Source organism: Brassica napus, chromosome C3 (genome assembly GCF_020379485.1).
Source record: "Brassica napus cultivar Da-Ae chromosome C3, Da-Ae, whole genome shotgun sequence".
NCBI lineage: Eukaryota > Viridiplantae > Streptophyta > Magnoliopsida > Brassicales > Brassicaceae > Brassica > Brassica napus.
In genome coordinates, this window is record NC_063446.1 from 14,225,261 (window position 1) to 14,289,645 (window position 64,385).

Below are 64,385 nucleotides of genomic sequence, written 5' to 3' on the forward strand. Positions count from 1 at the left end.
GCAGTCGCTTTTACGTTATCAATTCTGCTATGGCTGGTGCAGATTTTTGGTTTCTGCATGTTTATTATATTTTTCAGTAGCAATCATGGCTGATAAAAATAATGAGATGTAGGAGGTGAAGGACGAGCAAGAAGTAAGTTTTTTTTTATCTATAAAAAATCCTTTCATATATTAAAGATTTCGATAAGGCTCAAGTTAGACTTTGTTTTTTTTTTGCTTGATTAATCTGATTGTGTGGTTTAAATGTTTCACCCTTTGATCCAACTACTAAGAAGAAGAAGAAGAAGAAAGTCGAAATTCAGCATCCTATGGAGGACTCAACAGAGTCACAAGCGGAAAAATCTGATTCATTGCATGGTATTTTTTTTGGGGGTAAAAAAGTTAAGATTGCATGGTATGTTGATCTGAGTATATCTGTATATGTGCTGTGAAACTCTTTTTTTGTTTCTCTTCAATGGAATGCACATTACTTTGTGTCTGATTTATTTTCCCTGCAGCAAATGATGGCCTCAATAGTTCATTTGCTGGACTGAAGAAAAAGAAGAAGCATATGACTGTTTTAATGATTTGTATCTTGATGACTGTCTGATAATGTTTTGTTTTATGACCAGGTTGAAATTTCAAGCTCGTGCTGATGACGAGGAAGATGCAGAGGGAGTATATTTGCAGCATCAGCAATGTTACCCCTGTGAGGGAAGTGATATGGATTACATATGTGACGAGGTGAGTTACAGAAAGATTTATATCATTCAGAAAGATTTACCCGATGCTGCAACCAGGACTTTATTATTGACTGGACTCTCCTATACTCGGAATTGCAGGTGGAGTTTCAATTCTCTCGTGTAGACCTCTTACCAATATATCGATCCTTCTGATGTTCACAGTTTGACTTGTGGTTAGACTCTTCCTCTAAAGAGTTCAACTGCTTGTCCCTTTCGAAAGTGGTTTACATGGGGCTGGTAGGTCTCTGGTTGTGCCCCCCCCGGAGGAACCCTGGCTCTAAATAGCAAGACTCGGTTTTGTTCCGTTTGATTTCTAGTCAACATAAGATTCTATTTCACCAGTCTGTAGTTCCCGTTGCAACAAAGTAAGTCGTTTTTGCCACTTCTACGGTTTATTCTAGACTCGATCTCTTTCTGTAGCTCATGAAATCTCATTCAGAAAGATTTATATCATATAGCAGTGAGCCCTTTTGATCCCAAATACATATGTAATCGTCACGTATGTAATCTGATGCTGCAACCATGATTTTATTATTGACTGGACTCTCCTATACTCGGAATTGCAGGTTGAGTTTCAATTCTCTCGTGTAGAGCTATTACCAATATATCGATCTTTTTTTTGCATTAAACATCTAAATAGAATCACAAAAGTATTCGTAGAGCATAAACACATTAGAAAATATCAATTAAAGACCATATTTCCAATTTTACATACGTTAAATATTCATATATATCTAACTTCATATTTCCCAAGATTTGGTTATGATTTTTCTGTTATTCCTAAAATATAAAAAATATTAATTAGAGGTCATATTACCAAAGTTAGTTAACAAAATTTATTGGAATAATCTATTATATTAAAGATTTACTTACAATTTTATTTCTATTATTTTCATTTTTTTTGTTGTTTCTAAAATACACTAGATTTTTTGCTATAACTACAGACATGTTCACCATCTATGCCAATAAAAAAGACCATATCTCACTTATCTCTTATTTATCGAAATTTATAATCTATATATATAAAGAAATGTTCGCCTCTCTCCCGTGAAGCCACGTCATCAATTCGTGCGTTCTGGGAGTGACACGTGTCCCATTTCATATTTAAGGCCAAAATAAATGAATGCAATTAAGGGTAATCGAACCCAGCACCTCTAGCACTGGTAATTTCTCTTAGAACCACTAGGCTAAAGTCATTTTTTATAAATATGTGGCCGCGAAAATACTTATTATCGTGTCAGCTGGAAGCTCATGCTTCTTCTGCTTGTGGCCAGGGCCGACACTGAACTGACGTCAAGATGAAGATCGTGAAGTTAAAAACTTTGCTCCAAACAGTTTTGCAATGTTTCCAACTTTTATAACTTGATGCATATAATATATATCAAAATTTGTTGTACACGCTTTTATTAGTTTTGCTTTTAAAAGAAGGTATTTACAGTTATAAATGTTTTGTGCCAGTGAAGTAATGGTTGAAAAATTTCTATACATATGTCATTTTAAAATAACACCCAACTTCTATATATATAGTCAATACATATATCCATGTTATATTCTAGACTAAATATTTTCTCTTTTAAAAATATAGAAAACAATTTTTTTAGTCTACAAGCAAATGTTGTAGAGCAAGTATGCATTATACAAAATAATATATATTTAAAATCCATACACAAAAACATAAAAGTTGTTATAGGCCTCTTTCTGACACATGCACACTCCACTATGAATAAAAATTAAAAAAAAATAGTATTGTTATCAAACTTTATCACAAATCCACATTTGTATATCTATAATTATGAGTTGGACAATTAGTTAATTTGATACAATACCAAAGAAAGAATAATCGAAAAACAACTATACCACCGTATACTAATAAGTAAGACATAACAGATAACCAAATTCTTGAATCTTAAAACAAATTTCAACTCGAGCATTTAGTGAATATCAAATTAACTAATATCCCGCCCGTAGGGCGGGCCGACCCTAGTGACTATTAAAAAAAATTCATCTTAAAATCAGTTTAATGTTCAATATAGTGAAACACTAGAGATTATTTTCCGTAAATAAGGAAAAATCTTAAACTCATCTCTATTTATAATTTGATCCAAGTCCAAGTATATAATATTACACCATCTAATTTATATACTAATATCTTTTTTTTTACATGACACTTAATTATATGATTACAAATATTAAAAACATATTCATTTTGAAATTAAGTCCATAACTGTGAAAAAGTAAACAATATTTCGTATAATATTGTAATATAAGTATTTTATTTATTTTTTTAAAAAATACCAATACTAATATCTGACAATATTAGTTCTAATAAAAAAATTCTTATCCTAAATCAATAAATTACTCTATTACCACAAAATTTATTTAACAATAATGATCACTAAAAAAACAACTATTACTTATATATACATACTAATCACAACATCATTTTTTTTTAACAGTAAACATTTACAGATTCATGTAGACTCTGTAAACCAATTTGGCAACTCTGCGTTCATGTGCACGACGAAAGACGGTTGTTTCCGAGCACTACGTGCCAAGCTATCCGCCCTTATGTTCTCCGTCCTAGGAACATGAACAATATCTGAGTTGACGAAACTTCTTCGCAAAAGCTTAATATCTTCCAGGTAGCTTTCAAATGCTGGCCATTCCTCTGGTTCCGAAACCATCTTCACCAATTGAGAACAATCCGTCGCAAACGTAACCTGAAACTGCCTTAAGTTTCTCATACATTCCATTGCCCAAATTAAAGCCTCTATCTCCGAATGAAGAGGTGAGAGGCATGCCCTTACATTCCTTGCTCCTAATAAACCATCAAACCCTAGTAACGTACTGAACCATCCTTGTCCTGAAAATAAGTCCTTATCTTTCCAAGAACCATCTGTGAAACACCATCTTCCTGTGGTTCCTAAATCCGGCCTTACCTGTACTTCCTGTGCCAACCTATGATTATTAATAACATGTGCCTCAGCCCACAGTGTTGATTCAACTTCTGCTAATCGAAGCGTTTCCCTCGGATCAACATCAAGGTTACTGAACACTTTGTTGTTCCGGCCCTTCCAAATATACCATAATATCCAGGCAAACTGATGATCCTCCATTTTTGGGTTAACTCTCCAAAATACATGGTCCATATAAGCAAAAAGAGAGCCAATTGGAAAAATGTTTGGATTTGATGGGATCCTAGAAAGTGCCAACACTTTACGTGCTGGAAGACATTCGAAAAACACATGGTTTATTGATTCATCCGGGTCTCCACACCGGGCACAGCAAGTGTCTCCTTGTATCCCTCTCGCTTTGAGGTTTTTCTTTACCGCTATACAACCGGACAACAACTGCCATAGAAAATGCTTTAACTTTGGAGGACACCGTACTTTCCAGCAAAATGCTTTGAGAATATCTACATTGGGACCATAAAATTCAGGTGGTTTCTCCTTATCCGGATAAATCCTTTCTACCTGATACCCTGATTGTACAGTGTATTTCCCATTCTTGGTGAAGTGTCATCCATTCCTATCTTCCATCTGATTTCTACTCAATGGTATACTCTTAATTATTTTTGCATCTTGTGGATCCACCAAATTCCTAATTGCCTGTAAATTCCATGTTCGGGATTCTGAATTAATGAGAGAATCCACTGTGAGGTCCGGGTAACTATTATGAAGGTTTTTGTTAGCTGGTCTCGGGCGAGTGGATGAGAGCCAGAGATAATTCCATACTGAAATAGAAGACCCTGATCTAACTCTTTTAATTAGTCCTTTACAAACCAGAGATCTAGCAGAGATAATACTCCTCCAGCCATATGACGGGGAACATGAGCGAATCGGTTCTAGGGGTGAAGCATTCCTGTAATACCGTCCTTTGAAAACTCGAGAGAAAAGAGCATTTGGCTTCTCGATCAGTCGCCACAACTGCTTCCCAAGCATTGCCGTATTAAAATCGGTTAAATCCTTAAAACCCAGCCCACCATTATCCTTATGTACACACAATTTATCTCATGATTTCCAATGCATACCTCTTGTACTGCCTCCTCGACTCCACCAAAACTGGGTTACGGCGCCCGTTAGCTTCTTAACTGTAGCTTTCGGTAATCGATACACAGACATCACATGGTTAATGTTAAAAAATAATACAATAAAAATAAAAACCAAATATTTATATGTTATAAAATAAACTGTTTATAAAATATTGATAACTAGGGGTTGGCCCGCCCTACGGACGGAAAGTTATAATAAAAACTATTTTATAGTAATTTATATTAATTTTATGAAGCATTTTAAAAATATATTAGATTGAAAACGATATTATAAACAAATAAATAATAAATAAAATTCTGAAATCATATTTTTATTTTTAATAATCATTTTGGTTTGAATTAAAGTGTCAATAATCTTTCTTATTCTCTATTTTTTGGAGAATAATAAAATAGCAAAAATAAGATGGAAAATGTAATAATATATATATGTATATATATATATATCTTATATTATTTTATTTCACTTTGACATAATAAAATAAAAAACCTAAATTTAAATAAATATTACTATATTTATTTCACGAAGTTTCAAATTTTAGAAAACATTTACACTAATTAATTTTTCATGATAATAAATTATACTAATTCCAAGATAAATCAGTTAAATTATAATACAAATTTGATAAAATAATGAAATATCAATTTCAAAATACTTTATAAATAGTTTAATAATATCATAAGTGATAAATATTTTTCTATTTTAACATGAAATTATGTTTTAGAATATATTTGTTTTAGATCATAATTACATCTGGAATGGAATATTAATTAATTTTTGTGTGTTTACTGGTTATGTTTTATAACTTATTATAGCTTTTGTTGAAATTTGGTTAAAATAAATATTTGTTAGATTTTTTCTCATGCTATTTTAAAATAGTATTTAAAAAATTAATAATATAATGTACTTCTATACCAGATTTTACTTTAGTTACATACTACTTCAAATCAAATAATTTATTCGAAGAAGTTAGAGTGAAGCAAAACATATTAATGTTCTTATATATTCTGTAACTTTTAGTGTTGGCTTTATTGAACAAAAGCCTATAATTCATATTTCATTAAATATCCCTTTTTCATGTTTTAACATAATAATTAAAGACAACATTGTAAAACATATATAAATTACATAATTAAAAAGAATAATCAAAGAATATGTTAACTTTATACTACCAACACACAAAAAAAAAGAGGCACACCTCAAAGCAAGATGTATAGTATATTTTTTTCACTCCAAATATCGATCTCCTTTCTGTAGTTTTGTCTTTATACTTCATGAACAACATAATAAACACTTCCTACTATTTTTTTTTCTTTAAACATATGAACACACGATTTTCAATTAAAATGGCATAACTTTGACAAAGTAACAATGTGTGAGGGAAACAATTTTTCACACTAAAAGCAACTGATTTTCTGGTGGTGGCTGCCAACAGAACAACAGTTTAAAAAGCCTAATCCCTGTTTTGTGCAAGATGATAGATAAAATGAGCTATTCTTAAAAAAAAACATAAAGCATACACAGAAGCTACGTTCTCTGCAGGCTTAGCTTAATATTTTTACAGGAAAGGTACATGACAAGTGATAAAAGAAAAGGTACTTCAGAGTCAGAGCATAAGAAGAAATACTTGAGCATAGTCAAGTCTATGGAGCTTTTCCATGTTGATTCCACCCAAATTTGGCTACTCCTCATGTGCAAACACTTCTCCTTCATCGCTTCCAGCTATCAATAACTCCGTCGCATGTGCTTCATCGCTTTCACCATGTCAAGGTTCCAGACAGCTTTAATGGACGAAGAGTACCTGAAGAAGAGCACGAACAGTTAAAAATCAGAAGAAACATCTTACTTCATCAGCTGGTTTGGGTCTTTTCACAGTTCTCACCATGAAGTTCTTGCACCACCATTCAACATTTCATAGGCTTTGCATTTCTGCACAAAGTTTAACACTTTTCAATCAAGCCATGTGACAAATGCTGAATGTGAATCTACGATGAGGACCAAGATGACAAACATTACCTAGATATTATGAGATTGAAGATCTCACGGGCAGTCTTCACCTTAGGCTGAAACTCCAGGTGCAAAGCATAACATGTGTTTTTATAAACAGTTTATTTAATAACATATAAATATTTGCAGGTTTTTGCAGGTTATAGTATTAGATCAGTAACTAACCTTATTAAAAAGGTTCTTGACTTCTTTCTATCTTCATTGCAAATGCTAATAAAATTAAATATTTGTATTAATGGTAATGACTATTTATTATATACAACCTTTTTAAGAATACTACTCGAAGCGCGGGTTTACGTTTTGTTGATTTTTTATAATAAAAATTGCATAAAGTTATTATTTTGATTAGAGAGAACATTATTTTTGAAACTTTTTATATTATTAGTGTTTTCAAAAATAGGAGATGTAAAAAGCATGGATCGGAAATAGGGTTAAATATATTTTGTATATCCACATGCATGTTCTTGATTGTAACAAACCACTACCTAGTTAGAATTTATTTAGCTGGAGTCCAGTTCAAGGCCAGCCCAAAACCGCTAATGATAAAGACAAATAAACCGCTGCGCGACATAACTACTAATGATAAAACAAAATGATCGTGGTTAACGTTTTTATGAAATTAGATTCAGTTATAAAAAGATAATAAGTGGCTCCGTAGATAAAGGGAATAAATAGTTGGACATAACATTTATCAATAGGTCAATAGAATAGACTAGATTCTGTCCGTCCTCTCAAGGCGGATATATTTTTTGTTTACATATTTTTGTAGAAATTTAATTTTTATATTTTTATTTTTTCTGTAACCATATTTGTGTTTTTTTTGTAAGCATATTTTTGTTTTTCTTTAAGCATATTTTTGTTTTTCTTTGTAATCATATTTGTGTGAAATATTTAAAAAAAAAACATTATTAAGAATTTCGATAATTGTATTGAATTAGTGATTTTACATAACTATACACTTGTGTCATAACCATTTCACACATTAATTTTGTATTTTAGTCGTAAATAAATAGATATTATTTTTTGAAAAAATAAAAAGTATAGTACAATTTTGTTTATTAATCAAATAGTAATTAAATAAATGCAAATTATATGTTTTTCATTAAAGTTTCATGATTTGATTTCATATATAATCATAAAAACATTAGTATTACACATAATAGTATACATAATATTACAACAAACAAAAAATATTACACATCTCATGCAATTTAAAATGAATATTATAAATCAAGACTCGTGACCCAAATTTATCTGAACATGGCCTATTGATATAAATGTGGTCCAACTATTTTAATATAATTATTAAAACCTCTTATTAATCATTTAAGATAAATAGTATACAAATAAAAACATATAAATGACTAAAAACACAAATATAAAAATTAAATTTCAACAAAAATGTAAAATAAAAAATATACCCGCCATTTTAAGGACGGGTCAAAATCTAGTTTAGATATAAATCTTAATCAAAAATTATTTTATAAAATAATAGTAATTTAAAATTTGATTCGGCATACACTCAGTTCTTTGTAATCATATGTACGTATACCCATTTTTTTGTAATCATATTTATTTGTTCTAGATCTTGATCCGCAGGTATAATATTGGTTTGTAATTTTTTTTTGTTTTTTATGTTATGTAATATTTTTCTGTAATTTTTTCTTATATATTAAAAAAAATATACAATTATATAATGTATAGTTATCATAACGTAGTGGGTAGTGTATATTTATAGAAAACTTAGGGTTATATCTAAATTTAATAAAAACAAATTAAATACTTTGTTACAGAAATTAATTTGTTCTATTTATAAGGGGTTTTGTTTAGAATTCATTCCATTTAAATCATAAATACGTTAGGAACTATATAATTTTAAGATCTAAGGCCATTAATATTTGAGTATATGTCCACCAAAATCAAACGAAAAAAAAATATCAGATTTGAAAAGAAAACATCTTATCTAATATTATATTTGAATAAAAATATGATAAACTGATTCATGTTTGTATATATCTTTTGTATATAATAACAAACACGTATGTAATTCGAATTCGGTGATCTCGTTTGATTACCACAATCACATATATTTGTGTTCCTTCATCTTGGTATCACTTTTGGTTTGAAAATCTGAAGTCATATTGTTACCAAATTCAACCAATGCTTGTTGGATAAAGTTATATTGTAAGTCTATGGTCTATCATATTCTCGACATTTATTGAGATGTGTACATATTATTATACAACTGGAGTTACATGTGAATAGGCATGATCTGGACCGATGACGAATTAGACCAGAAATTATTTGTATGCAAAGAAACATCAATATAATGTGAACCATCTTACGTGTACTAACCAGATTAATGTAATTATGTATGATTTAATTAGTCACCAATTTAATGTAGTTACATGTATGATTTAATTTTTCGTGGTCCAACTGTCCAAATAATAAATTACCGTAAAAAGGACATAACTGCATTTGATATTCTCCATTGGCATTAATATCAAACGGTTAAGATTAACTAAAAAGAAACGGTTATGCAAATTGGCGTTACATAATATGTGTCCACTAAGCAAATTACTTAATTAGAGGCTCCTTAAATAAATGAAAATAAATTGTTAGGCATAACCTTTATCAATAGGTCATGCTGTTTTAATAGTATAGACTAGGATAAGATCCGCTCCTTGCGCGGGGTGAGGTTAAAAAAAAATATTACGGTAATGAGAAAAATAAAAATGATATGTTAGTCGGTTTGTTGTATATATAAATAGATAAAATATATTGTTTAAATAATATTTTATAAATTGGGGGGGGGGGGGGAAGCGAGCTTCATTCAAATTCTAAATTCATTCGCAAATTTTGTTGAATATGTGAAGTCATACAATTAAAACTTTGTTCAATTTTTTTACTAAATGATTTTTTATCTGGTTTATATATGATTTAAAAAACTAAAAGACGACTTATACAAATTTGAAATTTAAAAAAATGTTTTTACATCATTAAATAGATATTGTTAATGTAAAAAAATAAATACATGAGAGATTAGTACAAAAAATATTTTTGTTGATTCTGGGCCAACTAATAAGGCAAGATATTTCATTAGGCCAATTTTGTAATATGAAATCTTTGAGGCCCAATGTTATAATCCACTTACACTTTCCAAATACATAATTAACCATTTTTTTTCTTTTCTGTTCGAAGAATATACCCTATCCTTCGTCTCCATTTCGTCGCTTCGGAACAAACGACGCTCAAATCTTCTTCGAACCTGCATGCGAAATGAATTCACCTTCCACAGATCTTCAGTGAAATGAATCGAAGGTTCTATCAGATCTACCGAGTTATGTATTAGCTTCGTCAATCAAAAGCCATAAGGTTAGTCTCATTGTGTTGTCCCCAAAGATCTGGAATATCCGTTCTTAATTTATGGAAGTTTGATTCATTTGTGAAATTAATTTTTGCATCAGATCCCTGGGAATGTACAAATAAATCAGATCAAACTCACGGTGTCTGTTAATGGAGACGATACATTTGTTCTGAAATAAGAGAAGATGCGGCAAAAAAGCACATGGAGCTTCAGTCTTTCAGCTAAGTTCTCATTGCCTCAGTATGTTTGCAAATAGAAAACAAACACTCAAAAACAGAAATTTCATTGACATAAATTTCTTTTCGTTCAACCTCAAAACATGTGTCTTTTCCCTGGATCAGCTTCATATAACACCTTCAGATCATGTACAAATCCTCACTCCTTCGATGTAAATAAGGTATGTTCTGTACAGGATATGCGGGTTTGAATCAGATCAAACGCACAATCCAAACCGAAATGGAAAGAGTAGGATTTAATTTCCTCCAAATCTATGATGAAAAGGGTCCATCTTTATAACAAATGTGTTATGTTTTCCTGTAATCTACAAACATTTCATCGGTTCTTATTGTTATAAAACTACGTAAATGAGTTCTTCAACTGGATTAGACAAACAAAAGGTCTCGGATTAAACAGCGAAACATAAATAAAGTGTACTTGCCGATATAAGTATTATAATTTGGTAGTCAGTATATGTAATCTTAAAAGCTTCTGTAATGGATAATAGTTATATTGCAGAGAGATTGACAATCAAGAGAAAGATTGTAGATTGAAAGCTCAGCCGTTGTCTACTAATCAGGTTAGAATGAACGATCTTTACTCTGTTGTTTTTTCTATTAAAACAGAAACCAGAAAAGTATATAAAAACTTCAATATGATATAATTGAATGTATAAAGTAGATAGCAAATCACATAAGTAATCGTTAAACACCAACGAATATTGAAAAGCAACATGAAAAACTTAAACCATAAATTTAAAATAGATAGATGCCATAACACTAAAGAGCATACGTCCTTCTCAATCCTTGGAATTCTTCTCAGAAGTCATCAATAAGAATTTGCTGGAATCCTGCAAAGAAAGAAATATTTTGTCAACACACAATTCACCTTTTTTTATTTGAAGAACAAACTCATGCTTTCAAAAATTATTAATGTTCTTACAGCTGCCTAAAAGATTGAATCTGTGGGATGTTAGGTTCGAATTCTATCTTTGAACAACCTTCAATGTTCTTAATCCATGTCAGTCGCCCTAATGAAAAAAAAAACAATAATATTTAGATTACTAAGTTAAAGGTAAGTAAACATTTCAATTAAAATAAAAATTTTACTATTTTATACCTTGGCCCCTTTCAATTTGCCAAAAACTCAAAACACACAAAACAACATTTGCTCTTGTGGAATTCCAATAAGCATCAATCTCTGGTGCATTATTTCCATATGCAACACACTTTAGATGTTTATAGCTGAAATTATAAAGAGTTCTATAATTTAAAATATACTACATATATACTAAACTGAAATACGGGATTAAAGTAACTGTCTAACTAACCCCGGATTTACCAAACTAAAAACCATTTTTGGTTTCATTGGCCCTCCAGGCTCTCCAACTTCTTCTAGTTGACCCACACAAACCATAGCTCCATAGACGTCTATTGGATAAAATATAGAGCACGTGAATTAGGATTATGATTTGAAAAACATACAGGAAAATATCATTGTCTCAGGCTAATTAAAGTACGATGATAATATTTAACTAAACCATTTAATATACCATACCTACAGAGTACATAGGATGTGCAAGGCCTCTCAGTATGGTTTTAAATTCTTTAAAACCATAATAGTTGCATGGTGCTGTTGTTGTAACCTTTCGAACCACCGTATTTTCTCCCGTTATAACATGGAATCGGTTTTTGGTGGTCCTAAATTGCCTGAAATTGAACCTCAATTTGAAATTAAAAATTTCATACCATTCACCTTCACCCATAATGGTTCGGTTTGATCTCATGATTTCATCACTAATAGTTCCTTGAATGGTGGATCCCTGTTCGATTGAACATAAACTGAATTGCTAAATATTAAATTGAACATAAACTGAATTGCTAAGCAAGGAAAATATATTCGTTTTTTTAATAAACTCATACAAATACGACCAATGCTTCATACACGAACCTTTTAATAATCAACATAATTATATATTGCCTAAACTGGATGTATTAGTATTTGTATTAATGTCTTTAATATTATAAACCGGTCTGATTATATAATCGATTTGGACCCGGTACAAAGTTAAAAGGTTTTTACCTTCGACCATATCAGTACTATGAAAACACTTTGAATTTGACATATTGACATCGACTTATTTCTATCAAACACGTATCAAGTATATAGATATAGATACATATAGACTAATATGAACTGTGTTCAACAAATTAAAAAGAAAGACTACTAATAATTTGACAGAGATGAGGAGAGATTTGAGAAGCAGAACAGTTGCAAAACCTTTTTCTACGACGAAAGCTACATCGAAACCGAATTCAAGTTAACCGGCGTCGTTTGAGCTATTAAATTTAACGTTATGATATTCACCAGTATATATATGACTGTCCATATTTACCACGATATATATGACTGTCCATACCCATTCAAATTATATTTTCCTAGGACGCTTACTTTTACACTATGCTCCACCGAAACTCGTTAATAAAGCGCCACGTCAGATTTATTAAGTTCTATAAAACTGCCACATAGGAATGGACCTTTTTTTAATTCTTACAAAATTCAGGTTATAACTTTTTAAATTCTTCTCAAATAATATATAGGGGATTACAAACCAAATTTGGTTTTGAAACCGAAAGATAATGAATAGCGAAGCGTGAAGTCCCTCACCCTCTGACTAAGCCCCTCAATTACTTTCCGTATCCTCTTGTTTTCTCTCCTTGTTACTTCCTGAGACGCCTCACGTAAGTTCTGAATCCCATGTCCCAGTTTTGCAATCTAAGGAGCTGAAGGAAGAGTCAATCTGCACCTGCACACACCATCCCCTTTTCATAGAAGACCAACCCCGCAAACGTTGCAACTTGCAAGACTGGCTCCAAACATAGTCAACGGTAAGGTGCCTACAGGTTTTGCTCTTCTCCTCATTATCATCATATAGAGTGTAGCTTGAACAGAAGATAAGCTCGTCTCCCGAGCAGAAGACAATAGACACTGTGTTACTCCCCTGATTATCTCGGCGGATAAAGATGGTTTCACCATGGACATTGCCTCTTGCGTGTTTCTCTAGGAAAGTTTCAATGGAGCTAGGGCTTTAAAATCTAAAATGACCGTGGCTAGTGGACATATCTTTGACTTCTTGAGGAACATAAGTTCTCCAATGCCTCCTAAGACCTGCAAGGTTACCTGCGTCTACTACTCCAACAATATTCTTAAACTTTTTAGCCTGGAGTATCCACCACAAGTGCATAAGATTTTTCCACAAAAGAGAGTTCTGAGAACTGAACTTGGGTTTTGTTTGATAGATAACCTAGGTTCCAGATGGGTAGACGACCAGATTTGTTCAAAGCGATTCTTATACCTTCAACCGCAATCCGGAAAAGGTATACTTCAGAAAGATGAGCCTCTTTATCAATGGATTCCCCTCTGTTTACATCAGACAACATCTTTGTGGCGCTGTCTAAAGCTTTCCTAATAGCTGGGAGACCATTGAATATGTTGTGAAGATCAACACGTAAGTGATAAATGGACTAAGCAAATTCTGGAAGCTCAAAACTATCAGACTCCATCTCATTGGCAAGACAGCTTGATGGGATAATCTCTTTACCGAGCTGGGTTATATGAGAAGATAACAGTTTCAGCATCAGTGCATGTGCATCATTGGTTATCTGAAACCTTGTGGAGGTTATAGCAGAGCCATAATAAAAAACTTTTGCGAGAGATTTAGATAGACCGTCCATTATGAATGGAGAGTCAAGAACCATAAACGATGAACCATTGAAACTTGTCCCAAAGATCTCTTTCCAAACCAAGTTCCCGGCAACACTTTCGTACCTCTCTTTGTCAAAAGTTTTGTCCACAAAACAACGTGTAAGAACTTAAAAAGCTGACGTGGGGATAGAATCATTAGAGCCATCATCAATCTCTTGAGATTATTCTCCAAAAGCTGGACCGTTCACTTGAGCCACTACAGCATCAGGACGGAGCTCACGTATAAGATACTCGGCGTCAATAACAGATCTTAGAGATAAATTCTGAGCAGAGAGTATGTAAATAGTGGAGTCATGCTCAGGGACTTTGATTGCAAACACAAATGTCTCTGTGCTCTCAGGCACTGAGAGGTTTGTTTACAATCTCCTTCGAGTCCCTTAGGTCATTATTAATCATTGAAAAGGACTATATGTTTCGCATACAATTCGTAAAATTATAAGCCATAATTCCAAAACCCTAGCTCGGATGAAACCTTAGTCTTCTTCTATATAATTTAGTAGCGTATCTTTCAAGGAAGCGAGTCTAGAGGCTGATGATCGAAACAGCAGAAAGATGGAGGAAGACTCTGAACAACAAACAATAGACATTTGAGAATCTGAATGATTGCCTTGCCCAACGGGATACATTATTGGTGAATTTGAGAGTTCACCGTAGGGGGGAACCCAAGTTTTGTTCTTATAAATGAGATGTTGCCATATTTCTCTGAAACTAAAAAGAAAATCATGATAATTTCCTTTTATTAGAATCTGAATTTGTATTTTGTTTTGTTCAGGTTTGGATCAACCTAAACACATTTATATAGATAAATCAGATTAGTTTGATCTTTTATCAGTGAAAAATTAATAATCTGATTTACCTTTCCAACAACAGTATGTAAAGTGTTATACCGGTTTAAATCGGGATGACGGTTCAGACATACTAAGATTGTTTTGGATGATTTGTATTTATTTATTTAAGTATAAAATATTGTAGTTAATTAAGTTCTAGTTAAAAAGGAAATATAACTGGGATTTCTAAACGAAATCAAGACCAACTTCTTAAACCTTTGAAAAACTGGATATCATTGTATATCTGATATAATTTGTAATAATTTTAAATAGGTAAAATTAATCATATAGAAAAAATTAGTGATATTAACAATAATTCATATAAAGAATATTATTTCTGATTTAATATATTAATATATTAATATTTAATAACTGATTTGACGAACAAATTTCATTAAAATAAACAGAATAGTTATATATATATATATAAACATTTTGGTTATCCGACTTTTAAAATCTTAATATTTGTAGCAAATTCTGAATTGTGAATGGGGCGGACCCATGGCTTCAGCAGGTGTGGCACATGCCACATGCTCGATACTATAAATCTCTTTTGATACGAGTATGCTTATGTACGGTTTTAGCTCTTCTGGCTAACAAGACTACATCGTACTCCATAGGCCTGGGCAAAATAACCGGAACCGAAGAACCGAACCGGAACCGAACCGAAATACCCGAAACCGGAACCAGACTAATACTCTCAAATATCCGAACGGTTCCTATATTTTTATATTCGAAATAACCGAACCGAACCGGAACCGAACCGAGAACCGAATGGGTACCCGAATATATAAAAATATTAATTATATATACATATAACATCACTAAATATATATTTTTAATTTAAAATTCTATTAAAAGTATCTGAAAATAGTTGAGGATAACTAAATTATTATAAAGTATCCAAACTACCCGAAAGTATCCGAAACTATCCAGATAGTTTTATCCGAAATATCCAAAGTAATCCGAAATATCCAAATTTTTTATCTAAATCATCCTAATTATTTGATATTTTACCCTAAATAACCGATATTTTATCCAAATTATCCGAACTACCCGAACTATCCGAACCCGAACCGGATCCAAATGAGAACCGAACTTTTTTCGGATATTTTCCAGTTCCTACATTTACTATCCGAACCGAACCGAACCCGAAACTATACGAACCGAACCGAACCCGAAACTATACGAACCGAACCGAACCGAAAATAGGTCAAGTACTAAATGGATCCTCTAGCCCCTATCCGAACTACCCAAAACCCGAAATACCCGAACCGAACCGAACCGATACCCGAAATGCCCAGGCCTAACTACTCCACTCAACTCTAGATCGAATCCCCAAAATATGTATTTTGGTTCTTTTAAATTTCTAAACCCTATTATATTTTACTCATCTTTTTCATAGAACATTTTTTTCTCTTAACTTTTTGCTACCTAAAATTGCTTTTTTATATAATTTATTTTGCTTTTCTTCCTAGTTTTTCTAAAATAAAAACACACTTTATTTAGTTTCAAAAAGTTATTTTTATTAAGTTTTAATTTATTTATTTTAATAGTTATATAAAATAACATATGTCATTTTATAATATTACTAAAACTAAATATTGATCATTATGAAAATCATTTATATATTTTAGTTGACCCATTTCTTTTAAATTATATTGAAAGACACATACTATTTGAAATAAATAAATAAATAAATTTAACCTCCTGAATTATTTATATATAATATGTGCCTCATGTTAAATTATTTTCTGGGTCTGACTCTGATTGTGATTATGATTAAAATAATATGACCAATATTGTAAAGCTCTAGTGAATCTTTATTTACAATTCTAACGAAATAACTTCATTTACAATTTCAGGATCATTTATGAGAAAATTACATTAAGAGACACTTTTTGTCTTTTCAAAGACACATACTATTTAAAAGACACATTTTCATTGTTGTTTGTCCTTCTTACCCTTCAACCACATCTGATATTTTTTACTTTTTTCTCTCAACGTAAACATCACTTTCTAGTTCTTCTTCTTCCTTTTATTGTTTTCTCTCTCTTAAGATTTGTGGTCTCCATTTTATTTCAAAACTTTTTTGACAAAACTAATAGAATCTTTCTTGACGACGATAGAAAATCACAATATGAAGAAGTGAAGATTAAACTCGACCATCCGTCATCCCGTACAGAACCGACCCCAAAGATCGCAACTCCGCTTCTCTTGTAAATCGTAGATGGCTCAAAGTAGACTTCAAGGCGAGAGAGCATGTCACCGATCACCATGGCTCTGTGCTACACCTTGACTCCCGATTGTCTTAACCGTAGGTTTCCGAATCTGAGATCTTAAGTTCAACCTCATGATTTTGGTTATACAAATATACATTAATCAATCCATTGTTGATGAGCATGTGATTTTAAAAAATTCTTGATTTTAGTTTGAAAATGGCTTAATCGGAGTCCAAGGTCGAAAGCACATGGAAAATAATAAAAACACATATAAGATGTTCGACAAAATGTCCGTGAGAGATATGTGTGTCCACAATTTTCTTGTCCATAACTCTAATGTCCACAACTCTTTGTATCTTTGTTTAAAATTTTGTAGAGAACGAAGAAGACCACCGTCTCCCTAAGAGTCTTTTTACAACCGATAGATTCCAATGTTTGGGTGAATGTAATATGCTACTCTATCTAAGATTGTGTACCAATTAATGTTTTGTTACTAATCTAGTATGCAATTATGTTACGAGAGAGTTATCTAGTATGCAAAAATGATAATGATAATGACAGAACATGGACACAACCATAACTTCTTCTTCATCCAAAATACAAAGATAATGACACAACATGTCCACAACCAAAAATCCGCAGGGGAACCTCAATTTCTGACAACGCATAAGTTTATTCACGAACACAACAACCATTAACGTGTATCCACAACAACAAAACAACTCGTTCTACTCTCTCTGCGGAAAATCCCCACGTACTTTTTAAACACTTACAACGAGACTGTACCATTTGTTACTAGTCTTGTTGCTTGTCAATGTTACTTATCTAGTATGCAACATGTCCACAGCCAAAAATTCACATGGGAACATCCACAATTTCCGAAAACGCAACAGTTTGTCCACGAACACAACAACCATTAGCGCGTATCCACAACCTCTATCCAGTGTCTACATCTCCTGCTGGTGTTTGGTTCAATGTCCACAAACACAACATCGACATGTCCACAAATACAACATCCACATGTAAGCATCTACAAGCAGAGTCGGAAAGAAGATGTAGACATGTGAGCATCTACAAACATAAGTCTCTCTTCATAAGTGAGCATCTACAAACATAAGTCTCTCATGTGAGTATCCACTTGTCCACAAACACATCTACCACAATTTCCGAAAACACATCAAATTGTCCACAAACACAACATCCACATGTGAGCATCCATACCCAAGCAGAGTCGGAAAGAAGATGTCTTCACCTACTCTCACCACCCACGTATCCCTCTTAATTGCACTCTCTACCAATATACCAATATTTAGATTATATTCTCAGCCTTAGATCTTATGCATATAAATAGATCTAACGTCCCTAAACAATTAACTTTTTCCCATACACTTACATTTTTCTTTTAACCTTTACCATTTATTGCAACTAAAGACAAACTTAGTTTCTACTTCCTCACTTTACGGTAGTCTTCTTAAAAGAAACACACTCTCCCTTACACAAAAAACAGGGTTATTTATGTTTAGAAAAAAACAGCTGTCTAGAGAAAGTGTGCAAAAGAGACAATGTGTCTCTTAATGTAAACATAAGTCAGATCCTGTCCTATTATGTAAGTCTCTCATCATTTATAAAGTGTGAAGAGTGAATACATTAGCGGTGTGTTTGCTTTAACGAGGCTGCAAGGAAGTGCATGCAAATTGTGTGTATCATCTTTAAGGGAAAGACATAACGATCATGTCATACATTTGTAAGGTATTCTCATTCATCAAAAAGAATAAACTTAAATTATCATGTGAATTAGACTATTAGTTAATGGTCAAGGTATGTTTTTTCTTCTGGTACACAAGTTTCTCGAACTAATCTTTGATTTTTTCATGTTATTTTGGTGATAAGACCCTATTTTAACCTCCAAACGGATTGGGCATTATAGGAGGTGATTGGTTGAACTTTATTTCCCTACTTTAGCTTTATTTATTTTTAAATCACTAAATTTTACCAATCATGTTGTAACTTTACTTTTAAAAATTAAAATCTACATCAAGTTTTTATTTAGTTTTACCAATCATGCTTTAGCTTTATTTTTAAAGCTACAGCAAAAAAAAAAAAAAAGGCAAAACTTTTTCTTATGTATTTTTGGCAAAAACCCTACATCTTTTTTTTATAGGTTGTAGAATCTGTAAATAAAAAAAATATCTATAATATCAAATAAATTATATAATCATAATAAAAACTTTTAAAAATATTTTAATTTTGAATTTGAGTGTTTTTAAATTATTAAGATATTTAAATAATATAAATATTATTTACATATCACATTTTGAATTACAATAAATTTTGATAATTTATTAAAAAATATTAATATAAATTATTTTAATTGATATAAAATAATAATTTTATATATACAACACATATTTCATATATTTTATTTTAAAATATCTACAGCCTACAGCCTACAGCTTACAGCTACAACAAATTTAGGATGTGATTGGTAGTGGCTGTGAGTGCTCTCTACAGCCTCATTTCTTTCTAAAGCACTAAATCTATACCATTCTTGATTTTTTTTTTTTAAGTTTACAGCCTTTTTATAAAATCCACAGCACTTCTTTGAATTTATGTCTTTACAATTTCTCTGCAGAGACAAAAACCTACAGCCCATATTTAAAGACTTTTAAAAATTAAAAATCTAAAGCCAAAGCAATAAAAACCACAACAATATTTCTACAGTCAAAAAATGAAATCACGGCACTTACCAATCAACCCCTTAACTACAGCAAAAGTCTCTATAGAAAAAGTCAACAGTAACAACTTTACAGGTACAACCGATTTATCTACAGCTAAATTTTTAAAGCCACAGTCGAACCAATCATCACCATAGTTTCTGAACTACGCCTCACTTATGTTTTTATTTTTAAAAAATATATATATTTAAACATAACTATATATTGGGGGAATTTCATGTTTAATGCAGCACAATTATGAGTTTATGAAGTTCTCAGTTAATAAAACAAATACGTTAATCTTCTACTATTAATTAATTAACTGAAACCTCCTGTCGTTAGGTTTCTCCTACAACAGCAACAAAATCAAATCTTTATAAAAAAATGAACAACGAAATCAGTTATGAACCTCTTGGTTAATAAAATAAATGCGTAAACCTTCTAGTCCTTAATTAATTAAGAAACCTTAACATTAGGTATCTCCTACAACCCAACAACAAAATCAATTAAAGTTGGTTTTTACGTTAATGACGTAAGTTAAAAAAGAAAAACTTAAAAAACGACCAATACGAAGCCTCCATCACCCGCATGACACGTCACCGTCACTAAAGCTTCACTGCAACTCTTACTCAAATCTCATTGGTCTGTCACAGTCACCGCCAAGTGTCACCGTGAGAAAGAAACAGAAAATAAAAATATTATTTTCCGAATGTATTCTATTTTTTTCAAAGAAACGCAATAAAACGGTGTTGTGAAATCAAAGCAAAGCAAAGGGGGAAGGGGGTCGTGCGAGAGCATAAGAGCGCACTTGAATCAACCGATCTGCTTCTCTTCATCTCTCTCTCTCTCTCTGCATATTCTTCGCATCTGTTCTCGAGCTGAAGAGAGTTCTCTAGATCCTTTTCGAATCTCTGCATTTGGGATCTCACCGACGACGGAGAGGAACGTTGAGGCAGAAACGTATCCAGATTCCTTCTGAATCTTAACGCGGTTTAGGTGGAGAGGAGGTTTTCGTTCGGGAATGCGTCGTCGTTTGAGCTCATCTTAGAACTCGATTGAGGTTAGTTTGATCCATCTGTTACGAAGATCTAATTTTTGCTCAATTGTAATTTTGTGGGGTTTTACGGATACTGAGATCTGATCGCAGGATTTCACTTGGGTTGTATTCAAAATTCACTCTTTGGCCTCTTAGCTCTTAGCACTTCTCGTTTTTTTTTTTTTAATGATGAATGCTTCTCTGTTGTTTAGCTTTGTGGGGGGGGGATGAAGAACGGGATGGCTGAGTGCAGCGTGTGTCGTTCAAGGTTGGTTTCTCCCAGTAGCAAAGCTATAGCCAGGGCTTATGACAACCGCAAGATTAGAGTTTCCTCAAAGCAACGAGCTCTCAATGTCTTTTTGGTTGTCGGTGACTGCATGCTTGTTGGTCTACAGGTAATAAAGTCCCTTCAATTTCAATATTACAACCATGTGGTTAATCATTTACAATTCTTCATTTATTGTTCAAATTTGTTGAAAAGATTTCGTTTTTTATTTTTCTTATGCATCTTACAGCCTGTACTGGTGTACATGTCGAAGGTGGATGGGAAGTTTAACTTCAGTCCTATTAGCGTCAACTTCTTGACAGAAATCGCAAAGGTTATGTTTGCGCTTGTCATGCTTCTCATCGAGGTACGTTTCTGAATTGACTTCACTTCTTGTGAATCATCATTTCTCTTTGTGGTGGGCCATTTGTATTTCAATCTTAGATCTAGAACTAGTTGGTTAATGTTTCTTCTCTGCATTAAAACATGAAAGCAATTGCTGAGGTTTTTGAAGAGGGATAAAGTCATATTCCTTTGCTATTATCTATCTATATTGTAGGCGTCCTTTAGTTGATTAACTGGTAACGGAAAGAGGTGGGGTTCATATTCTTTTATTTGTGTGCAAAGATGCAGTTTCTATCACGTGTGTTTTGCTTTTTCGGTAGGAAAGTGGCCCCACTTTTAATACTCGACTTTTTTGTGGAATTATTGTAGGCCAGGCACCAAAAAGTTGGAGAGAAGCCTCTACTATCGTTTTCCACATTTGTCCAGGTACCTCTTCCTGGCAATTAAGAGACTGGGATATACTGTATAAGATTTTGTACTAGGATTGTGGTATGGCATAGTCTCAAGTTTAAAGTTAGTTTCTTGGGCTTCAATGCCTAATAAGCTGTGTATGTTATACATCTGGTTGTCAAAGCATATGATAATTTGAAATGTAGATGGCATGTGATCACTTGATCTATCTAATACTGTGCTTTTTTCGTAAATTGTTTCCTGCTGTTATACTCGAGTACTTCTGATTTTATTTGATTACTATCTATAGAGCAAGTTACAGTAACGCTAGCCCTTATTTTGCAGGCAGCTAGGAACAATGTGCTTCTCGCCGTTCCGGCAGGGTTGTATGCCATTAATAACTATCTGAAGTTCACAATGCAGGTACACATGGCTATTATTTTAAAATTTGTCATCTCTTTGTTCAATTTCAGAAATGCAATTTCATTGAAGAATTGACATAGCCAAGTTTTACTGTAAACCTTCGTAAAAACTTTCTGGCCTTATCTGGTCCTTTGACACTATAAGAAATTCGCAATGGTTTCATCTAACATAAGAGTAAAAGCAAAGTCATTAGCAATGGTCTCGTTTTGAGTTTACGATTATCAGGAGCCAAAACTTTTTTGCTTTGGAGATTTTTTGTTCTACAGACTTGGGAATCATAATTTTGGAATGTCAGGGAACCTAATATGGTTGTAACATAATTCATAGGTGATTTCTGTGAGATTCCTTTCCTTTGTTTCCCCTGAAGAATATCTACTCCATCTGATCAAATTTGTTGATCATTGATTTTGTTACTTCACGTCTTTCTTTGTAGACGCCAACTGGTCCCTATGCATATTGTTATATTATCATTCCTAACTAAATGCTATTTCCTCCTCCGTTTTCCTTATCGTAATACTCCCCAAGTACTGCTTGGCATACTGCAATATGTTTGCTTTCTGGTGATAGATGTTTGTGTCTGCTGTTATAGCTGCACTGAACAATTGCTTTGAAATAACATAATGACACCATGCTCTGCTGTTGTATTTATCTACCCTTCTCGGCTACTATTTGGTTATATCTTTCTATCTTTCTTAATTTTTAGTTTCTCACGGCAATTCACTTTTCTGGTGCGACAGCTATATTTCAATCCTGCTACTGTGAAGATGCTCAGCAATCTAAAGGTTCTGGTAATTGCTGTTCTACTGAAGATGATAATGAAGCGACGGTTTTCCATCATTCAGGTCTGGTTCAATTATTATTGTTTTTTGGTTCTGTATGTATGATTTTCATATGGTATCAGACATTATTGTTGAATCGGGTTTGTTTTGACACTGTGTTGTAGTGGGAAGCACTTGCTCTGTTGCTGATAGGGATTAGTGTAAATCAGCTGCGTTCTCTTCCTGAAGGTGCTACTACTATTGCTGTTCCAATTGCTACGGGTGCATACTTTTGTACCTTTATATTTGTAAGTTACACTTTTTTGGTGCTTCCATTTACTTTTCTTGGAAATGTAGTATGGAAGTGATTACCTGGTGCCGCATTAAAAAAATTGTTGTTCGTTTTAGAGGCTTATTAAGCACATTATCTTGCAGGTTACGGTCCCATCCTTGGCATCTGTCTACAACGAGTATGCTTTAAAGAGCCAGTTTGAGACAAGCATTTATCTTCAGGTTAGTTAATGCTCACACGTAGTTTTTTCCATTTAGCGTCAGAGAACTGAGGGGTTTCTAGTAACATTAGAAGGCTTGTGGTGAACGTTGCGTGTAACTGGTGTTAATGGCTTAAAGCTATATACATAGTTTGTTTGTGTTTTCTGAATGTAAAGCATTAATTTCCTCTGGTGCAGAACTTATTCCTCTATGGTTATGGTGCAATATTCAACTTCCTTGGAATACTAGGAACTGTTATATACAAAGGTATGTTTTTTTTTTCTAACACGCAGAGTAGAATATGATAAATGTTTAAGCAAATTAAATGCCAGGAAATCTTCTCGAAATCATGTTAGACGCATTGCTAACGGTTTTGCCACTGTCGACAGGTCCTGCCAGTTTTGACATCCTACAAGGACATTCTCGGGCTACCGTGTTTCTGATACTGAACAACGCAGCACAAGGGATTCTATCCTCCTTTTTCTTCAAATATGCAGGTAAAGAAAGACCAATTTATGTTGATTTCACATAATCTTATGGATTAGTTCTACATGAATACCTGATGCTGGTTTAACAAATATGGAATTATATTTTGGTTCTTGCTATATATTAATTTAGTCGTCTTCACTTTTGTATGTTCTCAGATACAATATTGAAGAAATACTCATCGACGGTTGCCACAATATTTACTGGCATAGCATCTGCGGCACTCTTTGGACATGTATTAACCATGAATTTTCTTCTGGGGATTTCTATAGTTTTCATTTCAATGCATCAGGTAAAATCCATACAAATCCGCTCCCGGATTGTATCAATTGACATACAGAGAGGAACTTCTTTCTCTAAATGTTTTTCTTATTCATATTTTTGTGCAGTTCTTTTCACCCCTTGCAAAAGTGAAAGATGAGCCACAAAACGGAAACGTAGAAATAGCTAATGCAAAGGATGGTCATAGGTGTGTTTTTCATTGATGGATTATTATTCTTTCTATGATACCATGTCACTGAAAAGCGTGTCAGATTCATTTGCAGCGTCTAACTTTTTTTTCCGTCTTCTGTTATCTCCTCCAGGGCTAAAGACTCATTCATCAACATGGCAGCAGGAGCAAATGAAGAGGTGAAGAAGCTCACACACACACGCGCACGTTACCATCTTAAGTGAAATCTAGTTCTGACTTAAGCTGATGATCATATATTGCTTTCTTGTCTGTTTAAGCAGGCTACTCACCGTGTTGGATCAGACGACAGAGAGCCACTTCTTCCCAGATAAAAACTCTCTCACCGTAAGAGTAAAAAACATCTCCTCTCCAACTTCATAAGATTAGATACTCTGGAATCCCCCATGTTTATATACATCTATACTTGTTGCAGGATTTTGTTTCACAGAATTCTTTAAACTAAGATTACTTTAGAGATCAGGTACAATTCCGACCGTATACCACCTGGTTCCAATGCAATAAACGTCCTTCAACGCCCTGCAACTCTTGAAAGAGTCAGTTAAGTTTGTTGAGAACAGCTTTTTCTATATAGTAAACATGTATTCTTTTTGTTTCAGACAAAGAACAAAGAAAAAAAAAAACAACTCTTTATGGTAGTAGTTATGTATTTTTTCCAGAAGATCTCTCTTTGTAATCCCTTTTTTGCTTCCGTTTCTCTATAATACATATTTTTAATTAAATAAAAAAAAAACAATTGGATCAATATACCCAAATATGTGCAAAATTAAGAAAGTATCCAAAAGCAAAAAGAATCCATCGGACTGTAGCTAATTGTGTCCCATATTCCCCTTTTACCCCTACAGTCTAGAAACGTAAGGAGAAAAGTGAACACTTTTTGATTCGGTGGATCTTCGCAAGTACAATCCTAGGTTACTGTTCTAAAATAGCTGTGCAACTATTATCTCCCCTATGCACTCGTTTTGTTAGGTTATTGTGTAAGGTACACTGGAAAATCAAAGAAAAATTCGGAGCAAATCTAAGTGTAGCGTACATAGACTTGTTGAACACATGACCTTGCTCGATTAGTCGTACAAGGTTGCCAACATGTTCCTCATCAACCTTGTCTTCTCACGTCAGCACTTCTGAGAATGTGTTGCATCCACTACCATTGAAATCATCTCAGCCTTTAGTGTAGTCACAAAACATTAGATAATATACATATGGCTTTTTCCTGGTTAGTTAGATATAAAAAAAGATGGTAACAATTAACACGCACTGTAACGACCAACAATCCACTAGTTAGCTACTAACTTGGAGTAACAGAAACTCTGCAAAGGTGACTGTATCTAAACAGCTGCCTATATGTACAACCACATGGACAACAGCACAACTAACTCTTATGGTACCAGTTAATACGCAGGGGTAACACCTATTACGTTTGGATAACGTCAAAACCAAAAGGGTCTCCAGTATCAACAACTCTTTTGGTAACAATTAATATGCATTGGAACGACTAATAACCCACTAGTTGGCCGCTAACTCGGAGTAACAAAAACTTTGCAAAGGTGGCTAGCTCAACAGTTGCCTATACGTACAACTATAAGAGAAACAAAAGCAACTAATTCTTGTGGTAACAGTTAACACGCATGAGTAACACCTACTATGCTTGGGTAACTTGAGAACCAAAAGGGTCTCTAATATCAATAACTCTTTTGGTAACAACTAACACGCATTGTAACGACCAACAATGCACTAGTTCACTACTAACTCGGAGTAACAGAAAATTTGCAAAGGTTACTATAGCTAAACAACTGCCTATACGTACAATCACAAGAGCAACAAAAGCAACTAACTCTTGTGGTAACAATTACTACGCATGAGTAACACCTAATACGCTTGGATAACGCGAACCAAATTGGTCTCCAAATATCAACAACTCTTTTGGTAACAGCTACCACTTACCTTGCATTTTTCATCCAGCTCTCTAGCGTGTGTGGGGCTTACACAATATCGAACTATTTTCGGCGGGAGGGTGGTCCATCGATCTCCTCTCCTTCTTCTTGAGATTCATTTCAGCCAGACTCTGATTTGATGTCAAAATCAGTGACCACAACAGGCTCCGGCGTGGTGACAATCTCACTAATCTGTGGAATGGCCGACGGTAAATTATCTAGATTTGGTCTCTGTAGAAAAATTATAATTTTTGATTAAATGAAAAAAAAAATGATTTGGGAGATATTACTGTTTAGAAAGGGATCAAACGAAGAATAGGTGGGTCTGGTGATATCTTCTGATATTATATGTAGAGTAGATATAGAGTAAGCGTGTTTGGTTGTAGGGGTGAAATGGTATTAAAATAAATTGGAATAGTCCAGTGCTATTTTTCTAACATTTGTGAAATTTGTGTATATACGTCCTAATTTCTCTAAGCATGTGAACCGGTTTAAACCAATTGGTCCGAGCAAACCGGAACTCTTCAACTAACTCCATTCATTATTGTCCACAAGCGAAACAACACATCACACAATGAACATGACCACTTCGTGTTCTTCTCCTTCTTCCCCGCGACTCTTCGCCACCAAACCTCAACTCTACAAAGCTCCTCTCTCGTCCTTCTCAACTCCGAAACGCCGTCGTTCTCCCGCTCGCCGTAACAGAAACTCCAGCGACTCAACTTACAGAGACGGCAATCTTCGTACAATCTCCACCTCGTCTTACTATGAAGAACAAAGCCTAAGCTTAACCCTAGACGTCCACCGTATCTCCTCCCTAGCTACCTCCCGCTTCAAGCTCTTTCTCGATTCAGGGAAAGACGCCGTCTCCGACTTGCAAACTCTAGTCTCGCTAGACGACAACAAGCGCGTCGTCGTCACGTGCAGGAAATCAACCGTGCAGTTCGTTGGAGGTGTTGTCTTGCTTGGACTCGTGTTTGGTTTTGCTATTAAGGTTCTTGTCCACTTAGGAACTGGTCTGAAGGGTAGCTTCCAAGGGAAACCTAAAGTGGTAGTTAGGAGAGATAGGAGTCTTGGTGGTAAGGAAGTGGTTGTAGCTGTTGATAGCATTCGTTCATCTTCAAGCTCCTTAGCTTCTTCTTCTGGTCAGGCTTCTAGAAGTAACTCTGTAGCTAGAAACCTCAAGCTTAGAGCTCAGAACAATTTGCCGAAATGGTGGCCTGCTTCATTGCCTTGCCAGAGCTTGGAAGTAGACAAAGAAGATTATCAGAGAGAAGCCAACAGAATCGTTCGAGGTTGCTTCTTTAAACTCTTTCAAAGTCATGTCTTTTGGTTTTTCATGACAAGCTTTTACTGAAAGACTACTTCTTTTGTCTGTTTTGTTTCAGGTAGACAGAAAGATTTGAATTTGCAATGGTATTAGTATTACTTACGTGTTTGTGGTTTCGTTCTATAAATGTAACTTATCAATTTAGTTTCCAGCAATCGTGGATAACAGAACCAGTGGAAGAGACATCACGGAAAATGATATTATTCAAGTTTAGTATCTGTTTCCTTTCTGTTTTGTCACACTCGATTGTGTGTAACTATCTTGACTTAACTAGATTACTCTCTTTATGTTTGTTCCTATGGAATGATATACAGCTGCGTAGAGTATGTAGGATTGCTGGAGTGCAAGTCTCTATTGAGCCAACAAACACTCGAGATTCCTTTTACAGAACATCTGTTGATTTTGTCCTAAATGCTTGCAGCAGGTGTCTGACTCTCTATTGACCTGTAATTATTAAGTTGAATTTACTCCTTTTTGTTATGGTGTGGTGCTGAACTTGTTTGAAAACTATTTATAGAGCTCCTTGGGAATCTTCTTCTGTGGAGATTTGTAGTGAAGATGCTCGGGAGTTCATCGCTGGGCTTGCTGAGAACATTGGGCTTGCAAAGATAGATGCTGCTAGGATGGTTTCTGCTGCTGTTGCTGCACGCACACGTTCATGGTTTCTACAAGCTTGGGTAGCTTCCTATTCCTTCTTCTGGTTAACTTAGATGGTATTATGATCAGAATCAAACGCTGAAGTATACTTTGTGTCCTGTGCAAACTCTATGTTACTGCAGGCTCTGGAAATACAGGGTAAACAGTCTGAATCGGTGGCAGAACTATCGAAAATATGCCTCATTCATCGCATATTTCCTCCTGAGGAGTACTCTGTATGTGTTTTTCTTCTTCTTTCTGTTGTAGTTTTAACCATTCAGTCTCTGCTTCATTTTCTCATTGTTTTCACTAAAACTTCTTCTGCTTGTTTACTTATCCATCAGGCTGAGATGGAAATGGTGGCAAGAGGGCTGGAGAAACTCATGAAGCTGGAAGAGAGACAGTCTCTGATGAGAACGTTTGTTGGAATGTGTTGCAGTGAAGAGAGTCAGAGAAGTGCTGCTGAAGCTCTTGGTTTGATTCCCTCCTAGTTGAAACTTCTTCTTCTACGCCCTTTTTTTCAACTTCTTAGTGACAATTTAAAACAACCCTTTTCATACACTTGTGTCCTAATCAACTTAACAGAGTGATTTTAAATCAGATGGCAGAAGTTATAGAAACATTTTTTAGTCCTAGTATAGTGTCTTGAAGTTACTCTTTGAAGAACAAAAGCTACAAGATTATGTATTATTATGATATTGTAAACTAATTCATATGAATCAAAAAGATCTGTCATAACTTTGTGTACATTCGAATTGTCTTCCATGAATCAGCAGATCCTATCTCCATCAACTCAAATACATTCCCTACTCACCATCTCTTTCAAAAGAGCTTCTAAAGCCATGAATGAATCCAGTATGCAAGAACCACAAAGAAGAAGATCAAGCTTGTCTATGAGGTGCAGTAGCTGTTCCTGAAGACCTCAATAGCGGTTGAAGAGCTTGTACTACAATGCTCATGTTTGGTCTAAACTCTGCTTCATATTTCACACACAACGCTGCAAGCTAGGTTTATATCAAGCACACAAGTTTTATCTTCAAAATGCTCAACTGATTATAGAATGGGGCGTTTCTAACTTTTATACCTTTGCAACTGCTTTAGGACATATTCTTATTGCTTACCACTAAAAGAACGACAATGTTAAGAATGAAAAATGCCCTTGATTGCGGTTTCAGTGTAACTGAGAATGCAAATTACAAACAAGAGTAAACCTACCATGCATTAGTCCATGTCAGGTTGTTCAACTTATCCGCCTCTTAATTAGTATTAGAGATCAAGCTTTGAGATCAAGATCACAGTATGACTATTCCCCCAAAAGCTTTTTATTTATTTATTTAAATGAATTATCTACAATTAGTATTGTTCCATGGTCAAAACTATTATCTGCTTCTGAATACATTGTACCATTCCATCTCATTTGATTGGTTATAGCCTTCACTTTCATAAGGACATCAAAACCGTCTCTAATTATAACAGCTCCTCCGGGTCTAAGAATCATCTGCATCTCCAATAGTATATCAACAATGTCACATCTATCACAATAACCAACAAAAATAGACCATATTACACATTTATTACAAGAAATGTAAACCAAAGTTCCAAGTTACAGAAAGAGATCTTACTTGTCCAAGTACAAGCTGAACAAACCATTGGCATGAATCAGATCATAGGTTCTAGGGTACGTAGAGAAAGCTTCACACCTACAAGAAACCGAAAACGACGGTATAAGAGAGATCACAATTAGATGACATCAGACAAGTTTTTGAGTGTTTTTACCAGTTCATGTAAGTTCCAATGAGGCCACGGTCGAACACAACACCGAGTGTGTTCGGTTTAAGATCAAACGGTACCACATTCATCACCCACATTGGATATTTGCTCAATGCTGCAGCAAAACCGCCCAAACCAGCATTCATATCCATAACGTTTCTGTATTTTCCATTGCTGAGAAACTTTAACTTAGTGTCATAGTACACAACTATTCTCTGCCACAGGTTAGTGTCAGCTTTAAATCTCGAAATGGTCACTCCATGTCGCTCAGGCACGTGATTTAGTCTCTCAGGCCAGTTTCTAAGAACTCTTTTGTGTGTGTCATTAACATTTAGAAGAGGAGTGATGCACGGCTCCATCTCTTTGTACCTATTGTTAAAAAAAAGATCTATCTGAGTCAAGCTTTAACTTCTGAAGATGCAGAAGAAGGTATATACTTTTAGTAAGTAAACTCACCATGCAGCGTTCGGGTCGTCACCAGAAGAGCAGCGACCAGGAAACTTAAGAGCTTTTAGTCTTTTTATACACTGCAAATGATTAGAAGGCTTTCTCCATATGACAACTGGGTATCTTTCAGCAATCTTCTCCCAACAAAGTTTTCTGAAAACATCATTTAGTTTTTCCATCTCCTTCTGCAAATCTTTCTTCTGGTTCTTGGCTTTAACCATTGATGTTACGGGTGGTCCAGAAAGCACCCAGTATCCACCAGGACGTAGAACACGATCAACCTCCATCAAGTAAAGCCCATCTGAATCGACCAAAAGGTTAAAACACACACATTAAACTGACACAGATGCGTAGTTATTAGAAACACATTACCATAGGCAGTCCAGTTGACAAGGCACCTAGAACAATGGACCATGTCAAAAGACTTTGATGGGTAAGGCAGTTTATAAGTGCTTAGAACACCGAGCATAGAAGGGAGTCCACGTTCTAATGCAAACTGAACTTGAGCCTCGTGTACATCCCTAGGTGCTATTGACAGTGTCAAGATGTTATGGTTAAGCAAAAAAGCTCCAAAACTCGCTACCTGACACAATGATCAATCCATAAACACACTGCAGTCAAATATCAAATAATAATCTAGTAATGGTTTCTACTCATCATGTAAGTGAACTCACTCCACATCCAACATCAAGAACAGTCCTGATACTCCCAGAAGCTAATGGCAAAACCTTCATAATCACATCAACATAGTCCTTCACGCCACCAGGGAATGAAGTCCCACCTCCGGGGAAAACAAAGCGGTCTCTTTCAAGCCTAACCCAGTTCTGAGTCTTTTAAACTCAGCTAGCTTCTTGAAGGGAACGTTCTTGAACCAAGCGTAGCTTCTACTATCAGGCCAAGGAAAAGGCGTTTTGTAGCCAGAGGGCTTTGGGACCAAACACCTGAGCTTCTTCTCGTGGGATGATGAGTCAGGGCAGTGCCTCTCTCTCCGGTAGTGTCTTTCAATGTTGTACTGTCGTGCTGTTGATGGATCGTGGCAGGGCAAGTAGTTGGTGAAGTTCTTGGGACAGAGTGGAAAGTAAGGCAATGATGATGACGGTGGTGATGGTTGGTTTGCTGAAGGTTTTGGAGGAGAGGAGTGATGGGGCATGGAAGGTTCTTGAAGAGAGGAATGATGGGGCATGGAAGGTTCTTGAAGCTGTGGATGATGACGGTGAGGATCTTGGGAAGAAGAAGGGATGGTGATGGTTCTGATAGTGGTTAAGATGTAATAGAGAGAGAAGAGTAAGACTAGAGTGAAGAAGAATCTACGTTTAGAACAGAGCTTTGGTAACTGTAGTTGTGATGGATTCATCCTTCTTCTGGAATCTAAGAATAGAGAAGACAAATGTGTGAAGTAACATTTAGTTAAGAAGTCAAAGACTCACCTCGTTTACTGAAATGGAATCTTCAACTGTAGTTTTGTCTCCATTAATGGTCACCAACATGGATTTATTTATTTATTTTGGAATCCAATAATTCATACACTAATAATAAACGTTAAAATAATAGTATACACAGTGGAGGACTGTGGAGTAGAGTATTCATACAAAAACTTAAAAGATAGTATATTATAATGTTAGGTACATCATGAAAGCTTTGATGTAAAATCTTGGGACACGAGGATGCTTTAGTGGTCATCCCCAACATTGTCTCTTAAAACACTAGGTAAATGTGATTTTCCAGCAGTTGAGGTGGATGATGACAATAACCAAAGTTAAGGCTTAAAGGCTTTGGAAATAGAAAGATGTGAGCAGCTATTAAGGTACCTCGAAATTTATTATCTTGTGATTATTCCAAATGTTTCAGATTAAGTAAACTTGGTGTTCTCTGATTTAAGGTGTTAAGGTGCTCTGGATCCAAGTACTACATATTTGTAAACATGAAAGCACCATGAAGATCTGCTGAGAAAAGGGTTGATGCTAACTGAGCCTTCCTGCAAAAAGTAGATCGAATTAAGGATGGTGACCAAGAGCTTAAAAGGATTGTGGATGCTAGCTATTGTACATCACATCCCTCAGTTTCTTCCTTATAAAAAAGCACAACGTCTGAATTAGTATCTTAGTAGTCAGATATAAGTGTACTGTAGTTTACCCGGTCACCTTGATGAGTTTCATCATGTAACTTTCTCACATACCATCCATTGGCTTACACAATTCAAACCTGCACTCCAAACACAAGCGTATCAGAGTCACATGAGCTAGTTCAGTCTCTATGAAATGCTATAAGAAAGAAGAATTCACTTGTGGAGATCTTGAGGGAGATTCAAAGCACCAGATTTCTTGAGTCGCTTCATAGATATATATACATTTTTTTAGAACGTTTTGAATTCATCTGTGATGCTTTCCTAGAACCGGAGCTGAAGAAAATGTGACTGACCAAAATTATCAAGAAGGATGTAGTTGTTCTCCTCCACCTTCTTCTCATTGTTACTTGGCAAGTACTTTCGAGCAGAGTCGCCGCTTTGAAGGAGACTATGCAAGACCTTGTCAGCTCTACTCTTCTTCCCACGAGCAAACCAATACAGGAGAACAATGTGGTTTACCTTAGCATTGGTTACCAGCAAGACTCTCATCTACAGGGTGGAACAATCTTGTATATGCAAAAAACATCATGAACAAAACCTTTTGTGATTGATCTCTTTGTTGGAGTAGGAAGTGAAGCAGCTTTTAAGTGGTGGTTCTTTAAGCACCACAAGTTGCGTTATTGCCTTTCTCGTTCTTCTGCTGTTGTTGTTGACAAAGCTGATCCCTTTCAAGCCTTTGTTGGATAAGCATCCATTGAGCGGCTTTTGGGATCATGAACAACCATGTTTGTAGTTGTCTGAAGTCGACCTATGTACCCAAGAGATGCTGTTGAAGGAGATGATCACGTGTACCCTAGAAACACTCACTTGACATGTTTTTCTAACGTCTGAGATTAATTGATAAGAGGGGTAAAGATAAATTAGTGATACCAAGAAACCAATAATGCTTGCACACAAAAAAAATTCACATTAAGAGTGATTAGAGAAATGTCAGAGACTAACACAAGCACTACATCAGAGAGCGGATACAAACAAAGAACCACGCTCAATCATAATCATACAACATTCTAGATTAGATCAAGTGGTGGCAACAAACAAACAGCAGCAACAACAACAAAAACAACATGAAGCAAACCGCATCCATTATTTTCAGCGAGAAATTACACCAAAAGAGGAGACACTGCGAACCGAGATTATGTACACTTCACACACTTATCACCGCACTCTGCACGCTGCAGGTCCACCCGGAGAACAACTTTGGTTAGGTGATGACCTGCAAATAGCACCAGGCCCAGCATTCTTTGCAAACCTTCTGTGCATTCTATAGTCAGGCACCCCTCCCATTGCAAACGCAGCTCCTGTTGTTCCACCAGGGATTAGGGAATCGCTTGTACACTGTAAAGGCTGCAAAGTCTCAACCACATCACTCATCAGTGGCCTAGCTTTGGGGTTCTGACTCAGACAGTAATACGCCAAGCTGCATGCCTTCTGAGCTGCTTTGACAGAGTATTGGTTCTCCAGCCTCGGGTCAATTATTTGCAGCAGTTTTCTTTTATCGTTCAGCTTCGGCCGAGCCCAATCGACCAGGTTCTGCTCTTTTCTAGGTCTTGTCTTGTCCACTGACTTTCTTCCCGTCAACATCTCTAGAAGAACAACTCCAAAGCTGTACACATCACTTCTGGCCGTCAGGTGTCCTTTGTCATTTGTAACAAAATCAAGTCAGTTAACATGTTTAGATGCATGGTTCGACATCTTACATACCAAATACTATATGGTAAAACAATAGCAAGCTAGTGAAAGAGAGAGGTAGAGGTGCAAGCGAGCTCCCACATGACATCTAGTTAACTACTCTATTTTTAGGACTTATATAAACAGTTGAGCATTGCTGCCATCACAGACCATGTTTAAGGGGGAAACATCTAGCTATGGTTATGCATGTCATACCAGTCATCACATATTCAGGGGCAGCATAGCCGTAAGTGCCCATCACTCGAGTTGACACATGGGTTTCATCACCCTGTGGCCCAGCTTTAGCCAAGCCAAAATCCGAAAGCTTGGCTGTGTAGTCCTGCATGTTCAACACAAGCTGTGGGAAAGTATTCGCAATATTTGCAGCAATAAAAGAAAAAAAGAATAACACTAGTTACCGAGTCAAGCAGTATATTGGAAGTCTTGAAATCCCGATAAATAACCGGTCTTTCAGCGTTGTGCAGGAAAGCAAGGCCCTTTGCAGCCCCAAGAGCAATCATCATCCTTCTAGACCAAGATAACGGAGCTGTGGTTTCTGTAGAGAGAGGCCATGGTTACTGACTTGGTTAATTATACACTACCATGATAGTAACCATTGTTTAAGAAATCGGTAATTAGATGTTTTACGAGGGAGTATTGCTTAAGCTCACACCTAGACCAGTATAACCGTTTAGTTTATGACTGATTCGCCACCTAAACAGGATGCTAAGACCGAGCTTTAGGACATTGCTAAGAACACATGTCTGGTTTCTCATCATCAGTATGGTCTGACTTATAAACTAGACAAGAATATGAACGGAGGAGAAGGGGGTTTACTTCGAAAGAGGTGATTCTCAAGGCTGCCTCTCAGCATGAACTCATAAACAAGCAAACGATGATCATCCTCACAGCAGTAACCAATAAGCTTAACGAGGTTGTAATGACGGAGCTGGCCAAGGAAGTTGACTTCAGTAAGCCACTCACGGTGTCCCTGGAGACCTTCCTTGTTAAGAACCTTGACGGCAACAGGGAGAGACTTGAGGCCAAGGCGGAGATTGTCATCAATGTAGCCTTTGTAGACAGTGCCGAAGCCGCCTTCTCCGAGGATGTAGTCGGGGCGGAAGCTCTTGGTGATGGTCTCGAGCTCGAAGAGAGTGAAAGGGATGACGGAAGGAGGAGTGCGAGAGTCGGGAGTAGATGGATCGCTCAGATCTGAGACGGAGCGTGAGTGCTTCATCTGTAGCTGTTGAGCTGCGAGGTGGAAAGATAGATCAGAATCAAGGGAGTTAAGTTAGAGAGAGAGAGAGAGAGAGAGAGAGAGAGAGAGAGAGAGAGAGAGAGACCTTGAGCTTGAGCCTGAGGAGTCAAGACGGAAGCTTCGTCTCTAGTGTTGCAGTTGCCCATTGTCAATGTAGTAGTGGAAAGGATCTCATTTTTCGATTTCAAGCTGACATTTTTAACCCTAATTGCAATTGGAGAAGATGACAAAGGAAGCTTCGCATGTGGATTGAGAAAACTGATGCTTACTGAAGTGAGTTTAAAATCGGCTGAAAGGTTAAAAAGATATTACTTTCTTTTCTTTTTTTTGTGTTGGGGGTGTGTCTTGAAGTCGGGCCGATGTAAGAAGAGATGATGGTGTTGAGGAAGAAGAGGAAGGGAGAAGGAGGAGATGATCACGCGCCCCCGCGAGCCGTAAACACACTCACGTGGCGTGCTTTAACTTGGTTCGGTCTACGCAGGGATGTTACTGGTTCTAGGTCCGGATCAAAAATTTTGGAATTTTTTGGGTTCAGTTTACCATGTATGCTACATTTGAATTTTATATGTTGGAATCTGTTCTGTCAATAATAACTTCAAATAAATTTTGTAATTCTGTATGAACTATATTTTGAATCCGAATTTGATAATATTTTAAATTTCTATTTTTTAGATTATATTAGAATAAGCTGAAATTTTGATATTTAGTTTCAAATATTGTTTTCTAATACTAGGTCTGGTTTGAAATATGTTTTTAGTTCTTTCTTTTTTTAGTTTTCATATATTCTTTAATATCTATTTGAGTTTAGAACAGATTTTGATAATATTCAAATACTTGTAGTTTTTTTTTTGAACAATCAAACACTTTTAGATATTAATGTATTTTTAGATATACTGTTTTACAAAATTTAGGTTGCCATCAGTTTAAAGTTTGAACTGTTTCTGAGTTCTGACTATGGTTTAAAAATTTTTTTTTTTGCTTAAACTTTGTAATCAAAAAAGGTTATAAAAATATTCTAAAGTTGCAAATTGTGTTTTTCTTACATCAAAAATGCTACAGATTGTTGATTTTAAGAAAAAACTAACATAAAATGAAAATAACAAAAGAAAATAGGCTGTGAAAAATTTTAGGAGAATTTTGAGATTTTAGAAAAAGGTAAAAAACCTCTAAAGTCTAAACCAACCGTACCTCTATTCAGGTACTTTTATGGATCAAGGATTCAAGATTCAGGTTTTTTTCGGTTTGGATTTTGGTTCAATAACACTACTTCGGTACAGAGTTAAGCCTTTGACGCGCTTGAACCGGAGTCAGTGGAAAACTTTCTCTCGGTTCGGTCTGTTCCAACAACTCTTCTTCTTCTTTAATCAATCAAATCTTTTTGTTCCGAATCAAAAGTGAATCCTTTTCAATGGCAACACTAAGCTCTTACACCTCTTCTCCTCCTCGAATTCTTCATCGTCAACAATCTAAACCCATCCTCTTCCCTCCAGATTCCACCCCCTCCATCAGACAGCTATATACAAAACCCATCTCTGTCTCGAGACGATCCCGTGGCGCCATTAACGCCACCGCAGCAGCTTCCGACACCTCTGGAAACTCAAACGCATCTTCTCCGGCGAAGAAGCTAAGAGAGATCATGCAATCCCCTGGTGTCCTTCAGGGTCCTTGCTGCTTCGATGCTCTTAGTGCTAAGCTCGTCGAACGAGCTGGGTTTCCTTACTGTCTCACCACTGGTAATGATCTATCAATCTGATAACCCAATTCTTAAAATTGAAGACTTTACAGTTTTCTTTAGCTCAATTCAACGAAACATGTTTGCTTTTTTTTTATCTTTATGTATATATATGTATATTGCTTTTGCTGATTACTTTCTACGCAAGTTAGGGTTCTCAATTTCAGCACTGGTTATTGCGAAGTCCATCTTAAAGTTGAAGACTTTAGCTTAAAATTTAAGAAAGATGTTTGCTTTTCGAGCTTTTATGTATATATGTATTGATGATTTATCTTTCTATGGAAGTTAGGGTTCTCAATTTCAGCAGCTAGGGTTGGTTTACCTGATAAAGGACTCATTTCTTATGGAGAAATGGTTGACCAAGGTCAACAGATCACTCAGGCTGTATCCATTCCGGTGATTGGAGACGGTGGCAATGGGTTTGGTAACGCCATGAATGTTAAGAGAACAGTCAAGGGGTATATCAAAGCTGGATTTGCTGGAATCATAATCAACGATCAGGTTTCTAGTGGCGGCGGGAGAGGAGTGGTTTCTAGAGAGGAGGCAGTGATGCGTGTCAAAGCTGCGGTTGATACGCGTAGAGAGTGTGGTTCAGACATTGTCATTGTAGCTCAAACTGATTCTAGAGAAGTGATATCTCTGGAGGAATCGTTTAGTAGGGCGAGAGCTTTTACAGATGCTGGAGCAGATGTTCTCTCCGTTGATTCTCTGGTGTCTAGAGAAGAGATGAAATCATTCTGCAATGTCTATCCACTAGTTCCTAAACTGGTAACACTTCACTTTGCGCCTTGGATTACTCTAAATCTTGATATGAAGTTACATTTGTGTGCTGTTAATCTAGGCTAATATGCTTGAGACTGGTGGGAAAATTCCGATGCTAAACCCGCTTGAGATAGAAGAGATTGGATATAAGCTAGTTGCATATCCACTTTCCTTGATTGGGGTATCAATTCGAGCAATGCAGGTGAGTGAACGACTGTATTTTTGTCAATAATGTGTCTTGGTCAAGAGACTTATAGTATGTAGAAGCATTGCAGGACGCTCTATTGGCGATAAAGGGTGGTAGGATTCCTCCACCAGGAAGCATGCCTTCTTTAGAAGAAATTGAGGAGATTCTTGGCTATGACACATACCGTGAGGAAGAGAAGCGGTATGCTACATCCTCCTCATCTGATAGAGGTGAGAAACATCAAGGTCTTCAGTTGTATGACCTTTGGGAAAATATCAGTCAATAGTAACTGTATTTTTTTACCATGTATAAGGGTCTAGCAGAAGAAGCGTATATGGTGGTAACCAACGAGTTGTGCAAGATGATTCAGAACAGAGAGTGGATCCGGTTGTTGAAGTCATGATACCTGAGGTGGTTTCTAATGAATCCAGAAACCCCTTTTCCAGAATCTGGTCAAGGTCTCTGAGGATCAAGATCATTGGACGTGATGGGATTGAGAAACTCGACGTCAGAATCCCGGTACGTCTTATTGTAATGTATGTTTCTCTGAACTGGTTGATGTAAAGCAAAACCTGTCTTTATGGTTGGAGCAGGCTGGATTCTTGGAAGGTGTCACCAATATTGTCCCAGGTAATTCTAAGTCTTCTTCGTTGTTCTGCTTGTTCAGTTTCTGCCTCGGTGACAATGACAGAGCCTGGGGCCTTTTTGTAGCTTTAGGAGGCGTGAACCTGAAGCAATTGATGGACGATGCAGCTGATGAAGTCGGAGGGAAACTTCTGTTGGACTTTAAAGACACTGCTGGTGATAGAATCCAAGTCTTTTTGGAATGACAATGAATAAATAAATAAAGTATATAAAGTCGAGAACATGCAAGAAAGACAAAATATTTTATTTGTTCCGTGAATGGGAAATGTTGTACACATTCAATACGCGAAACCCTCAAAAATAGAATCTGTGTAGTATATATCAATTTATACGCATATAACAAAGGAAACGAAGAGTGTAGAAAATCCTGATGCTGAGATGAATAATGTAACCTGAGTACTTCCGTGAAGCGGCTGACCAATCCGACTATTTTATCGCCTGATAGATATTATATGTCCCAGGTAAAAATGAAAAGAAGCAGAGAGGTACGGAACCAGAGTGTTCTCTTCTCGACTTTACAAGTGGAGGGTCTTGTCAGTAATGGTTTGGCTTGATCTTACCTGTACCCACCACCATACGATTGTTGAGGGTTATAACCGCCTTGACCCATCATTGGATTATAGTTGTTGTTGCCTGGCATGTTCGGACCAGGGACCATTCCTTGGTTTTGTGGTTGCATCGGATAACCTTGGCCATATCCTCCACCCATGTTCATGCCTGGTCCCATTCCCATACCCATGGGTTGGTTTTGGTTCATTCCTGGTCCCATTCCCATACCCATTGGTTGATTTGGGTTCATGCCTGGTCCCATTCCCATACCCATGTGTTGGTTTTGGTTCATACCCCCATAACCACCGCCGCCCATGGGCATGCCAGAGCCTACCATTGGATTTGGAGGAGGTCTCATAGCAGTTGCACCCGCACGACCTAAGCCAGTGCCTGATCCCATTGCTTTACCCATGTTGATAGTCGATGTTGCTGGTGGTGTATTTGTCGGTTTCTCTAGCCGTTTTTCTCTCCTGTTGATCGCCTCAAAGTCAACTCCTATGTCTGCCAATGGATTTGTTTTAGCTGCACATAAGTAGAAAACAGAAAAAGATGTTAGAAAATATTGCTTAAAACAGGGGTTTTTGGTTGCTTTCATTCACATGTTGTGGTGGAAATCTATCTTACGTCCAGATATGTTAAAGTTAACAAGTCCCCTGCTCAATGTGTCTGCCCAGACTGATGATTTTGGCTCGAACTTTTTCTGAGGCGGAGGAACGATCTCAATCGCTCCTGTTATAGGTGTGAGATCTGAATGGGATGATGACGATGAAGTCACAGCGCTTGTTGGTCCAGCTTGTGTAAACATGTCTCCCATGAAATTGTTGTTCCCTTGACTAGTAACAGGCCCGGATTGAGTTCTTTGTGGAGCATGAGAAGGCGACATTTCATGACCCTGGTGTGTCATGAACTGACCAGCTGGCCCACTTGGGGTAGAGTAAGGGGTCTGCGAGCTCGATGAAGTGGCAGCAACTGGCCGTGGATGGAAGCTTTCGCTTGTAGGGTGTGAAGTGACTACTCCAGGATTGTAAACGGCTGAGCCAGGCTGGTGCATGAAGCCTCCATTGTGAAACGGTGTGGCTCCCGTCGTATTTTGTGAATGAGGAACCATGTTATATGGTTGTACAGCTTGCCCAAATGGAGTTTGTCCAGGCATGTTTGGGGCTGTAGATACCGGCTGAGGGTGATATCCCTCGTACATGTTGTTTCCACTGGGAGGAAACTGAGATGTTGGTACTGAGGCACTCGATTGTTGAGGGACTGAAACTTGAGGACCAGACGGGGGGAGTATGCCAGCAAGAATATCAAAATCATTGTCAGATGTGTCGAACTGCTCTTGAAGAAAACCTGGTGAGTTTGATGGAGGTTGCATATTCTGAACACCAGGTTCGGGATTGGCAACAGTAGAAAATGAGTCCCCAAAGCCAAAGTTACGAGCTGTATCAGGATGAGTGACCTCCGAGGTGAAGGCTGGTGGTGTTGGCTGGAAAGGAGCACCAAAGCTTTGCTGCGGGTTTGAGTCGCTGTCCGTAGAAGTGAAGGCTTTGAAAGGAGATTCACCGAATGGATCATCAAATGTCTGTATAATGGGGGATGATTTAGTCAGCAATAATCAAAATGTTACAAAGAAAAAGAAGGCATCCGCGAGTACAACTGCTTAATCCCTCTGTCAATACCTGAGCTGATGGCTGAGATGTAGAAAACGATGGAGCATTGGCTTGTCCATTGGTTTCAACAGAGGTAGACTCAGCCGGTACAATGGCCAAAGGATTTGGCGAAAATACGTCTGCAAGGGAGCCAAGCAAGTCCATCTCAACACTGTTTGAGGTGGGAGGAGCAGATGTAGAAGCCATTGTTGGAGGAGCTGAAACACCGTCCGCAGATGCATATGCTGGAGGACAAGCTGGGAAAGATACGAAGCACAACGCTCACTCAGAACAAGCAGAAAGGTTAATGGAATAACAATATAAAAACCAAACTAACAATAAAATTTGATCTCTATGGAGCAGAGGAGTTTGAAAGGCAAAAACAAACAATGAACATAAAGAATCGCAAACTTTGAGAACTCTGTACCTGAAAACGCACAGCGTGGATCAAATTCATCAAAAGCCTCAATGTTCTGAGGAGAAGATTCATTATCAAAACCAGTAGATTTATTGTCTGTGTTGTTTCCAGCAGGAGGAGAAGCAACCGTTGGAGCAGCTATTTGTGGGGCAGAGGGAGAAGCAGCTCCTGGAGTAATAGCTTGTGGGGGAGGAGAACCAGCTCCTGGAGCAACAGCTTGTGGGGGAGGAGAACCAGCTTCTGGAGCAGCAGCTTGTGGGGTCTCTCCACCATCCCTGGCATAAAAAGATTCATCAGAACCAATAAAACGAAGGTAGCTCTAATTCTGCATAGCAGAGAATTATCACCTTTCACTATATACAGGACTCCTTGAGTCACTGACAGCCTCTTCATAACTAGGTGGAGCACCAATATTTTGTTCAGAAAATTTCCTCTGGAGCTGCCCTCTGTCATATAAACCCGAAAGAAGTTATGACTTATAAGTTGACATAAATCCACAAAACTTAATACAATAAGAAAAAGGCCTAAACTTAGTTACCTCCCATCCTGAGAACTGTCATCAGCTCGAGCACCACTACCCCTACACGATAAAGATGAATGTTTCATTGTATAAGTGGAACTAGGCTAAGAAGAGGCTCGATACATGCTTTTTTGGCATCTATCACAATCAAATATTTTATCCCGTGTATATGTTTAATCTCAAAACTATTCCTTTTTAGATCAAGTCCAAAGGAAAGGTGAAACTTTAGATCAACATACCTTGATGAATGGCCATCATCCTCAAATGTCCGTTCCCTTTCTGAACTTCTACCTCGTGACCCATTTTGGTAGTTATCAACACTTCTGCTCCTTCCTCTGTAATCATCTTCCCTGTTACCATCTCTCCCATACCGGTCTTCAGAGTCTCTGGAGTGACGATCTCCATCACGGCTATTTCTATCATCATCCCTATAACCATATTCCCTTTCTCTTCCATAACTACTTCGCTCTTCATCCCGGGATCCGTAATCATATTTGTCCCCGTATCCTCCTGAAGGCTTATACATCCCACCTGGTGCTGAGCTGCGATACCTGTTGTGAAAATAATGTCAGGTTAATATGTCCAGCTCCCGAAGCATATTTTTAAACTACAAATGAAATAGACTACTAAGAGGCATAATAACAGTTGTGAGGCCACTAGGTACAAATGAAATCAGACAAGGGTCCAGCGAGGCTAAAATAGAGAGGAAACTACAACAATTAAAAAAACAAAGATACAATTACAAGCAAACTTACTTATCTCTGTTGGCTGAAGCCTTCTCTCTGACCTCAGCTATTCTCTCTTTGTCATTGACCAACGCCACCAGGCTCTGTGATTTCTTCCTAACATTGGTTCCTTGATCTCTACCACCGGAATCAATATACTGGAAATCGGACAATGTCTACCACATGGAAAATGGATAAAATGTCAGAAGGTCAACTGCTAAGATACAGAACGAAAGGATTCTTTCGATGCTGAATACTTATAATATAATGTACTCAGCATGGTCATTACCGAAATTTGATATGCACGCTCTCTAATCTCTTTAATAACACGTTCTGACCCATGGCCTACCATGTACTCCAAAACTGTCAAAGCCTGAAGTGGATAGGAGGGGAAAAACCAACAGGAAATTGTTTCATTCACTTGCTACAGCAATACAAACAAGAAATAAACCAACAAGGGATTTGTTTTCTTTACCTTAAAGACATGCCGCCAGTTTTTTCCAGTGTCGCTAAGTCGTTTCCATATGACCCCCATGATCAACTGGTATTCATGGCTGCAGGAAAAGTAACATTTCTGTTATTGCTGTGCATTATCCTCACTACAGAAAAACAGAGCAGTGGGAAGGTAGCAGTAATTACTAATTTCTTGAAGCTTGCGCAATATCAGCAAGAAGAGAACCATGAGGACCCCATGGCTCGTTGCTAGTAGCATCTAGAACCTGAAGAGGAAAAACCAGAGGTGAGAAACAACATGAAACTATATTGTATATATTGCTTTAAATTGGTAACCATATTAGCCGGAGGAGGAGTTCTACAAAGAAAAGCTTCTCTATTTACTTTAAGCTAAACTCAACCAAAAGAGATCAGAAAGGAAGGAGCTATGCTAAAAGAGTATCCTTTACCTTTTGTTCTATTCCAGGCACTTTGAGCACTTTCTTGTTGACCTCTCTCTTGCTACAAAAACAAACAGAACGTATAATCAAGCATGGTTAATGAAAAAAAAAATATTTCACAGAGCGATTACAAAATACTCACAGGTCTCTGACAGTTTGACCGAAGACTTTCTTCATCTTCGTTTTGTGTTAAACGCCCTCTAAGAAGTCTGTTGCAAAACTTATATGATCACCCTTTGCTGCGAACTGTTTCAAACAAACATATATCACAACGAATAGAAGATGAATATCAAAGTGAATCGTCCTTCAGCATAAGTTGGTATTTCATTGAAGTTAATAGAAGATGAATTCAACAATAACACAAGCCGTAAGCGAGCAACATGCATCAAAATCATATAATTGAGCAAGGAATGGGACACACAAATCAATCAGCAAAAAATGACGTGAACATGATTGACTGCTTCTTCCTTCAGATTCAACCTTAAAAAAAAACACATTATAATCAAATCAAAATCGATCAATTCGGGAAGACTGACATTCAAAATGCAGCCAACTACCACAGATCTTAAGCAAATCTATCGCCTCTACACGAATAGTGATCAGAACCAGCTCGTCGGGAGAATCTCTCAAACACATAGATCTATAATGAAATCCAAACGAACGCTAAGCGATAATACGTACGGAAATGTGCGCTTGATGCCAAATCGGATCGCGAATCTGTGAGGGACGGAGAAGAGGAAGAAACGCCGATATAGAGAGAGATTCAGCAAAGACGCGAAGCTTATGATCTCTCTCTCTCTCTCCTTCCTGCGTTTTAGATTCAATCGAATCCTTAGAGAGAGAGAGGAAGGGAAGAGAAACAGCAACCAGAAGTGGAAAATTCAATAGATTAATAAATAAAGGTAAATAAATGAAAATAAAATAAAGAGAATAATTTAAGACAGCGTAGCGCATCTAACACGCAGAATATTAAGGAGAGGCTCCCAAAATCACTCGGCTGTTTCTTCTTCATTTTCCTACTATTTAATTGATCATAACATATATGATTATTACATTTGTCTTAGCACGTTCTATATTTGAATTTCATGTACAAGAATGTTACACAAAAATGTACATTCCCATAGCCTCCTACTATACAAGATTTGAAATCAAAGATATGTTTTTTATAGGTAATAATGATTTTTTCGATTATAACGTCATTTACATGTTTAATTAGTGTTTAGATCAAGGGAAAGGCATTAGTTAAAACAGAAAAAATCAAGGGAAAGGATGATTGTTTCATTTAAATTAACAGAGATAAATGATATTTTCTGTTTCAAATTAATAGATACTAGGAGTATAGTCCCGCTCAGGGGTCGTTATGGACGTAATTGTTGTTTCATATAAGTATGTGGAGGTGATATAATGTGTTTTGCTGTTGTCTTTGATTTGCCGAGATTTTTATTTTAATAGGAGTGAGGGAGGGGGATGATGAAGTCTCTGAGCGTTTGGCTTATTTTAGTTAGGTCACAGGCCAAACTAAAAGATGCAAATGAAATATGATGACTTCTTTTATTACCAAAAAGTTGTTGCTCCTCTGAAAAATATTGAGTTGGTAAACAATCCCATACTGATAAATGAAGAAGCGAGGAGCAAGTGTATATGTCCAGGATCCTCCCTCTAATATTCGTATGTTTGGGATATTATTGCTCAACACTCCACCAAGACTCCCAGCTTTTATCAACTAGAATTCCTATATCACCACGATCATCCAACCATCGTTTCCAATCAGTCTAATCATCAACTGTCTTTTGTCACTCAAACCATGAAGGATTGAATATGAACGGTGCAAACAACCAAGAGCCAACCCTGAACCACATAGATACCGTTATAAACAATCAACAATAACAGTAGATCTAGTCCCTTCACAAAGTGATTTCTTGAGTAGAATATGTAGTTCTCTGCAAATTTGGCATGGAATACAACAAAACCACGTCCTGTTGGTCTGTATTTGGACCCACCGTGTAAGATTGTTCTCCCATAGTAATGTGACTTTGTCCCAAGCTGGAACGTGAAGAACACAGAGCGAAAACCTTCCTCCAAACCAATCTCCATTACCATAGGCAACACCATCAAGAACCATAGCTGAAATATTGACTGTGTAGCCAGAGCCTGTTCAAGAGCGGCTAGCTGATTCGGAGTTACGAGCCTTAGGATCTCTTTCTATGCTCCACTCATAACCATGTACATACGCCCATACAAGAATGCATAAACCGTAATCACCGTGAGCTGAAACAAACACAAAACTTAGCCCTAAAAGGTTTACTTGTGGAGGAAGAAAGATATTAACTTGTGGGAACATACCTTGCTAGAATGAGTGCATCCTGTAAAAGTCGAACCTAGGCCCTAAACGGTAAACATCACGAATTAGCGTTTGCTCACTGTAAGAATATGAGATGTAGTAGGAGTTTAGTATCCGGAGAATGAAGAACAGGAGAGAGAGAGATTGAGATTTAGATATTTAAGAGAGAGAAGGAGAGAATGATTTCCTTAACTTGAAAATTTTGGTAACAACACATATTTAAACTAATTTAGATCTGGACATATATAATAATAAATACATACAACATGCAAGTTTCTTGAGTAAAGAGAGAAGGCACAACTTCCAAAGTCATTTGCAGGTCTCCAACGATCGAATGGATACGTTTCTGTGGATGGGTGACAGAGAAAATAACTTGATGGATGATTAAGCATGGATAGGGATGATTCTTCTTCTCAATACTCCCCCTCAAGCTTGAGCATAAGGAATAGCCAAACTTGGAAAGTCATGAACACATCCCTCATTAAAACCTTAGTGTGCAAAACCCAGTGGGACAAAAACACACTAAGGAAAAAGAGTAGATGATTCATGAAAAAGAGGATCATGATCTGGACAAGTCTATATATGAGTCCTAACCTTGGATGAATGGACTCACAAGCTTTGGTGCTTGCTCCTTTGGTGAAGATGTCAGCAAGTTGATCTTCACTCCTTGTGTAGCAAGGCAATAGTTTCTCCACAGCTTGTCTCACCTTGTGACAATCCACCTCAATGTGTTTTGTCCTCTCATGAAATACTGAGTTTGATGCTATATGAATACCCGCCTGATTATCACAATGCATTGTGATTGGTGTTGTTGTCTCTATGCCCAAATCTCCAAGCAGGTTTCTGATCCAAATAAGTTCACTAGTGAGCTTCCTCATTGCTTTATACTCTGCTTCAGCACTTGAACATAAAACCACCTTTTGCTTCTTGCTCTTCCAAGTTACCAAGTTGCCTCCAATGAAAGTGCAATAGCCTGTTGTAGACCTCTTGTCCACTCTATCACCAGCCCAATATGCATCACAATATCCCACAATCTATGTGCTCTTGTTGCAGCCCATCCGTACGCCTTTACCCGGAGCTTCTCTCAGATACCTCATGATCCTTTCCACCATATTCCAATGATGAACTTTAGGTGCTTGCATATGTTGGCTGACTTGATTCACAGAAAAGCAGATGTCTGGTCTTGTAATGGTTAGATAGATCAGCTTCCCAACCATTCTCCTATAGAGTTTAAAGTCTCAAAATGGCTTATTTTCAATTTCCCCCTCACGCAAGACTTTGTATCCTTCTTCAAGAGGTGTCTTAGCTATTCTTTCTCCAAGCTTTTCTGCCTCATTTAAAAGATCAAGCGTGTACTTTCTTTGAGATAAGAAAAGCCTCTCTTTAGAGCGACACATTTCTATCCCTAGAAAGTACTTTAGCTCACCCAAATCTTTAATATCAAAAGTAGACTTAAGAAAAGCTTTGGTTGAGATGATACTATCCTTGTCACTTCCTGTTATGATAATATCATCAACATAAATCAGAATCACCACAATTCCTTGCTTGCTTGTGAGGGTGAAGAGTGTATGATCAGCTTCAGATTTTACAAACCCTCTTCCATTGAGAGTTGTACTCAGCTTGTGATACCAAGCTCTTGGTGATTGCTTCAATCCATAGATAGCCTTCTTCAATCTAAGGATGTTCCCTGGTTTCACAAAGTCTTCCATTCCCGGAGGTGGCCTCATATAAACCTCATCCTCTAATTCTCCTTGAAGAAAATCATTCTTGACATTCATCTGCCATAATCCCACTCCAAATTGACTGCTAAGAAGAGTATAATTCTTATGGTGTGGAGCTTAGCTACTGGTGTAAAAGTTTCCAGATAGTCTTCTCCATATACTTGAGTGTATCCTCTTGCAACTAGCCTTGTCTTCTTCCTCTCTGGTTTCTCATTAGCTAGATACTTGATGGTGAAGAGTAGGCGACTTGTTACTGCTTTCTTTCCTTTGGGAAACTCAGTTTCATACCAAGTATCATTCTTGATCATGGCACCGATTTCGTCTCCAACTGACTCTGTCCACTCATCTAGCTCCATTGCTTCTTCATAAGTCTTTGAAATGTACTCTTGATCCAGATTGCTGATAAAGACTACATGCTCTTGAGGGTAACTTGCCAAAGAACAGATTGCTTGGATAGAATGAGCCATTGCATTGTTGTTGAAGTATACTTTTATGTCAACCCACTTGGATGGTTTCTTCACCCTAGTGCTTCTTCTCAAAGGTTGAATCTGTTGTTGCATTCCATCTTGATCATGGACATCTAAATCGTGGATAGCTTCTTCGTGGATAACTTCCTCGCGGATAACTTAATCATTGATAGCTGCTTCTTTGTGGATAGCTTCCTCGTGAATAACTTGCAAATTAGGTTGATTTCCCCCCCCCCCCTCATGATCAGGATAGACTGTTTCTGCTACTGGTGCAGCTTCATCAACAACTGGTGCAACTTCATCAACAACATGAGGTGTAGGTGAAGTGCTCGGTACCCCCATTGGTTTGAGGCTGACTGATGCCTAGGCTTTCCAGAATGATTCTCAAGTTGTTTGCCCTATCAGAAGATCCTTGTGAGAGATCCTGAAGGCTTTCCCAACTCTTCTCATCATAGTACCCTTTTGATTCCACAAACTTCACATCCTTTGAGACACGAACCCTTCTTGATTTTTGATCATAGCACTAATATCCCTTATGAGTTGGAGAGTAACCAATGAACATAGCCTTTGAGCTTTTAGCATCAAGCTTGTTCCTCTGCTCCCATGGTATCAACACAAAACAGAGGCACCCAAATACACGCAAGTGGTCCAAAGATGGTTTGGTCTTGTTTAAGACCTCAAATGGAGACAAGTCATTGAGGACTTTAGTTGGAGTCATATTGATAAGATAGTAGCAGACATCACAACATCACTCCAGAATCTTTTTGGAACATTTGTGTGGAACATCATTGATCTTGCTACCTCAATCAAGTGTTTGTTCTTCCTCTCAGCAACTTCATTCTGTTGAGGAGTGTAAGGACAACTTGTCTGGTGAGTAATCCCATGTTGAGCAAGATATTGCTTGAATGTCTGACTTGTATACTCTCCACCATTATCAGACCTTAGAAGTTTTAGCTTGGCATTGAAATGGTTGCAGATATGGGTCTGGAAATTCTTGAAAGCATCCAACACCCTGTCCTTAGACTGAATCAGTGTCACCCAAGTGTATTTGGACTTCTCATCAATGAAGGTGACAAAGTATTTGTGGTTCTCTCTGGACACACACAGAGCAGTTCATACATCAGAGTGAACAAGGTCAAAACATCTTTCATATATGGTGCTAGACTATGGGAAGACTGTTCTACAATGCTCCCCCAATATGCAAGCTTCACAATCATCATTCTTTAAGACTGCACCTGGAAGCATCAGGTTTAGGGCTCTGGTATGAGTGATGTGACCCAGATCGAGCATCGAACGGCTCAGATCATGGATACGGCCCAAGGTGGCGTTCTTGTCAACCAGCTCGACCAAACCGAGGTTTTCATGTCGGATCATGCCAGTCTTGCTGCCTGTGATAGTCTATCTGATCATTCCGTCCATGCTGATCATAATTTCCCATTGGATCGTGTTGACTAGACCATCCGTACCGTCCCATCCGATCACCCCGACCGTACCGCACGTGTTGTCCACTGCATCGACCTACAGACGCCTGTAATGGAGCTCAGTCTTGAACCACGACCTAGAGATGGAATTGATCAACCCACATCACTTCTTTCCCAACCATTTCAACATTCTAAGACTGATCGTGAAGTCAGAATCCACTTGGAACGAGAAGAATCCAAAGATGTTCACAGATTTTCCCTTATGGCCCTTTTGGTGCGTCCCGCGTGTCCCGAAGGCTGTACTGAAGTTCTTACTTCAGTGTCCGACCCTATGATGGATTTTTATCTTTCATATTTCACTAAGGCATAGATACTTGAGCTGTCCAAGGACTTGTTTCACAACAGTACACAACTTGGTTCAGCAGATCATCCGATAGTTCAGTCCGTTCATGTTAATCACCCGACAGGCCGTCTGGATCGTCCTGATCACGTCATAATCCTTACACCAAGTACCAGCACGACCAGAATGAACCTGGGCAGAAGGAGAAGTCACTTTGACCAGTCTTCATCAATTTCACCAACTTTGACTCCCTTTATTATTTTCTAGTCAATGTTGTCTTTTCCTAGGTTTGCATTTCCCGTAATTGTTTATGGCTTTCTTTGACTACAAATCCTATATATATGGCTCATAAGCCACGAAATAAAGCAGATTGTTTTCCCCTTTTTATGAGTTTATCTCTTTGTTCTCTGTTTAGAACACCTCTTAGTTTCTTGGTGAGGTTATCTCCAAGTTTCAATCCTTCTTTTGTTGGACCGGTGCGTCACATCCGGCAACGATCGAAGTCTGGTAGTATCAAGAGGTCTTTCCGCAGCCTTTTGTGTCACCATTCATCCCATCCAGTTCTCCTTTGGAGTTCATATTTATTCCTTATCAATCCGGTTGAGTGTTCGTTCCTTAGGGTTCTTCAATGAGGATTCCCCAACCTAGCATGCCATAATGTGCTATCAACCACGTTGTAGGTACTCGCCAAATAGTGAGAAGTAGATGGTCCAGACATCCCGGTCTTCTGAAGATGATAGAGATCGTTGTGAATGAGTCATTTTCTCATCACATGGCATGTCTTTAAGTCTTGAAATTCAACTTCATCTGGTCTGAAGACAACCTGACAACTAAGATCAATCGTAGCATTCCTCACTGATAGCAGATTTGATGTAAACGATGGCATATACAAGGCAGTTGATTCCCTATCAAACAGCCTAAGGTTCCCTATCCCTTCTATCTTAACCTTATCACCATTTGTTATAAGAACATTCTCTAAGGTAGGCTGGACATCACTAATCAAGTTCCTATCACTAATCATGTGATGACTTGCTCCTGAATCTATAATGATAGGTTTAGAGTCAAGAGAGTGTGTATCAGCCTTCTTGGATGAAATAAAGGCTTTGATAAAGGAATGTAAGTCACTCATGGTCGCAGGACCATCAGTGTTGGCTGCACTATCAATACTTCTCCACGTTTCTCCTTCATTTGTACCACCATTGACAGATGAATACATGGTTTTTCCTTGAATTGATGGATGCTCAAACACCTTGATTACATTCTTGGCGAGATTCAAATCACTTCTTCTTCGCATATTATGATTCTTATGTTGTTCCTTAGCCTTCTTGTACTCTGGAACCAACACCATATTTGAGTTCTCCCTCATAGAGAGATGTGGACCAGTGGACAATAGACTGTTCCTACTGTTTTTAAGACAGGCTGGACTTTGATGAAGCATTTCCGGATATGGCTGAAGCTTTCTTGAGTTCCAGAGAATAAGGTAAACTCCTCTACTTTGAGAAAGAAATAGATTTGCGGAAGCTTTTGAGAAGTTTACCATGTAAGAATATGATACGTAGTTGGAGTTTAGTTTCTGGAGAATGAAGAACATGAATAACAGGAGAGAGAGAGAGAGAGAGAGAGAGAGAGAGAGAGAGAGAGAGAGAGAGAGAGAGAGAGAGAGAGAGAGAGAGAGAGAGAGAGAGAGAGAGAGAGAGAGAGAGAGAGAAAGAGATTGAGATTTAGATATTTAAGAGAGAGAAGGAGAAAATGATTTTCTTAACTTGAAAATTTTGGTTACAACACATATTTAAACTAATTTAGATCTGGACATAATAATAAATAGATACAACATGCAAGCTTCTTGAGTAAAGAGAGAAGGCACAACTTCCAAAGTCATTTGCATGTCTCCAACGGTCGAATGAATACGTTTCTATGGATGGGTGACAGAGGAAATAACTTGCTGGATGATTAAGCATGGATAGGGATGATTAAGCATGGATAGGGATGATTCTTCTTCTCAATACTCCCCCTCATGCTACTTTAGCTTCAAGAATAGAGATAGGGTTCAACCCCACATCTCGTCCCTGTCCAATTTGAATATACTCATGATGTGTAATGTATCCCCCACGTAAAGTTGAATTGAAACCTACATGCATTGCGAAACTAATCAGTATCTGCTTTGGTTATGCTTGGAACTAACTGTTAATCCTCTATAGATGCCATTACCTCCAAAGATATCCTCACTCAGGTTTATTACTTTTGAAGCCTTGCTCACACCACCTCTTTTTATGAGAAAGATTATGTCAAATATGTTAGGACGGCCATAATGGAACCGGACGCTGCAATAATAAAAGAAACAATAGGCATGGGCATATTATCAGAGACCCGAAAATCGACCCGGGAACCGAACCAAAAAAGTCAAAACCTTGAAACCAGACAAAACTTACAAACACCCGAAATGTTCATGTGTCTTTAAACCCAAAAGCAGAAACTGTATCAAGAACCGAATGTGTACCCGAATACTCAAAATATTAACTATATAACTAAAAATATAATTTATAAACATAAAAATATTTTTTTTTAAAAGAAAACCTGAATATTTTCTGTTTTTTCATGTTAAGTAGTGTTTAACTCAAGTTTTTGGTTTTTGTCAGGTTTTTAGTTTTAAACCCGAACAAATCCAAATTATCAGTAATATGATTCTGTTTAAGGACTCAAAAAAAATAGACCCGGACCAATGCTGAAAAGCTTAATATGCCAAAAGCTTAATATGCAAGCTTAGTTCTGTCTCTGAATGAGACTCCACTCATTCTTGATTTAACCATTGTGCAAACGAACATACCTCAGAGGATTTGCCAAGATTCTTTGGCCAGTTGTCACTAAGCTACTTTCCTGATTGGACATGAACCAGGCTAATGAAGAAAAACTACACCAAGAAAGGGAGAAACATAAGAACAGAATGGGCCTTAGCCTGTGGGCCTCAGCTGAGCTATTGCTACCCTAAAGCCCAAATTTTAACGACTAATCTTCTACGAGCACCGGTTTATTGATTTTTTTTTTTTTTTTTCTGAAACGAGATTATAGTAAATTACTAATCAACCTGATAAAGGGGAATAATAGTGTTGGTCATTTTATCCGGACCCGAAGACCCAACCCGAAAATTTCTAGTTCGGGAAGGAACCAAACCGATCATTTTACGCTATTGGATCTTGTTGTGGAGGACTCGGGGGTCCTGGACCCGACCCGAGTTGAACCTGATACCCGATGCGGTACCCAAAATACCTGAGACTTATAGTATATATTAGGTATATATGGTTGTTTCAGTATATCTTTGGTATTATAGGTATTTTTTTAGGTTTCAGATTTGGGTTTTCAGTATGGTTTTGGGTAAACTTTTAGATTTTCAAAATATAATTCGAATAATCAGATAAAATTTTGGGTATTTTTATATCTTCGAATCAGATTTTGGGTAAAATTTCAGATATTTTTGGGTATTTAAATATTTTCAAGTATTTTTTTTGTCTTTTGTGGTATTTTTTTTGGACTGGACCCGAACGAAACCCGACCCGGTACCGAACCGAACTCGAACAAAAAGTTCTAATCACCCTGTTGGATCCAACTATCTAAGACCCGAACCAACCCCGAACCGACAAATTCTAGTTACCCTATTGGATCTAAATATCTAAGACCCCAAAAGATCCGGATCCGACAAAATTTGAGACTCGAATGCCCATGCCTAAAATTGTCAATCAAAATTGAACAAAATATCGAAATCTAATGTTACAAGTCTAGTTTCGCTACCCGACCACTCTGGCGCGTTCTACTAGACTTAGAGATGGCAATTATTGACCTGGACTGCGGGCCTGACCCATACATGACTGTCGCGGAACGGTATTTGGCTGGAGTTTTCTAAGTCCGCAAATTTGCGGGCCTCGCGGGATGGGTTGTTGCGGGACTGGGCTGTTGCGGGATGGACCAAAGCGGGCAATGCAGGATTACAAGGACCCGCATCTTTTTTTTTGGTCAAACGTCTTTTTTCTTCATTTCTTGTTTTACCTAAGAAAAATTAGAGAAAGAGAGAAAAAGGTGATTCGTGTGACTTCCCCCGAGAAAACGAAAGGAGCTCTAGTGATTACGGTTCGAGCTTCGGCTATGACGATTCGAATCTGGCGGTGTTTTATTTGGTGTTCTCTTTTTATTTACTTTGTGATTTGCAGTTTTGGTTTGGTGTTTGGTTTTATTTAATTTTTGGATTCATCAAACTAAAGCATTGGTTATGAACTTATGAGTTATAAGCATTGGTTATATGAACTTAAATCAGTAACGAGATTAAGCTATGGTTAGAGCCTTGTCGACTAAGCTATTTAATTCTATAACAAAGATGTCGTTCAGCTGAAAAACTGAGCTATAACAATGATGTCGTTCAGATGAAAGAGTTAGTCTTGTTACTGATTAGAGCCTTCTTCGATGTGTTTTCTATTCTTCATGTCCTCTTGTTACTGATTATTGTTCTCTCGTTACATCAATAGACTAGAATAGACATCAAACCGTTGTGATCATGTTCGAAATATGTTTGGTCGTGCGGGCAGAAGTAGAATATCAGACGTTCTGCGGACCGACCCACGAAGACCTACTAATATTGTGGTACGGGATTGGGTTAGTCATTTCAGAGACTGCAGTCCGCGCGGACGTGGCCTGCAGTAACCCGCTTGAAGACAAACCCACTGCGGTACGGAACGGGACGGATAAACCTGTTTGCTATCTCTAACTAGACTATGCCATTGTCCTTAGGTATAGGTTACCGTTTTAAACCGTTGACGAGAATCACGGAAAGGTAATTTTCACCTCGTTAACTCGGTTGCTGAGACTTTTCATGTGATTTAAGAGTAGCTGGTTCCCAAAGATCTCATTGGGACCTGTAATCTTCACTAAAAATTAAGACTTTGATGCCAAGAAATGAGAGAGTTCCGAGACACTACCTGAGAAGAACAAACTATACACATTCGCCTCCGACGCCGAAAGAGAATGCAGGAGTCGGGGCTGTAAACGTCCATGCCTCCGTACAAGTAAGGTCTCTAGAACCTACACAGAAATTGTCAACCACGCTACCAAAGCTGATCAAGGGAGAACTAGGGCACTGGGATGTGCGTTTCAACCAACTGATGACACCGCAACGATCCTTTTCTTTTCCAAACTACTAGTTAAGTTCCTCAGGTTCAATAAACAAACCGCAGAGAAATTTCCAATTGGATTATGTTTGGTCTTAGAGATGACAAAAACGATGTTGACTTAAAAAAAAAAAAACAACTATGACTTGGAAACGTTAATTAATACAAAACTAGATTTGGACCCGCACTATTAATTTCATGTTTATATATATTTTACATAATTAGAGTATATTTTTTAAGTTATTTATATATTTAAATGTTTATATATAATTATTTTAAATATAACAATTTGATAGTTTTCATGTTGTAAGTTAATTGATTATTTCAAATCATCACATATATTTGGTATTTTTTATTATATATATTTTAAAATTATTTTTTATTCAATTATTATGATCTTGATCCGTAATCAAAGCGCGAGATTTCTTTTATCATTATTTTTATCATTATTCATTTAAGATAATAACTATATATATATAACTATATATATATTTAAGATAAGTTAATTTTATACATAAATTATCTAATTTACTAATGTTAACTCATTCTACCAACATATTATATTTCTAGCATAAATTTTTAATGTTTGTGAAAATAAAATATATTAATTTATCATTTTAAAATAATTTTATCATATTTAGTTAAATACAATGTTTTATTTTAAAATGATAGATATAACTATAAAATAGTAAAATTTGATATAATTTTTTCATTTTATAAAAGATAATTGAGTATATATATATTAATGTATAATAACATTAATTTCATTACTAATTACAAAATTAGTGAAAATATTTATATACAATTTTTGATAATTAAGATATTGTTATAACGTTTTTCAACACATTTGTTAAAAAAATTAAATTTATAAATTTATATTTTAAATTAAAAGATATCAAATTATATTATGATTTAAGTAGTTAAAAGATTATATATTAGCATTAAGGAAATACATTTAATAAAAAAAATTAAATTATAATCCAAATTAAAATATCACACATGAATCAATGTGAGTTTGTTAACCAATCCGGGTTTTCAGAAGTCGATGTTATATTAGGAATGATACATTTAATCCATATTATTAGTAATAAATGAATGATAACTGATTTTTAGTGAGAATTCATTTTTTAAAAAAATTACACATGAATCAAGGTTGTGACTTCTGTTTTAATATATAAGATTTATTTTTCAGATGTTTGATATATCTATCACATGCAATTATAAGAAATGCAATTATAAGACGAAATATCTAATCTATTAATTTAGGGTCTTATTTTTAATCTACTATTAACAAATCATAATAAGACCACTTAAAGAATTAGTTAGTATGACATATTTGATTATTTAAATTAATCAACCAACTATAAATTTGAATTTTATTTTTTTAATTATAACAGAATCTGTTGAGAAAGAATCTAACAAAGTTTACAATTTTTTTTAAATAAAATAACACATTAATTGATTTCGTAATTAGTAATATAATATTAATATAAATTAATGTTAATTAAAATTTTATTCTAAAAGAAAAAATAAAAATTCTATTCTATTTTTTTTAAATAATTATATTCTGTATTATATAAAAATAGAAGTGATTTATGAATTAAATACTAAAAAATATATTAAATATGTAAATTAACAAATTTTTATTTTTTTAATTGTTTCATTTAAATAAATTTTCACTCATCATTAAAATGGGTTAAAATTCATAAATTATGTAAAAGATTTATACAAAAGTAAATTTATTAACATAATTTAAACTTTTGTATCTGCAACTATATATTATCTTTCATTTATTTTGAAACTATCAACAATATATTGTTTAAAAATGTTTATATGCAAAAATATAATAATATATGATAACCTGTAATTCATATACTATTTAAAAAATATGTTATTAGAAAACTATGAAATTTTAATAATTAATTTAAAATATTAATGGCAAATCAAATTTTTAAAATAAAATTATTTTTTTTATTTTAATTATAACAAAATCTTTTGAGAAAATTTTATAAAATGTTACCAAAAATTAAAATACTTTTTATAAAATAGTGTATTAATGTAGTAACAAAAACAATTGCAAAATTCATGTAATCTTCTAAACTCAAAAATAGTAGTGTAATTTTTTAATGTTTTCTTTAAAAAATATACAATTTTGAAATAAAATATTCAAATTCAAAATTATAATATTTCAAATTGTGCAAAAGATAAAATCATAGATGATAAAAAATATTTTTTTAAATGCACCACAAAAAACAAACTATATATGTTGTAAAAATCAAAGTAATCCAATATTTTGAAATCTTAGTTAAAATAAAAATAAAATTTAATATCATAACATCCAAAACAATATCTTATATCAATAAAATTTACTAAAATAATATGATAGATGTTACTATATATAAAATTTGTAATACAACTATATTATTTAAACAAAACAGTGTTTTTACTTATAAATCCCGTAAAATACTAAAATGATATATGTTAAAGTATATTTCTTAAACACAACATGTAAATATAAATTATCCTAAACATGCATATTTTCTATAATATAAATAATTTTTTTTTAAAAAATGTATTATACGCAAAATGTATAAATTTAAAAAAAAATATTTTGAAAGAGGTTCTATTTGATTATTTCAGATTGTTATTTTATTGTTCATAATTCGTAAGTAATAAAAATTAATAACAAAGTAAAATGTATTAAACAAATCACTATATATTAATAATATCAAATAAGAATTATAAACAATAATATTATAGGGTTACACAATATATAACACTAAATTAAAAATTATATATTTAAGATGTTTGTAATAATATCAAATACATGTATAAAATAAAAATATATATGCACGGAAAGTGCATCATAATCTAGTAATCAATTAATTTTGGACCATTAATTTAGGGTTCTGTTTATATCTACTGCTTAAGGTTGTCCTTTAAATTTTGGACTCATTCAAAAATCTAAACTATTAAAACAGAAGTACATTTTATACTTAACCCTGAGTTTTCTTTAATATTTACCATTTCATGCCACTTAAATTAAAACACAGCCGTTTTCATACCTCAACTTACCCGGCCTGAAAATCTAACGTGTATAAAACCAAGTCAATCTAAAATCACGTGCTGAGTTAACTAAAATGCTAGGGTTTAATTTGGTTTGCACAAATCAAAACAAAATATTTCTCGGTTAAATTTTATCTGCAGACAATATATACATAGTTTGGTTCACTACTTAAAAAACAAAATGTGTATATACTTGAGCATGGAATTACGAATTCCTCGGTTAAATTTGGTCTGCATAAATCAAAACAAGCGTGTTGCAATACAAAATATTCCTCTGTTAATGTTTCTTGGTTAAATGTTGCAATCCATAGTTCGGTCACGTTTTTGGTCTGCAGAATTAAACCCAAACCTGTTTCAATTGTTAGATATTCCTCGATTAGATGGTGAGCTGCAAAATCAAAAATTATATATATATATATCATTAGATGTTACCGGCGCACTAAATCAAAACAAATTGAACTTCCTCGATTACTAGCATTGATAACATTCCTAAAAAGTTTCCTATTATTACGCAATCAGCTACAAATATAACTAACACAATCTACATTTGAACTTGCAATTCACATTTGCCTTATCTTAGAAATAAGAATATTCTGTTTCAAATACATATTAATTATTTCGAATACGTATAATTATTATTTCCAATACATATATTCTCATTCAAGACGTTCATATCTCAACTGAAAATCGAAATAGTTAAAATATCCAATTTAACCTAGGCTATCGGAAACTAACTATATATACCTCACTATTTTCTGAAACATACAACATTTTACACAGAAAATCCCAAACATGCCTAAGATGACAACTTCTGCTCTGATCACAAAACTCCGACCTTAAAAAATCAAGGGAAAACTGTTTTTTTAGAGCAAAAAAATAGTAACTATGTCCCTTTAGACTAATCTATATTTTGTATCATATTTTCCTATAATATCCTTTAATATTTATGAAAATAATTTTAATAAATAGTTTTACAAACAAAAAAAATTTGGAAAAATAGTAACATTTGTTAAAATACCTATATGAACTTAATGGTATATTTTCCAGTTATAAAAAAGTTAAAATTATAAATTTCAGAGTATGTTCTAAAAAAAGTAGAAATGACATTCTACGAAGTAGAAAACGAAATCTACTTTTTTCATTGAATCTACAATGTTTAGAATACGTGATCTACGTATATAGGAGTATTCCACAAATATGTAGAATACACATTCCGCGCTTAATCTACAATTCTAAAATTCTTAGAAATCAAAATCTACACATTAATCTAATTCTAAAACATGTAGAAACCGACTTCTACAGATTTACTATAAATCTAAAACATTTAGAAATCAAATTCTAAACATTACTATAATTCTAAAAAACTGTAGAAACTGATTTCTACATATTAGTTGTATTCTACGGATAAGAAATCAGTTCCTAAAAATATGGAAACAAAATATTTGAGAATATTCACTTTTATATTTAAAAAAAAAATCGATTTAAAAAAAAAAAACGAAAAAGGAACAAAAAAAAGCGACAAATCGATTTGAGAATATTCACTTTCATCCCAGAGAAAAATATCCTATTTTTATAAATTCAAATTCAAATGGGTGCTACTGGTTGTTGTCGATGGAACATTCTTGAAGAGGCGTGTCCTATTTTTAGAAATTCAAATTCCTATTTTTAGAAATTCAAATATTTGAGAATATTCACTTTCATCCTAGAGAAATCGAGTTTAAAGAGTTGAAATCATGCTTGGTCGGTTCAAATCAAGTGGGAATCAATCCGGATATTATCATACAAAACCAAAAAAATCGATTTGGGATTCTTTCCTCGGCACGGGATCGATCGATCTATTCTTACAGATCGGTCGATCTGTGTAAATCGACCTTCGCCGATCGAGTGAAATGGACCAGGTCGATCAGTATATATTTCGCGTTTTTTTTGTTCTGAATAATGATCGGGATCGATCGATCCACTATAACTTGTAAAGTGGGATCGATCGATCCCCTTTGTCGAACTCAATATATATATCTTTTTTTTAAATCACAATTTTAAGGGCATTACTACCATTTTGGAGAAAAAAATAGTCTAATAGGACATAAAGTAGTATAAATTAGTCTAAAGGGACATAGTTACCATTTTTTTGCTCTAAAAAAACAGATTTCCCAAAAATCAATTGGCGAGTTCAGGCCAAATGCTTACATTCATGGAAGCAAATAAAACCTTTTGGATATAGCTAAGGCAAGTGATTGAAAGTGTTACAATCTCTGCAGCTGGTGGCTAATATCGAACCACTAACCATCAATACTAGATGACCATTGGAGACGAGACTGTCATAAGTGGTTCAGATTTAACTGATGAGAGCCTTTTCCTATTTCTTGCCAATTGTGAAGACATAGGAAATGAAACTCTAAAGTATACCATTCCTTATAGGTAATACAGAATTCAATAATAAATATCCCTTTTAGTTTAGTAGTTTTATATAGTTGTATTCCCCATTGACCAAAAAAAATAATATAGTTGTATTCCCCTTCAGTATAATAATGTTATTTTATTCTGATTTTATTCGCAGAGGTATTCTACCAAGACCTGTTTTTTCACATGGTCAGCTATATATGACTGTTTCTAGGATTACATGGAAAAATGTTTGAAAATTCTGATTGCTGATAAAGATGGCAAGCGTCAGAAAAAAACTATGAATGTTGTTTTCAATAAGTATTTGACAACCTATAGTAGTTGGATTGATAAGGTATGGCATTTAGTCATTACATTTCTTTCACGTTTTAAAAAAAAATTGCTGCGGGTTTTCTAATGATCGACCAGTTTTGCTCTTTGCAGGTTTGGAATACCTACTACAAAGTTCTCGTGGGATAAAGCTTGCTGATTCAATTTTTTTTTTTTTTTTGAATATTGTCTCAATTTATGTGAACAATTTTTTTTTTACCTAACATTTATTTAAATTATTTACATTTCGTTTTGATGTTTTGAATAAACATGTGGGTTCTCTTTGGTTATCTTAAGCTATTAACACTATTATTATCATAAACATAAAACCGAAGATCCATCACTCAGTAAAGTAACAACCAAACGTATTTAGCTAAGGCAAGGTTCTAAGAGTCTTATAAACTATTACTATATGGCTCGCCATTGCTTTCATCTTAAAATATAGTTAGGATATATTAGATTTAGCTTCATTCTTTTTTTTTTTAACCTAGATTTAGCTTCAGTTAGACATTAATATATATACCAAAATGGATTCATGTTAGTTAAACCATATGAAACAAAAAGTTAAAGTTTCACCACTATAACAACTAATATATAATAAATTCTATATATATGTTCATATATATATATATATATATATATATATATATATTGTTTTAATAGATTAAAGTACATATGCATACATATATATACAAAGAACTAAAAAGAATTGTATATTTTAAACAATAAATTACAACATATAAACAATTAAAAATGTACGTTGTGCGTAAACATGTCAACTAAAACAAATATGTAATATAATATTATATATCTTTAAAATTACAATTTATATAATGTAATCATTTTCTTGAAGCAAAATAACACCCGCACGGACGTGCGAGTCCAAAATCTAGTATATCATTAATATTGCACACTACTTATATAACATCAACCGAAATATTTAGTCTAAGCCAACTTCACATAAATCATCCCTAAACAATAAAAAAGTTCAAATACTTTTACACTAATCAAGACATGTCCACGTCTCTGCTTAAAGTTTGAGTTTATACTAAATTAAAACTGAGCATTAGCTTAAGAAATTATATTTGCTTCTCTTCCACACGAACTGCACCTACAACACACCAAAATATAATCAGTTCATAATTTTCCATCTTTAATCGTACTAAACATTACTACATTACAAACGTTTTCTCCTTTTTTTTTTCATAACACACAATACAATTCTTTATATTTCTTATATATTCATACACATACATAAGATTAACAAAAGTCATACATTTAGATAAAAAATAAAGGTAAGTTTAATAAAAACCGGTACATTGATATATATTGCATTTTCAAATTTTCAAAAATCTATCTACTAATAATAGCAATCCCAATTAATTCCAAAGGTTGTGGATTTTACTTATGTTGAAAGGTTGTGTTTTTTTTTAATTAGGTAACTACTAAAAAACAAATAATGATAAAAGGTTGTGTCTTTTCAATCATGTAACTATTGAAAATGTTTGAGAAAAAAAATATCTAGATATGTCTTTTATCTTAAAAATATATTTGAAGTCTCAAATAATGTGAAATTTGTGGTTTTTCAATATGTAACTATTTCAAATGGTTGTGAAAAAAAAATTAGATGTGTTTTTGATCTTATGAATGATTTTAATAAAGGTATTTTTTTTTGTAATGATGTGTCTCTTCAAAAAATATTATAGAGATGCCATTTAAAAAACTACCTAATATCTGAAAAGTCGTGATTATTCACACATAGCTTTGAAAAACTATAAATATTCCATGTTCATGAGTTTTTACTGTAAATTTTTCACAATTAATTAAAATTTGTTTTTGATCTTATGAATGTTTTTAATTAGAATATTTTTTTGTAATGATGTCTCTTCAGAAAATATTGTAGAGATACCATTTTAAAATAACTACTTTTTTTTTTGTAATATTTTAAAATAACTACTTATAATTTGAAAAGATGTGACTATTCATGCATAGCTTTTGAATAACTATAAATAGACAGTGTTTTTGAGTGTCTTATTGTGTATTTCACAATTAATTAAAATGTGTTTTTGATGTTACTTTTAGATTAAGAGATACTTATAACTTGTCATGAAATGTCAACCTCACATAGGATGCAGAGAGGGCAGGCCGCAGGCGGAGTAAACATCCTGTCCAAGAAGAAGGATAAGGTTTCCTTTGATGGCTACATTATTTTCTCCGCTATCCGTGAGCATAGTTGTTACTGTCGATTCTCTGTGAAAAGTGAGAATCATATTTTTTTTGTTATACTTTTATTATTTACGGTCGCAGTAGATTCAAAGAAGCTAATATATGGGATTTTTTTTTAAAAACTCCAAGTATGAAGATATTTTAAGTTGGTGATAAAGATTATTCTTTGTTTAAAGATGCATGCCGTAGAAAATGGCTTATTGGAAGACGATAAATAATGTTATGAAGCGTCATGTTGGACTACAGATGAACAGTTGCGTGAGTTATTTTTGACAAACGAACAGTTGCGTAAGTTGCGTTATTTATTTGTGATGTTTTTTGTATGATTTATTTGTGTTGTTATTAATTCACTGTCAAATTATAAATATATTACAATTTTGGAATTTCATTACAGTAAGAAAATATACAACAAACCCATAGTTCTTTTAATATGTATTGGTTTTTTTTTATGTGTTGGTATAAACTTTATAAAATTTCTTAACAATCTTCTTTTTTTTAACCATATACATTGGCTTGGGATTTCATGTAGGCTCACATAATCCCATTGTAAATAAAGTATTAGGAAACTGAAATGGTAAATTAAAGATGAGATTAGGTTTTGCATCTATTTTTTTTCCTTACCAGTATATACTGTTATTATATTATTTTTATTTTCAAACAAATTATAAATTTATTTTTCTTTAAAACAAAAATTCAGAATACAATTATGCAATAACCAAAAACAATTAATAGACAGAATTTCCAAAAAAAAAATTTATTTTATATAAGCAGAAATTTTCTCTTGTTTGTTACAAATGATCACTAAAAACCAGTCGCTATTGTTGGAAGAAGTCATATTGGTCGCAAAATGGAAATGATACATGTATATCATTTCCATCTAATAATTATTTATTTCATTTAATAAGTGAAGAACAATATTTTAAAGCTATAATTAAAATTCCAAAAAAATTCTACGAATGTGTCTTTTCATTATAACTTTGCTCATAAATGCATATTATAAATTTTTTGCCCAACTGTTTATTGTACTTCTTTTTGCTTATAATTTATTTTGTTTTAAAAAACCGAATTTTTTTTTTCATATAATGTTCTGTTGGAAATTTAATTGAACTTTTGCAATCATTTAAATGAAACATTTTAATTAACTGGATG

At 35.2% G+C, this 64,385-nt stretch overlaps 6 protein-coding genes, 3 long non-coding RNA genes and 1 pseudogene across 12 annotated transcripts; 5 read left to right on the forward strand and 5 right to left on the reverse strand.

Annotated features, from left to right (window-relative positions):
• The first annotated feature begins 9,580 nt into the window (after positions 1–9,580).
• Positions 9,581–12,121, forward strand: LOC111203946. Its single transcript, XR_002656356.2, has 3 exons — positions 9,581–10,153; positions 10,246–10,542; positions 10,881–12,121. It is a non-coding gene; the product is annotated as an uncharacterized LOC111203946 (long non-coding RNA).
• A 1,009-nt stretch (positions 12,122–13,130) lies between these two features.
• LOC106384005 lies at positions 13,131–14,570 on the reverse strand (annotated as a pseudogene).
• A 5,872-nt stretch (positions 14,571–20,442) lies between these two features.
• On the forward strand, positions 20,443–25,216 carry LOC106388311 (CMP-sialic acid transporter 2). Of its 2 annotated transcripts, none has more exons than XM_048752633.1 (15): positions 20,443–20,949; positions 21,138–21,320; positions 21,441–21,557; positions 21,905–21,961; positions 22,271–22,348; positions 23,086–23,190; positions 23,292–23,414; positions 23,542–23,619; positions 23,796–23,865; positions 23,988–24,095; positions 24,243–24,376; positions 24,474–24,553; positions 24,669–24,714; positions 24,817–24,886; positions 24,969–25,216. In XM_048752633.1, exons 2-14 carry the CDS (start codon positions 21,153–21,155, stop codon positions 24,865–24,867), a joined length of 1,215 nt encoding a protein of 404 aa, XP_048608590.1. In that variant the 5' UTR covers positions 20,443–20,949; positions 21,138–21,152; the 3' UTR covers positions 24,868–24,886; positions 24,969–25,216. The 2 variants fall into 2 exon arrangements, with proteins under 2 accessions (XP_048608590.1, XP_048608589.1); XM_048752632.1 differs by having other exon boundaries at positions 20,449–20,949; positions 24,817–24,880.
• Positions 25,217–25,412: 196 nt separating this feature from the next.
• LOC125584313 lies at positions 25,413–27,103 on the reverse strand. Its single transcript, XR_007321285.1, has 2 exons — positions 26,498–27,103; positions 25,413–25,719 (listed from the first exon to the last, which is right to left on the reverse strand). It is a non-coding gene; the product is annotated as an uncharacterized LOC125584313 (long non-coding RNA).
• LOC106388310 lies at positions 27,033–29,191 on the forward strand. Its single transcript, XM_013828349.3, has 6 exons — positions 27,033–27,782; positions 27,970–28,025; positions 28,132–28,241; positions 28,335–28,494; positions 28,597–28,689; positions 28,798–29,191. Exons 1-6 carry the CDS (start codon positions 27,062–27,064, stop codon positions 28,942–28,944), a joined length of 1,287 nt encoding a protein of 428 aa, XP_013683803.1. The 5' UTR covers positions 27,033–27,061; the 3' UTR covers positions 28,945–29,191.
• Positions 29,192–29,759: 568 nt separating this feature from the next.
• On the reverse strand, positions 29,760–32,098 carry LOC106388307 (probable methyltransferase PMT19). The gene is given in 7 exon segments (XM_013828345.3): positions 29,760–29,985; positions 30,076–30,153; positions 30,230–30,592; positions 30,680–30,971; positions 31,043–31,253; positions 31,345–31,505; positions 31,508–32,098. Coding segments are annotated over 7 exon segments (1,824 nt in total). The 5' UTR covers positions 32,025–32,098; the 3' UTR covers positions 29,760–29,783.
• A 234-nt stretch (positions 32,099–32,332) lies between these two features.
• LOC125584312 lies at positions 32,333–33,798 on the forward strand. Its single transcript, XR_007321284.1, has 2 exons — positions 32,333–32,474; positions 32,550–33,798. It is a non-coding gene; the product is annotated as an uncharacterized LOC125584312 (long non-coding RNA).
• LOC106388312 (probable serine/threonine-protein kinase PBL8) lies at positions 33,680–36,367 on the reverse strand. The gene is made up of 5 exons (XM_022699149.2): positions 35,807–36,367; positions 35,301–35,714; positions 34,883–35,019; positions 34,680–34,803; positions 33,680–34,429 (listed from the first exon to the last, which is right to left on the reverse strand). The coding sequence occupies exons 1-5, from the start codon at positions 35,865–35,867 to the stop codon at positions 33,951–33,953; spliced, it is 1,215 nt and encodes a 404-aa protein (XP_022554870.1). The 5' UTR covers positions 35,868–36,367; the 3' UTR covers positions 33,680–33,950.
• A 645-nt stretch (positions 36,368–37,012) lies between these two features.
• Positions 37,013–39,331, forward strand: LOC106388308 (2,3-dimethylmalate lyase). 2 transcript variants are annotated; one of them, XM_013828346.3, is made up of 7 exons: positions 37,013–37,454; positions 37,743–38,221; positions 38,295–38,417; positions 38,491–38,632; positions 38,716–38,921; positions 38,996–39,032; positions 39,114–39,331. In XM_013828346.3, exons 1-7 carry the CDS (start codon positions 37,130–37,132, stop codon positions 39,230–39,232), a joined length of 1,431 nt encoding a protein of 476 aa, XP_013683800.1. In that variant the 5' UTR covers positions 37,013–37,129; the 3' UTR covers positions 39,233–39,331. The 2 variants fall into 2 exon arrangements, with proteins under 2 accessions (XP_013683800.1, XP_022554868.1); XM_022699147.2 differs by having other exon boundaries at positions 37,162–37,454; positions 37,739–38,221.
• Positions 39,271–44,703, reverse strand: LOC106388306 (clathrin interactor EPSIN 2). 2 transcript variants are annotated; one of them, XM_013828343.3, is made up of 14 exons: positions 44,477–44,703; positions 43,938–44,041; positions 43,805–43,856; positions 43,542–43,621; positions 43,378–43,456; positions 43,192–43,275; positions 42,933–43,078; positions 42,417–42,728; positions 42,196–42,237; positions 42,005–42,103; positions 41,667–41,932; positions 41,270–41,496; positions 40,221–41,172; positions 39,271–40,118 (listed from the first exon to the last, which is right to left on the reverse strand). In XM_013828343.3, the coding sequence occupies exons 2-14, from the start codon at positions 43,970–43,972 to the stop codon at positions 39,604–39,606; spliced, it is 2,889 nt and encodes a 962-aa protein (XP_013683797.2). In that variant the 5' UTR covers positions 43,973–44,041; positions 44,477–44,703; the 3' UTR covers positions 39,271–39,603. The 2 variants fall into 2 exon arrangements, with proteins under 2 accessions (XP_013683797.2, XP_022554867.2); XM_022699146.2 differs by lacking the exon at positions 44,477–44,703 and adding an exon at positions 44,217–44,235.
• Positions 44,704–64,385: the final 19,682 nt, after the last annotated feature.

Coding starts and splice junctions, on each gene's coding strand:
- LOC106388312 (XM_022699149.2), bottom strand. CDS start 35,867: ATGGGCAACTGCAACACTAGAGACGAAGCTTCCGTCTTGACTCCTCAG. Junction 35,715..35,806: donor TCCTCAGGCTCAAGCTCAAG/GTCTCTCTCTCT, acceptor TCCACCTCGCAG/CTCAACAGCTACAGATGAAG. Junction 35,020..35,300: donor TGAGAATCACCTCTTTCGAA/GTAAACCCCCTT, acceptor CTCTCTCTACAG/AAACCACAGCTCCGTTATCT.
- LOC106388306 (XM_013828343.3), bottom strand. CDS start 43,972: ATGAAGAAAGTCTTCGGTCAAACTGTCAGAGACCT. Junction 43,079..43,191: donor AGCGTGCATATCAAATTTCG/GTAATGACCATG, acceptor TCCATGTGGTAG/ACATTGTCCGATTTCCAGTA. Junction 41,497..41,666: donor TCCACGCTGTGCGTTTTCAG/GTACAGAGTTCT, acceptor TATCTTTCCCAG/CTTGTCCTCCAGCATATGCA.
- LOC106388310 (XM_013828349.3), top strand. CDS start 27,062: ATGAACATGACCACTTCGTGTTCTTCTCCTTCTTCCCCGCGACTCTTC. Junction 28,242..28,334: donor GTCCTAAATGCTTGCAGCAG/GTGTCTGACTCT, acceptor AACTATTTATAG/AGCTCCTTGGGAATCTTCTT. Junction 28,495..28,596: donor CATGGTTTCTACAAGCTTGG/GTAGCTTCCTAT, acceptor ATGTTACTGCAG/GCTCTGGAAATACAGGGTAA.
- LOC106388308 (XM_013828346.3), top strand. CDS start 37,130: ATGGCAACACTAAGCTCTTACACCTCTTCTCCTCCTCGAATTCTTCAT. Junction 38,222..38,294: donor ATCCACTAGTTCCTAAACTG/GTAACACTTCAC, acceptor CTGTTAATCTAG/GCTAATATGCTTGAGACTGG. Junction 38,418..38,490: donor TATCAATTCGAGCAATGCAG/GTGAGTGAACGA, acceptor GAAGCATTGCAG/GACGCTCTATTGGCGATAAA.
- LOC106388311 (XM_048752633.1), top strand. CDS start 21,153: ATGAAGAACGGGATGGCTGAGTGCAGCGTGTGTCGTTCAAGGTTGGTT. Junction 24,554..24,668: donor AATGCAAAGGATGGTCATAG/GTGTGTTTTTCA, acceptor TATCTCCTCCAG/GGCTAAAGACTCATTCATCA. Junction 24,715..24,816: donor CAGCAGGAGCAAATGAAGAG/GTGAAGAAGCTC, acceptor CTGTTTAAGCAG/GCTACTCACCGTGTTGGATC.